This window comes from Lycium barbarum, chromosome 8 (genome assembly GCF_019175385.1).
Source record: "Lycium barbarum isolate Lr01 chromosome 8, ASM1917538v2, whole genome shotgun sequence".
NCBI classification, from domain to species: Eukaryota; Viridiplantae; Streptophyta; class Magnoliopsida; order Solanales; family Solanaceae; genus Lycium; species Lycium barbarum.
Window position 1 is genome coordinate 70,162,751 of NC_083344.1, and position 72,089 is coordinate 70,234,839.

Below are 72,089 nucleotides of genomic sequence, written 5' to 3' on the forward strand. Positions count from 1 at the left end.
GTTTCCTTAGGCTACTCTAGCTTCTTATTTGTCTCTTAAGTCAAAATCTATAGGATTTCTTGCACACTTCCCAGGGGGTCACCCATCCTAAGATTTCTCTCACTCCAGCACACTTTATCCCGAAACTTTGATGAAATTTGGTGCCTTAATGCTGATATAATCGCATCCACTTCGCCGCATGACCTTCATTACATAATCTGGAGCAAGTCGAAGTCTTACATATTCCGAGACATTTTCGTAACACGTCCTTCCCTTTACAGTTACTATTTTACCCTTTTCAATTCCCAGTGTTCACCTTCCACCTGTGTGTATGACTACTTCCTGTCCTGGACTTCCAGATTCCCGATAGTAGCGAACGCGCCCTCGTCGCCATTACTTATAAGTATTCGGGTATCAGCCTATTCGGATTTCCACTCACCATCCTTACATAATAATCTATAGCAAAACTGATTGTCGACTTTCTCTGAATCCTCCAACAGACCTTGCTCTTACTAAACCTCGGATGTTATTCATTTTAATCCTTCGGACTGCTAACCGTCTTTCCCACAATCATTTTTCACGCCATGCCCAAATCCGTAGCTCCTCTAAAATATTACATCTCACTTATTGTCTATTTACGATATTTCCTTTCCACGCTTCTTCCTGTTAGGCATACCTAACTAAATAACCTGATTAACAATTTCGGCAGAATCTCTTTTACCATTCTTACTATTCAAAATCTGTACGCAGAAAATATCGACAATACCTCACAAAACATACGGTTATATGACACATTCCAGCCATCCAGAGCTTCCAGTTTCAGGTAACAGAGCAAATATATCAAGACTTACCTCTATGACTTTCCATATCGCCACTCACCTTCTTCCAGCGTATGTAAGGCTTATATAAGGAATCTCATTTCCTATGACTTGGCTCTATCGCACGATCTAAGACAGAAAGAAGGTCAACAATTTCTAGATGCCCCGCAGCATCCTGTTTATAAATGTGGCCGGCTTCACACCCATAAACATAACTCTACTGGACACGACTTTGCAGACAACCCCTAGGACAACCTGCTCTGATACCACTTTGTCACACCCTAATCTTGCTAGGGTGTGATGGGCACCCGACCCTTATTTAAGGCCGAGCGAAACCTCTGACCCTTAGTACACACATATTCTCTTTGGACTTTTAAATCAAATAAGGATGAAATACATAATAACGCTTTCAGAAACTTTTCATTTCATCGTGCTCAAATCAGGTAGAATCTGTAATCATAATGAATCTGTAACATAATATATAACGACACATCGGCTGGTGGAGCCGCTTACAAGACTGACATCCTATACCCACGACTCTGTCTGCAAAGTCTCTAACATCGATCAGAAATCACAACATATATACTCAGTCTTGGCATCACTCCAGAAGGAAATGGAGCTCGCCAATCCCGCTGGAACACCTTCTAGCAAAGTCTTCTACTCATCTGGGTGTACCTGCGCGGCACGAAACGCAGCCCCCGAAGAAAGAGGGTCAGTACGTAAAATGTACTGAGCATGTAAGGCAAGAATCACAGTAAAAGAATCATAACTGATATAAGGGGTGCAGAAACATATACAATGTCTAGAATACCAAAACTCTTGCCTTTAAAGCATTGATCATGCATATCATTATCACATAGCGTACCCGACCCGTTATGGGACTCGGTGGATAAAATCATGTCATCATACTTTCATATCATCATGCAAGCATATGCATATACATATATATATACCGTACCCGGCCCTCTAGTGAGGGACTCGGTGAATGAAGTCATGCCGTACCCGGCCCATTAAGGGACTCGGTGGATAAAATAATGCATGTGAACATCATATATCATATACATACCGTACCCGGCCCTCTAGTGAGGGACTCGGTGAATCAAATCATCATATGCCCTCCTGGCTGTCATAACACATCATCATGTCATCATATACATATACCGTACCCGGCCCTCTAATGAGGGACTCGGTGAACAATGCAGTGGAGTGCGCACGATAACATACTCGGCCCGGGACTCGGTGAAAGATACATTGAGGCATGCACGAGCAGAGTAGTGAGAAACCATATGCATATAGAACAAATTTCAAGACTCGATGAGTACGTACATAAATCGACACTTGAGGGTCATAAACAAGTTTCAAGTCAATCCGAGTTAGTATGAAAAAGTTATGGACGATTTAATACAGAACCTTCTACGAACGTTTCAGAAGCTATTTTTGGAAAATCAAGGCAATAATCATATCAAGTACCTTTCGAATATCGCCATGGATCAAATCAAAATAGAACTTTTGGAACCATATGTACGTGTCAAAATATATCACAGACTCAATGGAATAATCAAACATGCTATCATTTGAAAATCAAGACATTAGTCATATCAATTGTCTCTCGAATGCCATTTGGGAACATATCAAATAGAACTTCGGACATCATAGATACGCATCAAACCCATATGAAATAGCTCATGGAAATCAAGAACGTTAGCCATCCTAGTGGCTCTACGAATAGGAGTTTCTTTGGAATCATATACATATCGTCTGTTCGTTTCACAAGGATCATGCCAAAAGAAAGAAAGGGTAAGCCTTACATACCTGTCCCACGTCCTATTAGTTAAGCTTAATTGTCCCAGCTCGCTATCGCTAATCTACATTCAAGAAGATTTACACAATCATTAAACACATCATCACACACTTGTCTTAGTCTTTCAAACAAATTCACTTATAATCTGCCGAAATTTCGGCAGCATCTCCCCTATAAATACACCATCCCCGAGAATCTAACTCGGCCAAATCATCAACAACAAAACCGAGAATGCAACTCGGCCAATTTATCAGCAATTATCCGAGAATTCCACTCGGCCACATTATCAACAATAATCCAAAATCTTCCAAACTTAATAAGGACATTAACAACACATTGCTTTCTTCCAAATTCATGAACTACACCAACAATCTACATATTAACAACTTCATCAATCAATTCAAAATATATTCCAACGTTAGTAACTTCTTTTACATAATTCAACAACATTTTACTTATTTTCAATTCAATCACAACAAGCAACTTACAATCTTCCAAACTCAATAAAATCAACACATTTCTCACCTCGAAATTCATGCATTATATCTACAACCACACGTTGACAACATTATCTTCACAACACAAGAAACCATGCTAGTGTCATATTAATTTCTTCAATAATCCCATAATGATCACAACATCGTTTCATGTTATCAAACCTTCATTTTCATCATGAAATCCACAACTATAACAATCAAAATACTAAATAAAATCAATCTGTCTCATCTTACCAATACAACCTTCACTCGGCCATAACCAAGACATACCCTTTTCATGAATTCCATCCATTTCTACATACCACAACATGCATAAATCATCCATAACACATGTAAAAGAAGATTGAATACATACCTTTCTCACTCTACTTCTTAACTTGGCTAGGGTTGTAAACTTGCACAAATGAATGGTTTGATTGCTCCAACAACCACTCCATGTTAATTAGGGCCTTCGAGTTAGTTGGAATACTAGAAGAAAATAATTTTTCTTGATCAATTTCTATGGCCTCAATTTCTTGTCACCATGGCCGAATGGTCTCTTATGTTTCTTCTCCAAGTTTCTTCATCTTTCTAAAGGATGAAGATGAATATGTCTTATTTTTTTTCCCACCATTTATCTATATATATAATTAAGCCCTTCAAATAAAAAAATGGACACATGGCCATGGGTGGGACCCACACTCACCACACCTCACGGCCAAAGGGCCCTTTCATGAACTTTCTTGAAGTTTTGTGAAATTCCCTTTTTGCCCCTAGCCTTCCACAATATTACCATGAACCTTATTGTGAATTTCCCTTTTTACCCTTAGCCTTTCTTAATATTTCCATACTAATAAACAACTTGTAAACTAAAATAACTTTTGAAAATAGTCTTTCCCTTAACTTACCACGACTACCTTGAGATATCCGAATGTACAAAATACGGGATATAACATGGGCTGTTTTGGAGTATCCTCAGATCTTGCTTCGACTAGTTCTTAATGGTGTGATGATGTGATGATGTGATGATGCGATGATATGATGATGTGATTATGGCGCCAAGGATGGTATGTGGCGGCCTTATTCACCGAGTCCCATAATGGGCCGGATATGATATATGATATTGATATGCATGATTTTCATTTCATAAGGCAAGTGTATTGATATTTTAAAAGTAATACTTGTTTCCGGTAATCTCTATTTCAGTTATGATCCTCTTTATTGTATTTCATGCTTTATATACTAAGTACATATCTTGTACTGACCCCCTTTCTTCTGGGGGCTGCGTTTCATGCCCGCAGGTACAGATGGTCGGTTTGGTGACCCTTCAGCATAGGACTTCCACTCAGCTGTCTTGGAGAGCTCTGTTGTTCCGGAGCCTAGACTTTTGGTACAGATCTTATGATGTACGTATATGTTTACCCAGGGGTACGGCGGGGCCCTGTCCCGTCATATTTCGCTATCGATACTCTTAGAGGTCTGTAGACATGTGTGTGGGTTGTGTATACGTTTGTTCAGCTGTGTCTATACGATGTGCTATGGATATGTTCGTATGTAGTGGCAGCCTTGTCGGCTTGCGTATGATTTTATGATTTGATCAATTTTGACTCCTCAGGAGACAGTTATCTGGACATATATATATGATGACGTTATGAAATTTTGGAGTTACTTTTGCAAGTTTCCATATTGTTCATAGTTTCAACTTGGCTATATCTAACAGGTACGTATATGAGTGTCCAGCTCGGGCACTAGTCATGGCCCATGGGGTTGGGTCGTGACAAAAGTGGTATCAGAGCAGTTCATCCTCGGAGTGTCTACAGACCGTGTCTAGTAGAGTCTTATTTATCGGTGTGTTGTGCAACACATCTATAAACAGGAAGCTACGGGACATTTAGGATGTTACCTTTCTTTCGTATCTAAGATCGTGCGATAGAGCCCAGCCATAGGAAATGAAATTCCTTATACTAACCCTTGATTTCAGCTGAAGAACGGCATCGACAGGAGAAAGTGACTGATGATATTGGAAGCTACAAAGTACACAGGTAAGCAACAGTGCGAAAGATGCATGTCGGATAAGGTAAGAATTTTGAGGTATGATTGAAATGTAAAATTAAAGAATGAAAGGGAGGGTAGATAGGAAGGTATAACAGGACAGATCGTTAAAGGATCAGGTACGTCTCGAGGTGTCATATGTGAGGTAATTTTCGACATCTTTATACTTTTACTCGAAATTGGGAGCCCTGTGTGACTATGATATGATATGATATATACGTATATGTTGGCCCTGTGAGGCATTGTTGATATTTCCTGCGTGCAGGTTTTTGGATAGTGAGAAATACAGAGGAAACTCTCCCAAAATTTTCCTAGAAAAAAAAAAAAGAGAAGAAAATGAGGTATAAGTTCGTAATATTCTTGAAAGGTCGTATCAATGGTAATGATAGGATTTGACTAAGTGGTGAGTACAGCAGACTTCGAAGAGTAAGTTGACTGTTGAATTAATGGTAATAGTAATTATGAGGTCGACTTCGATATGGTAAATTTATCATGTTGGATTAAAGCTTTAAGAGATACCCTCCATGTTATCCGTAAGAGGCATCATTCTTATTTGAGAAATTTGATTTCGATGAAGCAAATATGAGCAGCAAAGTTTGGAATTCATTTGAACAGACCAGAATACTTTCCAGCCACATTTTACCTTAGAAAAAGCTCATGCTAAAGAGCAAAAACGTCCAGCAATTAAGTTTCACTTTTATTTGAAGAGTACAAAGCATACAACAAGTAGTTTATGAACTAAATAATTCGTTCACGACCCAAAAACAAATCTGGAGGTAAACTATGTGAATTAAGCATTAGAAGTCCCGTGGTGCTTGTCGGATTCTAGTTCTTCTTCTTGTGGTGGTTTGGAGGATTGTTATGAGAATGAGTAAAGCCCAGTGAGGTAGTGACTAAAGGATATGACGTGGTCTATACGACTGAGGTATGAGGGCAAAAGTGAAATGGAAAGGCAAGGTATGGAACGAATGAGAAGAACTTATAAGGTTCTATAGGGAAAGTTCAGAATAAATATTATATGATAACGAAAATGAAAGCAAGCCTAAGAAAAGGAGTTAATTGAAAGAAGGAAATAAGAAGAAAGCAAGCGAGATAACAGTGTAGTAACAGGTTATGACGTATCCGAGAACACGAGTAATATAAATGGCATAACTTGTGAAAGACCAAGCTACAGAAAAATGAGCAACGAGGTAGAATGAGTGCTAGAAAATGACTAGTATGACAAGAACAAACAGGGATGAACAGAATACGTTTGGAGGATGAGAAAAGGGGTTATGCAGAAGTAGTGTTTTCTGAATGGTACAGAGGTAGCATAAGATTCCTCGTGTACAGAATAAAAGATGGACATAGATAGGAGACGTGGTAAGGGAATTCTAAAGGGAACACCTAAGGTAGACATGATTAATTGAGTACGAGTATAGAACAAAAGGGAAATATATAGCTATGAACCTAAAGGTGTAGTACGACAACAAGGTGATAAGATAAGACTGTCATTAAGATGAACTTGATATGATTTTGAGTAAGTTAGAAGTTAGTGTTGGGTACACAACAAGGGTAAAAAAGCATAAGGCATAAAAGAGCATTGCGCATATATGACTTCACCTCGGAAATAGTGAAATCCTTAAAGGATAAGGGCTGTAAGCCTGAGGAACAAATGAGGTATTGTGAATTTATTAAGGGAAATAGATGATATAGGTTGGATAAAGATAATGTTACAAGAGAGCCTTAGATACTTATCATCAGAATATAAGTGCTACCTGATTGAGAATTTGGGACGACTACAATAGTTGATTGGAGTAAACAGAATGTGGCCTTGGGTGAGTTACTACATTGGTTGCATTACTCGAGTACAGATTATCATATGAGATTTTATACTATATATAGAAAGGTTCTCGTCACTTCGTGATTTTGTTAAGGTCTCGTACGTGGATAATCAAGGTTATAAATTATAAAGAAAGGACATGGATATGGTACCGTATACCAAGTGAATTGGAAAAAGGATCGGATAAATTTGAGGTTGGAAATAGGGACATAAAGCAGAATATAAACAGATAATGGTATAAGTACAACCCCAAAGGGGGGAAGCGGGTGAGAGCAAAGTAAGTATAAATGGAAACAATTGACACTATAATATATCTGATATGGATACTCAAACTTCAAGTGAGATCCCATGCTGAAACAAGTCGGTAAGATCTGAAAGCCAGCGGTAAACGGATAGTGGTCAAGATGGTATTTGAGACAGTGCTGAGAATTATTTATAAAGATCTTGAATAATATGACATTAAAAGGTAGGTAAAGAGTACGATAAGAGAATGGCAACGAGTAATTTAAGAGATATTATGAAGGATAGCAACACTATACTGGATTAGAGGTTAAGACGTTGGCAATGGGGTTGTTTGCTAATGATACTGTAACTTATAAGTAGCAAAGGAAAAGGGATAGGAAATCTCCTATAGTATGATATTAGAAAATAAAATGGTGAATAAAGGAAAGGAAAGGAGTATGACAAGATAGACAGCAAGTGAGTTTTAGTACAAATAAGATATGTAAAGCAGAATGAACCAGGAGAAGGAAAGACTATGACTAAGATTGGATGTACTTTGTACGAGTTATACACGAATAGTTATGCGATCTACGCATATTTGTATGTTAAGAATGAGACCAAGTGAGTACTTGATAAGAAGAGTATGGATTCAGTAATAACAATGTGGTTATGATATTTTTGATACATTAGGGAAAGGTGTAAGATGGTTTGAACCAAGTACTGAGATAGGATTAGTACTGAGGGCAAAAGCCATAGTTGAGCCCCGATACCATTGAAAGGTACGAGAGAAGAATGCAAGGTAAAGCATAAAGACTAGTGAAACGACGCTAAGGTATGCCTAAAGATTGCAACATAATGTGTGACAGGAAAACTAGAAACAAAATTTGGGTAAAGGGGCAATAGAATATGCCTAAAGTGTTACAAGTTGGGTTAAAAGAAATTGTGAAATAGCTTAAGCGAGACGAGCAGGACGAGCTGGTTACTAGAAGACAGTGAATTTATATGTCAAGTTAAGAACTTTTTCCGAGTTATACCAGTTGATAATAGACAGATGACAGAGCGGCTATGTGAAGTTATACAATGAGGGAACTCTAGCGCTACTTGATAGCCAACCCTAAAGATCGAGATCAAGAGCTAAAAGCAAAGTGACAGTTAAAAACTTAAAAAAAAAAATCGAACAGTGACACATGATGCTGAAGATTCCAGAATACGGACTGTAGCAGTAGAAGCAAAGCAAGGTTATTGGAGTAAAATAATGTTACACCGTAGGAAATGTCGTTTTATTCGTAGGGTCTGTGAAGAGTCTACAAATTACCAGAGGTATGAAATACTCCAAGGATTGTAAAGTCTACTGAATCGATGAGGGATATCTGCGCGTTACAAGATCTTATTTAAAGATTAGAAGGTAAAGTGAAGTGAACGATACATCATCTTAAGGGAGTAACTATAGAAGAAGAAAGAGTCAAGTTATCACTAAGTGCACCATGGATACAAGTCTGAATCAATCAGTGACAGTACAACTGAACAGTATGCAGACAAGAGAGAGGGTAACATTTCAGCAGAAGAGATCGCAATACAACTGACAACCGACTGCGAAATAAAGAGGAGAGTAAAGGTAACGACGTGGAATTATTACCTCGAGAAGCAACAGAAAGAGGGAATATTACGGGAATGGTTATGTAGAGATATGAAATGCATTATAACAGATTGAAGGAAATCGACCAACGAAAGAGGCATGTGAAGAGTATAATTCAGTAAATGAATGTTTAAGGAAGTATTGGGAGTGCAGGATTAGTTTAACATTTGAGGACGAATGTTCCAAAGGGGGGAAGGATGTTATACCCCGTATTTTTGTACGTTGGATTATTCGTAAGCTTATTGACATGAATTCAAGGGCAAGGTTATTTTTGGGATATAAAGCAAGGACTTTTAATCCCGATTTTAATAAGTACACGATTTGCTTGTAATTCCAATTAGTGTGGAAATATTAATGGAGATTAGGGATTAATTAACTATGATTAGATTATTAAGGGGAGATTCGTGATTAATTAAGTAGCTAATTAGGTAATTAGAGTGGGCCCCACTGATTTAATTAAATAAAAAAGGATGAGTCATTATAGAGGGACATGTGTCCATTTCATGGGCATCCTATACAGCTTAAGGTGATGACTAATTCATCATGCCATAATCCATTTTTCATTCACCAAAGTTGAGTAAGGAAAGAGAAGTTCCAAAGCTTTAGAGAGAGAGAGAGAGTCACGTCCATGGCAGCCACCTAGTGAGCTCTCTGCCAGCTCCTTTTCTCCCCCCTTCTACACAATTAAGTTGAGGGAATTCAAGTCCAATTGGAGGAAAAAAAGATGGAGATTACAACAGCCATGGCAACTCACGGCCATAGCTGTTCTGGAAAGAGTTTACATGTTGATAATAAGAGCTTTGTTTCTAAGGTAAGATTTCATTCCTTTTTCATGTTTTAGAAATGATTGGTCTTTGTATGAATTGGTTGATGTGGAATTGAAGGCAAAAATGGTGTGTGTTGATGTTGAAACTTTGCTTGGGCCGTATGTGGGGCTGTTTTAGACTAGCAATAATGAGTTAATTTTAATTGTTGTTGTTGTTTTTGTCATGGAATAAATGATGAAAGTAAAGGGATTTGATGATTAAAGATGGAGTTATATTTGTTTAGTGGGCTGTTCTTGTTGAATTGAGGGATTAAGGGTTAAGATTATGTTATTGTGTTGTTGATCTTGTGAAATTGGAGGACTAAGTGTCGTTAAGACTTGTGTTGTGTTGATTGTGATTGACGGGCTGCTTTAGGACTTGTTGTAATGTTAAGATAATTTTCTTGCATATAAGTCCTGAAGCCGTTGATTGTGTCGTTGCTAATGTGAATCACTATTTGATAAGATAAGAATGTATAAGATATCGTATGCGAAACGTATGTGGGCTGTTTTGGAGTATCCTCTGATCTTGCTTCGACTAGTTCTTAATGCGATAACTTAGACGTGCTTTGGTTGTTGTTATGTTGGTTGTTATATAGTTGGCGTAAATGTGAGGAAATTGAGCGATGTAGGGGAAGTGCTGCCCAATTGTCTGGAAATAAGTTACTATCGTTAAAGTACGTTTTATGCCATTTCGTAGCTTAACTATAGTCTTGACGTCTTAATATAGGTTGAGATATTTTGGGCAACGTGTACATATCGAGTCATGGATTAAGCGCCAAAGGTATGTAAAGCTCACCCTTCTTTCTTTTTGGCATGATCTTTATAAAACAAACAGACGACGTATATATATATGACTCCAAAGGAGCTCCTATTCTTAGAGCCACTAGGATGACTAATGTTCTTGACTTCCAGAAGCTATTTCATTATGTCTTGATACGTGTATATGATTCAAGAAGTTCTATTTTAATATAATCTGTAGTGACATTCGAAAGGTACTTGATATGACTATCATCTAAATTTTCAAATGATGGGTCATTTTGATTATCTTATTGAGTCTCAGATATGATTTAATTTGCATATGGTTGCTCACTACTCTGCTCGTGCATGCCTCAATATATCTTTCACTGAGTCCCGGGCCAGGATACATTCTCGTGCACAGTTTCACTACATTGTTCACCGAGTCCCTCACTAGAGGGCCGACATACGGTATATATATATATATATATATATATATATATATATATATATATATATATATATATATATATATATATGATGTGATGGTGTGATGATGCGATGATATGGTGATGTGATTATGGCACCAAGGATGGTATGTGGTGGCCTTATTCATCGAGTCCCATAATGGGCCGGATATGATATATGATATTGATATGCATGATTTTTATTTCATAAGGCAAGTGTATTGATATTTTAAAAGTCATACTTGTTTCCGGTAATCTCTATTTCAGTTATGATCCTCTTTATTGTATTTCATGCTTTATATACTCAGTACCTATCTCGTACTGACCCCCTTTCTTCGGGGGGCTGCGTTACATGCCCGCAGGTACAGATGGTCGGTTTGGTGACCCTTCAGCATAGGACTTCCACTCAACTGTCTTGGAGAGCTCTGTTGTTCCGGAGCCTAGACTTTTGGTACAGATCTTATGATGTACGTATATGTTTACCCAGGGGTACGGCGGGGCCCTGTCCCGTCATATTTCACTATCGATACTCTTAGAGGTCTGTAGATATGTGTATGGGTTGTGTATACGTTTGTTCAGCTGTGTCTATACGATGTACTATGGATATGTTTGTATGTAGTGGCAGCCTTGCCGACTTGTGTATCATTTTATGATTTGATCAGTTGTGACTCCTCAAGAGACAGTTATCTGGACATATATGATGACGTTATGAACTTTCGGAGTTCTTTTGCAAGTTTCCATATTGTTCATAGTTTCAACTTGGCTATATCTAACAGGTACGTATATGAGTGTCCAGCTCGGGCACTAGTCATGGCCCATGGGGTTGGGTCGTGACAATAACGATTCTATTTTCAGTGCTACCAAAGTTTATGATTCTAGAGACTCCCGTGACATTATCGATTTCATCTTACGATGGTTGATCCTTCAAGGAATGATAAAGTGTCAATGGTAATGTTAATTATGATGTTGATTTCATTTATGTATTTTTATGTGTATGTATATATGTATGCATTGCATCCCACTGATCAGCTGGGGATAACACCGCGCCTATATGGCCGGGCAAGATAACACCGCGCCTATATGGCCGGGGAAGATAACACCGCGCCTATACGGCCGGGCAAGATAACACCGTGCCTTAATGGCCGGGCAAGATAACACCGTGCCTTAATGGCCGGGCAAGACGCTATATATAACACCGTGCCTTAATGGCCGGGCAAGACGCTATATATATTACCGTGCCTTAGTGGCCGGGCAAGATGCTATATATCTTACCGTGCCTTAACGGCCAGGAAAGATGCTATATATATTACCGCGCCTTATATATATGGATAAGTTTTTTTTTTCAAAAGCTAAGCATGCACGACATTCGCCTTAAAAGGGCATTCAGAGGCATAGATTGATCTCTTTTATATTACTTTATCTTCATACGTTCATTATATTATTTTTCATGTTCGGTATCTCTTATTATGTTACTACTCTTGCCTTACATACTCAGTACATTGCTCGTACTGACGTCCCTTCTTGGGGACGCTGCGTTCATGCCGGCAGGTGTAGATAGACGAGATAAGGATCTTTCATCGTAGGCTGTCTTCAGGTACTGGTCTCGAGTGGTGGCTCCACTTCTTCCTGGAGCATTGCCGAGTTCGATTTGTATATGTTTTTTTGGTGACAAGAAGGTATGTCGAGGGCCCTGTCCCGACTTATATACTTCAGTCATGTTCATAGAGGCTTTGTAGACAGTTCCTGTGTAGAGCTTAGTCATAGTGTGATAGTAGTAATGTCGGCATCATGGGTCTATTGTACATTTACTTATGCATGATATCATGTTCATATTTAGCCTCTGAATCTTATTGTTTCCATTTAAGACATGAAAGATGTAAGTTATAAGTTGGTTCGCTCGGTTCTTGTAAGGTGCCGGTGTCACGACCCAACCCCGTGGGCCGCGACTGGTGCCCTACTTAGGCACCCCAAACAGACTCACAGCCACATCATCGTATTCAGACTCATTCAAACTCAACATACGTTATTTGAACTGAAAATGAACAACAGACGCTAGACACAAACATTTATCGAACACTTATCTTAAGCGGTCGCCCGTTCAAATTAGTCAAATCAAAATCAGAAAGGTGGCGGAATATACGTCGCCCAAATGCACACACACGTACAAACTCAGGGGCCGTCTTGGCCATAGTAGCGTACGGCCCGCTTAAGAAAGCACAACAGATTCACATACAAACACACCGGACCCACGACCCACAAATGTGACTACAGGCCTCTAAACAAAACAGAACATACGAACATATGACGGGACAGGGCCCCGCCGTACCCACACATCCACAAATGTACAGAATACCCACACAACAAAAGGTATGTACCAAAAGTTAGGCTCCGGATCAAAGGGAGCTCTCCAACACAACAGAATGAGTAGCCTAAACCGGAGGACCACCCAAACGAGCTTCTGTACCTGCGGGCATGAAACACAGCCCCCGAAGAACCGGGGGTCAGTACGGGAGACGTACTGAGTATGTAAAGCAGATGGTACAGAAATCACAAACACAACTGGAGTCAGAAGAAACAAACACAAACGTCAAAGTAGCAAAGCAAACCTGTGCGGAAGGCAAATGTACAAATGCAAATGAAATCGTGTATAGGGTTTAGGAACGTGGTCACCCCCGACGCTGGTGCCACAACACATCATAACTCCAGAAGTTTTCAAATCTCCGTACAGTCTCCAGACACATCATATCACACACATATCACATCATCAGAACATATCAAATGCCATATCACATCATAACTGCATAGACGGTGACCGGCCCTATGGCGAGGCCTCGGAAACCGTATCACATCATAACTTCCGAATATGGTATAGCGCGCACGATCACAAAGCCGGCCCGGGTACCGACGGACGAATTCATAGTGGATGGCACGAACGGAGTAGTGCAGAAACCATATGCATATTAAAAGTAAGTTACCGGACTCGACATATAGTTACATATAGGAATATACCGACGCCAGAGGGCTCGGAGTAGAAGTCAGGTCGATCAAAATTAATGTATGGAAGTCGCGAAGTTTCAGACTGCAGAACCTTTGGAAAAACCATTCACGGATCATTTTCCGAACATCTAACATCATTCATAGTGCAAAACGTTCCATGACGATATAGAAATTTTCAAACGAACCTTTGAGTCACAGACAAATGATTACTTTTCATATCGAACGAAAACAAACCAAACAAGTCGAATAAGGGAAGCCTCGGGGCTTGCGGGCCCACCTCGAGTCAAATTGAGGCGGCGGACACAAATCACTAACTCTAGGCTCCATAGAGCCATCTACGAAAGTTTCGGAGAGTTTCGGACACAACGGCAAAAGTTATGAAGGTTCGAACATTCTTTCAACCAAATACAACGAATAGGGTTCAATTGCGCTGAATGAATAGTATCCAAACTTGAATCTAAATTTCCAAGATCAGAGTTATCCCCGAGGGTCCGATCTTAACCTAGTATGACTAGGACATGCCAAAAGAAGGATAGGTAGGCTTTACATACCTGGATGGCGCCTTACGCTCGTCAAATCTCAATTCCCGTTTCGTCCGAAAACTGCAAATGGTCACTTTTTACCAGTTACTATTCATGAAAGTTAACATTTTCATCTTTGGGCTATACTTGGCTACCGAAATTTCGGCAGCACTTCCCCTATAAATCTAACATCCCCGAGACTTAGCTCGGCTCAAAATACAACAACAACAACAACCCAAACATCATCAAACAACAAAACCCATAATCAAACCACTCTAGCTTCACAATCCTACCTTACTACACAAGTTGACAATTCTTGATTCAAACTCCAAAATTCCAAATCTACATCCATATCATTCAAGATTATTCATTCACATTACAAACAAGTTCCAAACCATATACAAACTTTCCCAAAGTTCATTACTTTCCATATTTCATTCAAAACATCAAAAGTCACGACGAACATTCTAACTTGCGTCGTTTCTTTCCGAATTCATTAACATCAACTATATGTCACATTTAAAGTCTTTAGCACCCTAAATATACAAAGATATACACCATGATACCAAGGTATACACTTTCCGATAATATCCGAAATCATTTTCTAACGCCAACTCAATTCTTTAATCAATCTTTTACGACATAAAGATCACAACAACGCATTATTCAAACTAAACAAGATAAAATTCCTATGCCTTGCACTTCATGAAACTCACGGCCAAACACACCCTTTTTACACCCACACGCCATACACAAACACAACACCATCCCATAATCCTCGTGCAACATCAATTACTGTAACATATAAATCCATTTCATAACATAAAAACATAGATTTCTTACCTTTTTCTTGAAATTCCGATTTGTCGCAAACGTGGTTCTTGTACCAAACTAATTATACCCCGTTTAAGAGGGCCTTGAGTACTTCATAACTATGTAGAACTTAAGATTTTTAGATCAATAACCAAGCTTGGAAATTTTTCTTTCCCTTTTTCTTTAGCTACGGCCGAATGCCTCTTTTGTGGTGATCTTTGATTTTTTTGTTCTTTGTTCTTGATAATCACTAAGTATGAATCATATATATCCACTTATAGATCATGTGCATGGCACATGATCATTAAGAAAGGGCTTGGGCCATTGATATGGCCGGCCACCCCTTCAAATTATTGGGCCTCATTTTGTTTTGTATTTCCTTGGCCCAATTCATAAAACGTCCCGTTTTGTAATTCCCGAAACTAATTTCCGAAATTCCAAATTTACCCTCGGCCTTCCCCGATGTCTTAACATTAATGATTCCACAACCAACATAGTCATATTCACCAAAATCAAATTATGTCCTTATAACACACAAGTCGTAATTATTTCTCGATTTCCAATTATACGAAAACACGGGACATAACATTCTCCCCCCCTTTAGAACATTCGTCCTCGAATGTTAAATTGACCTCATGGGGTGTCATACTACTCTGGGAGGGTCCTCTTCATAATTGTCCTTCGTGGATTTTCCGACATAGCTTTTTCACCCTCATGACGGGGTAATTCTTCACATCACTAATGCAAATGCCTTCATAATATATTTTCTCATACTCCACGTAATCACCGAACCATACGCTATATTCTTGTAATGGACGAACACTTTCCAGACATCATAGTCAATATCATTTTTTTTTTGTTACACTTCTGAGTTTCTTACCACATCGTCGTAATCTCACTTTACTTCATACCAGACACTTCATGCCAAACAGATTCAGAACTAGGGCCAGATGCGTTTAAGCATATCGGACGGATTCATAGTCAACATCAGAGGTACGGAAGTATATCAGACAAATCTGAGATCGGAGTCAGACGTACAAAGGCGTATCAGACGGATTCGTAATCAGAATCAAACTCACGAAGATATACCAGACAGATTCATAATCGGAGTCAGACATACAAGATCATATCGGACAGATTCGAAATCAGAATCAAATGTACAGAATTGTATCATACAGAGTTGTGATTAGACAAACCGAAATGTATCGAACATACGCGTGGTCAAAATCAAACGCACAGAAGCATATCAGACAGATTTATATCCAGAGTCAGACATACAGAGGTGTGCCAGACAGAAACATATCCAGAATCAGACGCACAAAGATTCATCAGACGGGAACATAATCGAGCTCAAAAATACAGAGGCGTACTAGACAGAGCCTTATCGAAATCGGGAGTGCAAAAGCACAACAGATAGAATGTCGAATTAGAATCAAGTCGCTCCTGTTAAGGCTCCAATAATTCATGAGAATTTTCCCCTTTATTTGCAAACTTATTCACCAAGTTGTCACACAAATCGTTTTGCGTGTCGCGTATAGACTATTTCAAAGGTTCCACTTATTCACACTACTTACCTTTCATCTTTCCTACCCTCCATACACATTCTATTTACCTTATGATTACCCCAAATTTCCATTTATATTTATCGCACTCTCACTTATGAAAAACATTACATTACTTCCCAGGGGGTCACCCATCCCAGAATTGCTCTGGCTTGAGCACGCTTAACCCCAGAACTTTCATGCATTTTGACGCGTTAGGGCTGATATAATTTCATCAATTGCCCCACACGACCTTTATCACGTAATTTTTAGGGCCAAACGGTGTCTTAGCAAATTTTTCGGGAAGTTTTTATAGCGGGTCCCACTCCAACCCAAAGAGGTCGTTTGCTCTTCTGGCTTTGTGGTTTATCGTTTTAGCCTTCCAAATTCCATATATTCGCCTCCCACATGTATAGATAACTGCCTCAGATATTTTCATTAATTCGGATTCTTACCCTACTTTTACTGACACACAAAAAGAGAATATCGCATAATATACTGGAATACAGACCTATCATTGCACATATTCATTCAGAAAAAGGTTAGTAATATACCTGGGTCTGCGTCTGGGGATGCCTCTGGGTCCCGCCGACCAGTCAAAGAGTATATGCGGTTCGAGGGACCACTAGAATCTGAACCCCCACCACGGCCTCTACCGCGGCCCGCTGGTGCTGGCATACCTCGCCCCGTGGAGCGCGTGGCCGAGGGGGTAGATGACGAACCAGCAACGGATCTCATCGGCGGTGCTGCACTACCGGAACCGCCCGCCCACGGGCAATCCCGCATGATGTGGCCCTGGCGGCCGCAAGCAAAACAGGCCCCTGTGGCCCTGAAGCACTCACCTGGGTGCGATCTTCCACAATACGAACACGGGGGCATAGGTGGCCTAGTCTGACTGGGACCCCTGCTCGCCTGAGGACCTGGGGCTCTGGAACTCCGGTCTGCCCTGGACGGTCCTGCGCCATCAAATCTCTTACTAGCAGACTGTGTGTCCCGGCCTAACGGAGGAAAGTACCCACTGGACTGATACTGAGGCTGCCCGCCCCGAGAATCTCCAGAATACCCCGCTGATCTGGCCCTCTTGGGCCGTCTCCCATCATACTCTCTGCTGGGCCTATCTGCTCGGTGCCGGTTCTCCATCCCCTGGGCGTAGGCCTGAAGACGGGCAATGTCCATATCTGTCTGCAATGACACCGCCATACAACCGTCAATCAGGTAACGATCCAACCCCATAACATATCTATGCATCCGATCTGTCATATCTGCCACCACGGCAGGGGCATACCGGGCCAGGGAATCAAACTCCAAATTATATTCACGAACGCTTCGACCCCTCTGCTGCAGATGTAAAAACCGATCAGCTCGCTCCCGTCGTAACTCTGGGGGCAGAAAGTGGCGGGAGAAAGCAGTCACAAACTGATCCCACGTAGCCGGAGGAGCACCCTCACCCCTGGATAACTCCCAAGTCTCATACCAATGCACGGCAACATCCCGAAATCTATGCGAAGCCAGCTCAACCGACTCGGTCTCTGAAGCCCTGACCAAGTCTAATGCACGCCGCATCCCCCGAATAAAGTCATGGGGGTCCTCGTCGGGCTTAGACCAGAAAAACTCTGGAGGGCCACATAATAAGAACTCCCGAACTCTCAGGCTGTCCCGCCTGTCCTCATCATCATCGTCCCTCCGCCCGCGTCTGCGAGCCTGTCCCGCTACTATCGTGGTCAACAACTGTACAGCCTCCCTCAGGGTCCTCTCCTCCGCCCCTGGCTAAGGAGCTGGAGTCTCAGGAGCGGGTACACGGACCTCTGGAGTTGCTGAAGGTCCTGCTCCAGGCTGTACTAGTGGGGGTGTAGCAAACCCCTCAGAATGAGGCACAACCTCAGGCAGATCATAGACACGAGCCCGAGTAGCTCGCTGTGCCTGGCTAGTCTCTCCCATCTTCGCCTTGCCCTTCTGGGCCGCCGTTGCCTTCTTCGGAGGCATCACTGCAAACACAACAACGGGTCAGATCAGAATGACCCTAATAGCACAGCTCTATCGCACGATCTAAGATTCCAAAGACAGCAACATCCTAAATGCCCTGTAGCCTCCTGTTTATAGATGTGGTGCACAACACATCGATAAACAAGACTCTACTAGACACGGCCTGTAGACATTCCGAGGACAAACCGCTCTGATACCACTTTTGTCACGACCCAACCCCGTGGGCCGCGACTGGTGCCCTACTTAGGCACCCCAAACAGACTCACAGCCAGATCATCGTATTCAGACTCATTCAAACTCAACATACGTTATTTGAACTGAAAATGAACAACAGACGCCAGACACAAACATTTATCAAACACTTATCTTAAGCGGTCGCCCGTTCAAATTAGTCAAATCAAAATCAGAAAGGTGGCGGAATATATGTCGCCCAAATGCACATACACGTACAAACTCAGGGGCCGTCTTGGCCATAGTAGCGTACGACCCGCTTAAGAAAGCACAACAGATTCACATACAAACACACCGGACCCACGACCCACAAATGTGACTACAGGCCTCTAAACAAAACAGAACATACGAACATATGACGGGACAGGGCCCCGCTCTACCCACACATCCACAAATGTACAGAATACCCACACAACAAAAGGTATGTACCAAAAGTTAGGCTCCGGATCAAAGGGAGCTCTCCAACACAACAGAATGAGTAGCCTAAACCGGAGGACCACCCAAACGAGCTTCTGTACCTGCGGGCATGAAACACAGCCCCCGAAGAACCGGGGGTCAGTACGGGAGACGTACTGAGTATGTAAAGCAGATGGTACAGAAATCACAAACACAACTGGAGTCAGAAGAAACAAACACAAACGTCAAAGTAGCAAAGCAAACCTGTGCGGAAGGCAAATGTACAAATGCAAATGAAATCGTGTATAGGGTTTAGGAACGTGGTCACCCCCGACGCTGGTGCCACAACACATCATAACTCCAGAAGTTTTCAAATCTCCGTACAGTCTCCAGACACATCATATCACACACATATCACATCATCAGAACATATCAAATGCCATATCACATCATAACTCCATAGACGGTGACCGGCCCTATGGCGAGGCCTCGGAAACCGTATCACATCATAACTTCCGAATATGGTATAGCGCGCACGATCACAAAGCCGGCCTGGGTACCGACGAACGAATTCATAGTGGATGGCACGAATGGAGTAGTGCAGAAACCATATGCATATTAAAAGTAAGTTACCGGACTCGACATATAGTTACATATAGGGATATACCGACGCCAGAGGGCTCGGAGTAGAAGTCAGGTCGATCAAAATTAATGTATGGAAGTCGCGAAGTTTCAGACTGCAGAACCTTTGGAAAAACCATTCACGGATCATTTTCCGAACATCTAACATCATTCATAGTGCAAAACGTTCCATGACGATATAGAAATTTTCAAACGAACCTTTGAGTCACAGACAAATGATTACTTTTCATATCGAACGAAAACAAACCAAACAAGTCGAATAAGGGAAGCCTCGGGGCTTGCGGGCCCACCTCGAGTCAAATTGAGGCGGCGGACACAAATCACTGACTCTAGGCTCCATAGAGCCATCTACGAAAGTTTCGGAGAGTTTCGGACACAACGGCAAAAGTTATGAAGGTTCGAACATTCTTTCAACCAAATACAACGAATAGGGTTCAATTGCGCTGAATGAATAGTATCCAAACTTGAATCTAAATTTCCAAGAGCAGAGTTATCCCCGAGGGTCCGATCTTAACCTAGTATGACTAGGACATGCCAAAAGAAGGATAGGTAGGCTTTACATACCTGGATGGCGCCTTACGCTCGTCAAATCTCAATTCCCGTTTCGTCCGAAAACTGCAAATGGTCACTTTTACCAGTTACTATTCATGAAAGTTAACATTTTCATCTTTGGGCTATACTTGGCTACCGAAATTTCGGCAGCACTTCCCCTATAAATCTAACATCCCCGAGACTTAGCTCGGCTCAAAATACAACAACAACAACAACCCAAACATCATCAAACAACAAAACCCATAATCAAACCACTCTAGCTTCACAATCCTACCTTACTACACAAGTTGACAATTCTTGATTCAAACTCCAAAATTCCAAATCTACATCCATATCATTCAAGATTATTCATTCACATTACAAACAAGTTCCAAACCATATACAAACTTTCCCAAAGTTCATTACTTTCCATATTTCATTCAAAACATCAAAAGTCACGACGAACATTCTAACTTGCGTCTTTTCTTTCCGCTTTCATTAACATCAACTATATGTCACATTTAAAGTCTTTAGCATCCTAAATATACAATGATATACACCATGATACCAAGGTATACACTTTCCGATAATATCCGAAATCATTTTCTAACGCCAACTCAATTCTTTAATCAATCTTTTACGACATAAAGATCACAACAACGCATTATTCAAACTAAACAAGATAAAATTCCTATGCCTTGCACTTAATGAAACTCACGGCCAAACACACCCTTTTTACACCCACACGCCATACACAAACACAACACCATCCCATAATCCTCGTGCAACATCAATTACTGTAACATATAAATGCATTTCATAACATAAAAACATAGATTTCTTACCTTTTTCTTGAAATTCCGATTTGTCGCAAACGTGGTTCTTGTACCAAAATAATTATACCCCGTTGAAGAGGGCCTTGAGTACTTCATAACTATGTAGAACTTATGATTTTTAGATCAATAACCAAGCTTGGAAATTTTTCTTTCCCTTTTTCTTTAGCTACGGCCGAATGCCTCTTTTGTGGTGATCTTTGATTTTTTTGTTCTTTGTTCTTGATAATCACTAAGTATGAATCATATATATCCACTTATAGATCATGTGCATGGCACATGATCATTAAGAAAGGGCTTGGGCCATTGATATGGCCGGCCACCCCTTCAAATTATTGGGCCTCATTTTGTTTTGTATTTCCTTGGCCCAATTCATAAAACGTCCTGTTTTGTAATTCCCGAAACTAATTTCCGAAATTCCAAATTTACCCTCGGCCTTCCCCGATGTCTTAACATTAATGATTCCACAACCAACATAGTCATATTCACCAAAATCAAATTATGTCCTTATAACACACAAGTCGTAATTATTTCTCGATTTCCAATTATACGAAAACACGGGACATAACAGCCGGGTGCCAATCATGCCTTACCATGGGTGGGGTGTGACAAAGTGGTATCAGAGCGGTTCTGTCCTAGGGTTGTCTTCAAGCCATGTCTAGCAGAGTCTTGTTTATGGTGTGCAGTGCACCACACTTAAAAACAGGAGGCTGCAAGACATTTAGGAAAGATTTAACCTTCTTTCTCATCTTAGATCGTGCCATAGAGCTAAATCATAGGATATGATGTCCTTGATTCTAACCCCAAATGTTTTGATCATGGATAAGCAGTTGATTATGCCGCTACGAGATAATTGTTGAGAATTGAAGTTGTTCATTCGAAAGGTATGTTTCCCGTTTTATTAATATGGATAGACATTGATATTAAAACTTGAGCAAGATATTATGGGTATTTGTGGTTGCTCTGTGGGGCATTGGATGTGTTTTCTGGACTGTGTACAGGAATGAGGTAGTAAGAATTATAGAGGAAACTCTATCGCAATTTTCACAAATTGAATTGTTTGCATGTTTATAGAGAAAGAGTAAAGGAAAAATATGACCTTCAGCCGTTTGGTAAGTCATGATTGAAGGAACAACTATGAGACGCTTTCAAGGAGATGTTTTAGAATGATTTTAATTTAATTTAAAGGAGGAACCCTGGAGGGAAAATGATTAACAGTTAAAGAAATTGAAATAAGTTGCATCCGAGATTTCGCGGGATTGCGACCTATTGGAAAGATAAGGAAAGTTGGCATTAGGAACTCAAATAAGGTACTACGATTTATAGATTGGATTGGTTAGTAAGATGTAACAGAGAAATATTGATATGGAGAAGGAAGTTAATGAGTACGAGAAGTTTCACCCTAGAAATATATATATATCTATATGAAATCAAGATGGGTTTGTACTCATAGTGGAATGTTTTGCAGACTTCTAGGTAGATATTATTAAGTGGAAGACGGGAAAGAGCACCTTAAGAGCAAAGGAAATCAAGGAGGACAGAAGTGCGAGAAACTGCGGTTATGAATTGATTAAAAGAAGTTATGTGATCATCGACGATAAGAGGAAGTTTAATAAATTAGTAAGGTTGGCCAAAGGTAGACAATGATGGCATAAGACAGTGGACTTGGAATAGAGATATGATTACAAAGGAAGAGGATGATGATATTGGGATTACAAGGTAAGTCACTTTGTTGAAATTATGTCATCAAGATGTGCATCTTCTATGAGAATAAATTGGTCATAATCAAGATAAGCTGATTGTATAGTAAAGCAGGGGGAATTAGTTACATGTATAATTTAATGATAAGTTCAGTTGTAAGATTGCAGACGACAGAAGATGAAGGAATCAGTACAGAGGTAAGAAATGGTAAAAAGGATTATAGGTCAGATATGATAAGAATGTTGCAAGTATTATTGAAATATATAGCCAATGAATGGAAGAGAAAGTGACCAGGAAAATATACAGGGACGATTGATAAAAGTTCAAGCATATTCCGAGTTGTGACGCATGAGGTAAGTTTCGTCATCTTTGCATTTCTGTTCGATATTGAGGGCCCTGTGAGGCATTGCATGTATTTTCTGGGCTGCGTGCAGGTTTGGATAGTAACAAATATAGGGGAAATTCTGTCAAAATTTTCCTAAAAATTAAGGATGAGGACCAAGGATTTAAGAGATAACAAAGATTATACGTCTATGATTGCTACAGATTGATTAAAGGGAAAGTATAGGACACGTTGATATGGGATGATAAAATAAAGACGACGCTACAAGTGGACATCGGGCATCAGTTATTGGAATCAAAAGTATTATTCCGACTGGACAAATAGTTGGGCATATCACTATTTCGAGTATCCCCATAAATTCCGATCGAGAATGGCAATGAAGTACAACACCATAAGGTAAAACCTTTAAGGGGGGAAGAAAATAAGCATGAGTATGAGCACAAATACGAACCAAGGTATTGGAGGAATTATGACACCCGACAGTGGGGCAATCGAGAAGTAATAGGGAGCTATGAAGCTAGATGAGATAAGGAAATGCAAGGAGAAGCCGTGAAAGTAGACGGGGATAAGATCGCAAGAAACGGATTCAAGGATATTGCGTTGGTCGAAACAAGCCGGTGAAAATGAACCCTCGTGAAATTTCAAGCTGCTAGTCCTATCAATTGTGAGAGTATATGATATAGAACCATACAAACAATTGCCATGATGAGATGGCTAGCACGATGAGGAGGATACTTCACTCTACAGCCCTCCAGACCGAGACGAGGACAGGCCGGCTACAGGTATATGAGTCTTCTATTGGAACTTCTTATGTGCCTACAACTATTGCAGGATACCATTGATAGTTGACAAATGGAAGTTTTTGTTATATCCCGTATTTTTGAACGTCGGATTATTTGTAAGCTGAGGTGGGTCCCACACGTCAAGATTTTTTTTTTGGAACATGTGACAAGCTATATGAATCACATATGTAATGTTAAACACAACTCATGAAGGACCCTTGGGCCAAATCAAAGTGGAAGCCCTCCAAACGAATATTTTTAAGAAAACGTTTCCGGGTGACCTGACTTGGAGGGGCAAAAACGGTATTATAAGTTTGGAATTTGGAAACATACCAAGAGATAGCAGTTATAGATAATTGAATTAGCTTTCCAACCATAGGTCGTGGGTTCCTAGGTGAAGTCGGTACAAGGAGATATGGACGTTTTAAGGTCGAAAGGTCAGTGGGCTATGCCCAACTCGGGACCAACCGGTTTGGCCCAAGAAAAATGAAAAGAAAAAAAAATGAGGCCCAAGTTTAAGAGGGTGGCCGGCCAAATCCATGGCCCAAACCCACAAAAAAATTAATGAATTTTCCATGTGTTAAAATAGATGAAAGGGACCATATATTATCACTTATCCATTAGAATTTTCAAGAAACACAAAAGATGAAGAACAAAAACAAAGGGCCATTTCGGCCAAGACCCATGGAAATTGAGTACCTTAAATATTGTTCCAAAAATTGTTTTCTTGTAGTATTCCTACCAATTCAAGTACCCTCTACAACGTGGTATGATTATTTCGGAAGATGGTTCATCCGTTTCATCGTTTCCGCACTTTGGTTAAGTGAAGAAGATTGGAGAAAAAGGTAAGAATTCATTCCATGTTATTATGTTATGAAGGTTTGTTTGTGTTGTAGTATGTAGAAATGAGTAGAAAGTATGGAAATATGAAAGTTTGCAAAGTGGGTATGTAAGTTGGCATGTAGCCGTGTGTGTAGGTATGTTATATACGTATGGTGAGTTAAATTTATGTTGTATTCTAGTTGTGAGTATGATGGAATTCATATTGAGAATTAAAGTTGAATGAATTTGGTTGAAGTTGGAAATATAGGTATTGGCCGTGTGGTATATGGAGATTAGAATGGGAATGAATTAATTTTGTTTAATATGTTGGTTGTGTTGTTGTGATCTTTATAATGTAAAGGAAGGTAATATGATTTAAGTTGGCATTGAAATGGAATGTAAAATGTTATGTCATTCTAATATGATTTTATGATATTGTGGAAATGAAGTCGTAAGGTGTAAAGTATGATGATTGTTGATGAAGTTGGAAGATAGAAACAGGTTATGAAAATGTTTGTTAAAGATTAGAAGTTTTGGTGGAATTATGACTTTGGTGGAAAGCTTGTATATTGTGTATATCTTGTGAATATTTTGTGGAATTGATATGAAATGCTTCCAAATTATATTGTGATGATCTTGATTAATGATGAATGTGAAACCCTTGAGATTTGTTTGGAAATTTGAAGTTGAAATGGAAGTATCGCACTATGTTAGAAAGGGAACTAGTTGTGCCATATTGTGTCTTGTAGTTATTGTTGTTGTTGTTAGTGTTGTTATTGGGTTGTTGTTGATTGTTTTGGCCGAGTTGAATTCTCGGGGCTGCTATATGTATAGGGGAAATGCTGCCCAAATTTCTGTAGAAAAGTGTTGATTTGATATTTAAGTCCTAAAGTCTTAGGGTTAACATTTGGTAAATGTGACCATTTGTAGATTTTGGACGAAACGGGAAGTGAACTTGGAAAGGCGTAAAAAGCATAAAAGGTATGTAAAGCTATCCCAATTCTTCTTTTGGCATGTCCTAGATGTACTAGGATCGGATTCGAGCCTCGGGAAATATTCTGTCTTTCGGAATCCGCGTTTCAAATTGTCCCTTTTTCATTCACTGGAATTGAACCTTATAAGTATGCTTTGTTAAAGAATTGTGTAAACTTTCGCAAATTGTCTAGAAAGTTATGAAATGTCCCTAGGACCTTCGTAGGTGACTCCATAAGCTTAATATACGTAATTTGAGCCCACCGCTTCGGTTGTCCCGAGGTGGGCCCACTATTTCCGACTTTACCCTTTTTGTGTTATAACTTAATTTCAAGCGGTTCTAAAGGAAACGCCTTAACTACACTTCTAACTACCAATGATATTTATTGTAAATACTTTATTGAATCTCTGTAAAGGTATGATATTTTGTGTCTCATTTAGTCTCCCATTATTCCCGCTTTGCCTTTTAGTGTACTATTGCCATATTTTCAAACAATATAAAATGAAACGTTTTAACTATCCTTTTAACTAGTAAGGAAAATTGTTTTAATGATTCCCTCGAGTCTGGTAAACTATTTTGGAATATGAAAATGATCCCTGATGGATTATTCTTCCGTAACTCATTATGACATACGACATACACTTACTATGATTCTATCCGATTTCATTGGTTTGATTTGTCATCCGATATGCCTCATTGAGTCTCTGGAAATATATGGTATTTTTATTGAATTTAGTTTCTCACTACTCCAGTCGTGGATGCCTCAATGTTTCCCCCACTGAGCCCGGGCCAGGATATGTTGTCAAGCTTATTCCACTGCATTGTTCGCCGTGCCTCGATGTGAGGGGGCAGGTATATATGTACATGGTTTGTGGAGTATGCTGTGCCATGTACACACATTCTGATATGATATGATCTGATATGGCCATCTGATATGATATGTTATGTTACGGGGTTATCCCCTATTCTGCTCCTTATGTGTGGTGGCACCAGCGTCGGGGGGTGGCCACGTTCTGTTTGCCGAGTCCCTTGGCAGGGGTCGGATATGATATGGTATATGTTTATGTACACACTCCTCATGTTTTGAAAATATGCATTTGATACTTCGAATGTTACACTCACTTCTCTGTAAGTTCTGTTTCGGTTATGATCTTGTTCCGTAATGGGACCAGGTACGACATATGTTTTCAGCGAATACTATTTATGCTATATGATCAGCATTTTGCTAATCTGGATATTCAGTTCATTTTCTGTATCTTCTGCTTCGATTATGACTTTGTTTACTACGTTCCGTGCTTTACATACTCAGTACATATTTCGTGCTGACCCCCTTCCTTCGGGGGCTGCGTTTTCATGCCGCGCAGGTACAGACGACAAATTTGCTGACCCGCCTGCCTAGGACATCTATTCTGCTATTTTGGGAGTGCTCTTTTGTCCAGAGCCTATATGTTGGTACAGTCTGCTGCTATTGTATATATGTATGCTATTCAGGGGTATGACGGGGCCCTGTCCCGTCTTATGATTCTGTTATAATCTGTAGAGGTCTGTAGACATACTTGTGTGGGTTTTGTATATGTTTTGGGATGATATGATCTGTGACAGCCTTATCGGCTCCCATGTACTATGTCGGTTCATTTATGATGATTACTAACGCCAATTGACTTTTACATTTAAAAATATTCTGCTGATATGCTAGTCTGGGTTATTGGGTACGTTTGGGTGTCCAGCACGGACACTAGTCGCGGCCTACGGAGTTGGGTCGTTACAAAAGTGGTATCAGAGCGGTTCGTCCTCGGAGTGTCTACAGACCGTGTCTAGTAGAGTCTTGTTTAACGGTGTGTTATGCACCACATATATAAACAGGAGGCTACAGGACATTTAGGGTGTTACCTTTCTTTGAATCTTAGATCGTGCGATAGAGCCAGCTGTAGGAAATGAATTCCTTTTTTTTACTAACCTCTGATTTCAGCTGGAGAACGGTATCGACGTAAGACAGTGACTGATGATATTGGAAGCTACACAGTACACAGGTAAGTAATGGTATGAAAGATGTATGTTGGGTAAGGTGTTTGAAATACGATTGAAACATGAAGCTGAAGATTGGAAAGAAAAAAATAAACAGGAAAGTGTAGTAGGTGCAGTTTGAGTTGGGCATCTGAGATAAGCCTCGGCATCTTTATACTTTTATTTGAAATTGTTAGCCCCGTGTGGCTATGATGCGATATGATATGATATGTATATACGTATATGTGTTGGCCCTGTGAGGCATGGTTGGTATTTCCTGTGTACAGGTTTTGGGATAGTAAGAAATACAGAGGAACCTCTGCCCAAATTTTTCTAGGAATATGAAGAGGAAAATGAGATATAAATTCTTAACATGTCTTGAGGGTCGATACCGATAGGGCAAACCTACTGTGTTGGATTAAAGTTTAAGAGATACCCTCCATGTCATTTGTAAGAAGCATTACCCTTATTTGGAAAATTTTATCTCGAGAAAGTATATATGAGTATCAAATTCGCAATTTATTTAAATGGACTAGAAATATGTTCCAACCCCCTTTTGCTTTAGCACAGCCCATGTGAAGGGAGAAATATGTGGAAGGGCAAAAATGTCCAACGATCAAGTTTCCTCTAATTGAAAGGATACAAAGTGTATGACAAGCAGTCGGGAATTGAGTGGTTCGCTCACGACTCAAATATATATAATATATATACATGGAGGTAAATATTGAAGACGATATAGTCAGAAAAATAAAAGAATTCTCGCTAGGTCGGGGTGGGACCCGCTACGAGAACGTTCTGAAAAGCTGTCAAGACCCCGACTTGTCTTAAATTGCGTGACAGAGGACGTGCGGGGCAATTGGTGTACTTATACCGGCCTTAACGTGCTTAAATGCATTAAAGTTGTAAGGTTAAGCGTGCCAGGGCCAGAGCAATTCTGGGATGGATGACCCCCTGGGAAATTTACAAATATTTTCGCAAACATAGATATAAGAGACGAATAGGAAATTCGGGGTAACCTAAAGGGAATTAGGATATGTGGAAAGGTAAGAAACTTTATAGGGGTCACACGAGCTGAGACGGATTAGATTGCTAAAAAGGAAAAAAAAGCAGCGCAGCTCTGAAATTAGAGTAAATTTGAACGAGTGATTGAAGATGTATTGTAAAAAAAAATGGCAGTGATATATATATACGTATGTGTAGCCCCCCCCCCCCCCCCCCCCCCATTTATGATATGTCGATCGATTGGTGAACCCTAATAGCCAGTGTTGTAATATATGGAAAACATTAACTGGACAGAATTTACGAGAAAAGGGGAAAGGTATGGTATAGATGTTACGAAGTAGACTGATATTTATTTTGCTACCGGTTGAGATTGGAAGATTCTAATACAACGATGTTTGGAAAGAAAAGAGAATAATTGAGTGGAAGGTAATGAGATCAAAATGTCAAAAAAAAAAAAAGTGAACCGTAAGAAATGTAATTAAGCAGAGCCTATAAAAGAGTCGACGGGCAAAGCACGTAGTTAATTGCGAAAGAGAACTAAAATGAAATAGCGCAGGGCAAAGGAAAACTTATGGCATGAAATGATGAATCATGTGAATATCGAATTATTCGATTATCGAGAAAATAGAACGACAGATAAAGAATGGGTATGAAGGAAGAAGGTGATTACTAAGATATAAACAGCAACATTAAGTATATTACTTGAGTGCCAGCTATCGGATAAGGTTGTGTACTATATAATTGTGATTCTGTTAAGGTCTCGTACGGAGAAAATCAAGTTGTAGGTTAGAAAGAAAATATATGGCGGCATTACTTACATGGGGTCCGCGTTGATATCTATATGGACCCTAAGAGCCCCCAGTATATATATCTCAAGAAAAAGGAGCTGAATTCGCGGCAGAGAAGATGGTTCGAATTATTGAAAGATTATGATGTTAATATTTTATACCACCCTAGAAAAGCTAACGTTGTGGCATACACACTTAGTCGTCAATCTATGGACGGCTTGACCGGCGTACATTCAGAAAAAAAGAATTGGTTTGTAAAACTCATCAGTCAGCTAGCCTTGTAGTCCGTTTGGTCGATTTAGAAGATATTGAGATTTTTGTCCGAGAAGTTGCTGAATCATCGATTATGGAAGAGGTAAAACAGCGCCAGTTTGAGGATTCTATTCCGGTATGGTACAGAGATACAACCTTTGATAAGGAAAGGACCCATTTTGAGGTCTCACCCGGTAGGGTATTAGTATACAGAGGCAGATTATGTGTGCCTAACGTTGCAGGGCTGCGACGGCCAATTATGGGCGAAACGCATAATATTCGGTATTCTGTTTATCCTGAATCCACTAAAATGTACCATGACCTCAGATGTCTATATTGGTCGGATGGCATGAAATGGGATATCGCAGAGTTCGTCGTCCAGTGCCCAAATTGTCAGCAGGCCAAATTAGAACATCAGAAGCCGGGTGGACTGTTGCAGGAAATGGAAATTCTGACCTGGAAATCGGAGATAATTCATAGGGACTTCATTACAGGTTTTCCTTGCACGCCACGGAAGTATGATTTCCATATGGGTTACTGTGGATAGGCTGACAAAAAAATCAGTCCATTTTCTTCCCGTCAGAACCACTTATTTAGCTGAGGATTATGCCAGGCTAGGTATTAAAGACATAGTGAGGCTCCGCAGAGTTCCTATATCTATCATCACTGACAGAGGTGCTCAATTTACGACTAATTTCTGGAGATTTGTTTTCAGGAAGGATTAGGGGCTTAGGTAAGTCTGAGCACAGTATTCCATCTTCAGAGCGACGGACAGGCCGAGCACACTATACAGACGCTAGAAGATATGTTGCGGGCCTGTATTATTGAACTCAGAGGTAGCCGGGACGATCATCTGCCGTTGATCGAGTTTGCTTATAATGACAGCTACGATTCTAGCTTAATACGAGGCTTTGTATGGCAAAAAATGCAGGTCACCGATCGGATGGTTCGATTTCGGCGAAACAGAGTTAATCGGTCCCGATATGATCCAGCAGGCCGTTGATAAGGTGAAACTCTTCTGAGAAAGACAATTAGCAGCCCAGAGTCGACAGAGATCGTATGCTGACAAACGGCGTCGACCCTTAAAGTTCCAGGTCGGCGATTGGGTATTTTTTAAAGTATCGCCTATGAGAGGCGTAATGCGATTCGGCAAAAAGAGTAAGCTCAGTCCGCGATATATCGGACCCTATCAGATTATTTGAAAGATTGGGAATGTCGCCTACGAGTTAGATTTACCATCTGATTTGGAAGCGGTACATCTGGCATTTCATGTATCTATGCTCCGCGATTGTGTCGGCGGTCCTCCTAGAATATTTCCAGCAAATAATATTCGGGTGACGGAGGAACTATCGTACGAAGAGCAGCCTGTAGCCATTCTGGATTGCCAGGTAAGGAGATTGTCGAATAAAGATGTAGCTTCCGTTAAGGTGCTGTGGCAGAACGATAACAGGGAAGAGATGACCTGGGAAACTGAAGAGGAAATCAAGAAGAAATATCCTTACTTGGTTGTATTCAATAATGAATATGTATCACATGAGCCGACCATAAAAATAAACTCCCCCGAAGTACTTACAGACCCTATAAGACTAATTTAACATTCGAGGACGAATGTTCTAAAGGGGGGGATGATGTTATATCCCGTATTTTTGAACGTCGGATTATTTGTAAGCCGAGGTGGGGCCCACACGTCAAGATTTTTTTTTTTGGAACATGTGACAAGCTATATGAATCACATATGTAATGTTAAACACAACTCATGAAGGACCCTTGGGCCAAATCAAAGTGGAAGCCCTCCAAACGAATATTTTTAAGAAAACGTTTCCGGGTGACCTGACTTGGAGGGGCAAAAACGGTATTATAAGTTTGGAATTTGGAAACATACCAAGAGATAGAAGTTATAGATAATTGAATTAGCTTTCCAACCATAGGTCGTGGGTTCCTAGGTGAAGTCGGTACAAGGAGATATGGACGTTTTAAGGTCGAAAGGTCAGTGGGCTATGCCCAACTCGGGACCAACCGGTTTGGCCCAAGAAAAATGAAAAGAAAAAAAAATGAGGCCCAAGTTTAAGAGGGTGGCCGGCCAAATCCATGGCCCAAACCCACAAAAAAATTAATGAATTTTCCATGTGTTAAAATAGATGAAAGGGACCATATATTATCACTTATCCATTAGAATTTTCAAGAAACACAAAAGATGAAGAACAAAAACAAAGGGCCATTTCGGCCAAGACCCATGGAAATTGAGTACCTTAAATATTGTTCCAAAAATTGTTTTCTTGTAGTATTCCTACCAATTCAAGTACCCTCTACAACGTGGTATGATTATTTCGGAAGATGGTTCATCCGTTTCATCGTTTCCGCACTTTGGTTAAGTGAAGAAGATTGGAGAAAAAGGTAAGAATTCATTCCATGTTATTATGTTATGAAGGTTTGTTTGTGTTGTAGTATGTAGAAATGAGTAGAAAGTATGGAAATATGAAAGTTTGCAAAGTGGGTATGTAAGTTGGCATGTAGCCGTGTGTGTAGGTATGTTATATACGTATGGTGAGTTAAATTTATGTTGTATTCTAGTTGTGAGTATGATGGAATTCATATTGAGAATGAAAGTTGAATGAATTTGGTTGAAGTTGGAAATATAGGTATTGGCCGTGTGGTATATGGAGATTAGAATGGGAATGAATTAATTTTGTTTAATATGTTGGTTGTGTTGTTGTGATCCTTATAATGTAAAGGAAGGTAATATGATTTAAGTTGGCATTGAAATGGAATGTAAAATGTTATGTCATTCTAATATGATTTTATGATATTGTGGAAATGAAGTCGTAAGGTGTAAAGTATGATGATTGTTGATGAAGTTGGAAGATAGAAACAGGTTATGAAAATGTTTGTTAAAGATTAGAAGTTTTGGTGGAATTATGACTTTGGTGGAAAGCTTGTATATTGTGTATATCTTGTGAATATTTTGTGGAATTGATATGAAATGCTTCCAAATTATATTGTGATGATCTTGATTAATGATGAATGTGAAACCCTTGAGATTTGTTTGGAAATTTGAAGTTGAAATGGAAGTATCGCACTATGTTAGAAAGGGAACTAGTTGTGCCATATTGTGTCTTGTAGTTATTGTTGTTGTTGTTAGTGTTGTTATTGGGTTGTTGTTGATTGTTTTGGCCGAGTTGAATTCTCGGGGCTGCTATATGTATAGGGGAAATGCTGCCCAAATTTCTGTAGAAAAGTGTTGATTTGATATTTAAGTCCTAAAGTCTTAGGGTTAACATTTGGTAAATGTGACCATTTGTAGATTTTGGACGAAACGGAAAGTGAACTTGGAAAGGCGTAAAAAGCATAAAAGGTATGTAAAGCTATCCCAATTCTTCTTTTGGCATGTCCTAGATGTACTAGGATCGGATTCGAGCCTCGGGAAATATTCTGTCTTTCGGAATCCGCGTTTCAAATTGTCCCTTTTTCATTCACTGGAATTGAACCTTATAAGTATGCTTTGTTAAAGAATTGTGTAAACTTTCGCAAATTGTCTAGAAAGTTATGAAATGTCCCTAGGACCTCCGTAGGTGACTCCATAAGCTTAATATACGTAATTTGAGCCCACCGCTTCGGTTGTCCCGAGGTGGGCCCACTATTTCCGACTTTACCCTTTTTGTGTTATAACTTAATTTCAAGCGGTTCTAAAGGAAACGCCTTAACTACTCTTCTAACTACCAATGATATTTATTCTAAATACTTTATTGAATCTCTGTAAAGGTATGATATTTTGTGTCTCATTTAGTCTCCCATTATTCCCGCTTTGCCTTTTAGTGTACTATTGCCATATTTTCAAACAATATAAAATGAAACGTTTTAACTATCCTTTTAACTAGTAAGGAAAATTGTTTTAATGATTCCCTCGAGTCTGGTAAACTATTTTGGAATATGAAAATGATCCCTGAAGGATTATTCTTCCGTAACTCATTATGACATACGACATACACTTACTATGATTCTATCCGATTTCATTGGTTTGATTTGTCATCCGATATGCCTCATTGAGTCTCTGGAAATATATGGTATTTTTATTGAATTTAGTTTCTCACTACTCCAGTCGTGGATGCCTCAATGTTTCCCCCACTGAGCCCGGGCCAGGATATGTTGTCAAGCTTATTCCACTGCATTGTTCGCCGTGCCTCGATGTGAGGGGGCAGGTATATATGTACATGGTTTGTGGAGTATGCTGTGCCATGTACACACATTCTGATATGATATGATCTGATATGGCCATCTGATATGATATGTTATGTTACGGGGTTATCCCCTATTTTGCTCCTTATGTGTGGTGGCACCAGCGTCGGGGGGTGGCCACGTTCTGTTTGCCGAGTCCCTTGGCAGGGGTCGGATATGATATGGTATATGTTTATGTACAGACTCCTCATGTTTTGAAAATATGCATTTGATACTCCGAATGTTACACTCACTTCTCTGTAAGTTCTGTTTCGGTTATGATCTTGTTCCGTAATGGGACCAGGTACGACATATGTTTTCAGCGAATACTATTTATGCTATATGATCAGCATTTTGCTAATCTGGATATTCAGTTCATTTTCTGTATCTTCTGCTTCGATTATGACTTTGTTTACTACGTTCCGTGCTTTACATACTCAGTACATATTTCGTACTGACCCCCTTCCTTCGGGGGCTGCGTTTTCATGCCGCGCAGGTACAGACGACAAATTTGCTGACCCGCCTGCCTAGGACATCTATTCTGCTATTTTGGGAGTGCTCTTTTGTCCAGAGCCTATATGTTGGTACAGTCTGCTGCTATTGTATATATGTATGCTATTCAGGGGTATGACGGGGCCCTGTCCCGTCTTATGATTCTGTTATAATCTGTAGAGGTCTGTAGACATACTTGTGTGGGTTTTGTATATGTTTTGGGATGATATGATCTGTGACAGCCTTATCGGCTCCCATGTACTATGTCGGTTCATTTATGATGATTACTAACGCCAATTGACTTTTACATTTAAAAATATTCTGCTGATATGCTAGTCTGGGTTATTGGGTACGTTTGGGTGTCCAGCACGGACACTAGTCGCGGCCTACGGAGTTGGGTCGTTACAGTTTTGAAGGGACCGATAGCCAACGTATTTATAGATAACTGCGACTAAGAAGTTTTACCGCTACAAGGAATCTTAACATTTAGGAATGGAAAGCAGTTGTATATGTTGATTGATGGCTTGTCATCGGGAGTTCCAAAGGCTAAAATAGCATTTGCTTCGTCGGAAGAGTAAGGAATCCTTTTAATCTGGGGGGAGATGCATCACGAGGATTTATCGAAATCCGTTAGAATTTTAGCTTATTCTAGGTTATGTGATAAAAGTCATGCAGTAGGGTGGATGCGATCATACTAGCACTAACGCACCAGATCCCATCAGCACTCCAAGGTTAAGCGTGCTGGGGTGAGAGTAATACTAGGATGGGTGACCCCCCTGAGAAGTATACTAAAAGTCTTACAAATTCAGAGATAGGGGACAGATAAGAAGCTAGAATAGCTTAAGGGAAATTGGAGTATGCGGAGTGGTTGTAAACCTTTAAGGGGACAGATAAGAAGCTAGAGTAGCTTAAGGGAAATTGGAGCATACGGAGTGGTTGGAAACCTTAAGAGGCCGCGAAACCGTGACCTACCTCAAAGCTAAACATGAGCCACAAACTCGCAAGCCATAGCCTTTCCGTTTTGAAGTGCTTCTGATTGATTAAAGTCTATCAAATATGAACTCTATGTTAAAAGATGAATCTATGAATATCCATATTGTCGTACTTTTACCTGACACCCAAAAACGAGCCCAAAATAATCAAACCCGAGCACTAAGGGAAAAACTAGAATTTTAGTGTGAAAATAATTTACCCATAGTCTAAATAGTCATAATTCTCAAAATCATTGAAATCTAACCACAAATGGACCTTTAATTTCATAATTTAAACTAAACCCACTTTTTTTTTTTTTGGAAAATCCCTTAATCCTAAGTTGAGATCACGGGAAAAACCTCTAGTTAATGGGTGGAAACATGGGGAAATTATCAGATTAAGGTAAGCTCCTTACCCCTAAGTCGAATCTTGAAGAACGCCTTTGGAATCTCCCAAATCCGAAGTCTAGAGCTCAAAATAATGAAGAATGAAGTGTTTTCACGAAATTTGATATTTTGTACTGCTAGGGGTCTTCGAAAATGCGACCCCTGGCTCGTAAAAACGAGCTCCGCATTTGCGAGCAACTCATCGAAAATACGGACAGCCCCAACCCTGACCCATTTCGCAAATGCAAACTGGACTCCGCAAACGCGAAGCACCAGATATCAGATGAACAAGATTTTCTGATTTTTCACAAATTCCGATCCAACACTCGAAAGTCATTCGGAACCCCCAGATAGAAACCAAATATGCATTTCAGTAAAAAAAAAAAAGGTTCGAACTCGTTCGCGCACTCGTAATTCCCAAAAGAGATTATCTTAACCTGGTGTTGACCAAGGTCAGGTCCAAAACATCAAATTCCTATATTTCCAACCAATGACCCAAATCACACCCAAAAGTCTCGGAACCCAAACCAATGGCTCGACTAAGTCAAAAATCATATTCTAGACCTAATGGAATCGATGAAACTTCAAAATTGACGCAATTACCACCGATGTTGAATTTGGTCAAACCTTTCCATTTCTTTAACTTAGAAACTTCCAAATTTACTAAACCACTCCGAACCTGCCTGATTGCCTTGGGAATCGCACCACCCATCCCCGCTAGTCATAAACGACAAAATAAAACTGCATGAAGGTTAATTTGGGAAAAAAGAAGTAAAAACCTTAAAACAACCGTATGTATCGTTACATCATATATGAATCAAACAAACGTTCGTCCACGAACGGAAAGAAAACAAGGGGAAGGTACCTCAATTGATGACCAACTGGGGGTATTTACTACGCATATCTGCCTTGGTCTCTCATGTAGCCTCCTCAACCAGTCAGTGCCTCCATTGCACCTTTACTGAAGCTATCTCCTTAGATCTCAACTTCCTAACCTGACCATCCAAGATTGCCACGGGCTCTTCCATAGAAGAGAGATTTTGATAAAAAATCATCGAGTCTCATTGGATTATATACAACCAATTTGAATGGTACTTCTTCACCATGAAAACATGAAATACAGGGTGAACACCCGCTAAACTTGGTGGCAACACCAACTCATAGGCTACTTCACCAACGCGCCGAATAATCTCGAAAGGACCAATAAACATCTAGCTTAGCTTGCCCTTATTCCCAACCCTCATCACACCCTTCATGGGCAACACCTTCAACTGAACCTGATCATCAACCATGAACTCCATATCGCGAGCCTTTTGATCTGCATAATCCTTTTGCCTACTCTGAGCCGCAATAAGCTTCTACTGAATCAACTTCACCCAGGGAATCTCTCAAAAATAAGGTACCCCACGATCTCACCTCGAACGCATCGAACTAAACAACTGGAGAGCAACACCTCCTACCATACAAGGCCTCAAATGGTGCCATCTTAATGCTCTAATGATAACTATTATTGTAAGAAAACTCCGACAAGGGAAAAAAATAGTCCCAATGACCACCAAAGTCAATCACACATGCCCGCAACATATCTTTCAAAACCTGAATAGTCCACTCGAACTGACCACCCATCTGTGGGTGAAAAGTCGTGCTAAGATCTAATTGAGTCCCCAATTCCTTTTGTAAGGTCCTCCAAAAATGACAGGTAAACTGAGTGCCTCGGTTTGAAATGATAGACATGGGCACTCCATGCAATCAGACAATCTCCTTAATGTAGATTATTTTGCCAACTTCTCTGAATTGTAGGTAGTTTGAACCGGAACGAAGTGCGCGGACTTAGTCAACCTGTCCACGATAACCCAAATCTCATCAAACTTTCCCAGTCTTTGGTAACCCTACCACAAAGTGCATACCTATCCTCTCCTATTTCTACTCCGGTATAGGCATTCTCTGACTCACACCACCTGATTTTTGATGTTCATACTTAACATGCTGGCAATTTAAACACTGAGATACAAACTCCACTATATCCCTCTTAATCTACTGGAATGACCCGTTTAGTCGTTAATAGACTTTTCGCAGCACGTGGATAAAGACCAAGTGGATGTGTTATACGATTAGTCAACGGGGAAACTTTACGTTCAATTTTAACCATAGTCGAGTCGGTTAGAACTAAAAGTGTGGGGTCTGGTAGGGCCGTTTCACCGCAGCGGTTAAGGAACCGCGGCAGTGAGTCTGCCCCAGTGGACAATCAGACCGCTGCAGTAGTCGACGCGAACCAAACCCAACTGAAAAACCTTATTTCGGGATTTGATCCCACTTTTGAACAAAATCTTATTCTAGGCCGTCACCTGGGATGATTTCTGAACAGAACACTTAGAGGCTTGAGAAAGGTAACCTTCAAACACTCTTCATGCTATCTTCTTCAAAGGAAATTCTTCTTTTGCTAAGCTTTGTCTCATGTGATTAATAAAGACAGGTTCCTTATAATTGTTTCCACCCTAGAAAAGTGTAACGGGTAGTCTTGACCAGAAATCTTATACTTTCAAAAACCTCACATAGATTCTTGTTACAGGATGATAAAATAAACACGAATAATGATTCCCCAATATTTAGAGAATGGATTAAGACTTGGCTTATTGAATTGGGAACATGTAGGGAAAGGTTATTTCCTATAAACTATAAAGACTAGTAATTATGGAGTTTAGACTACTACGTATGCTTAAATTTGACTCTCGTTATCGGGTTCGTGATATTTCTAGACTTCTCCGTCATAGCTTCCGGTTGGAAACGGGAAGGTGGAGATTCCATGGACATTCGTGCCAGCTACTCCGGACTGAGGTAGATTATGATTTACTTGAGTTAGTCTTTGATTAGTAACTCTATATATGTATAGTATTGATGGGAGAAAGCATGATTAAATCTTCGGACAAGGAGTTCAGTTGGACACTAGTTAGGTTGGTATTAATTGTGGAATTATGTGGATTTGTCGCCATTAAGAGAAGTAGTCGAACCAAGTGTGTACTTCATATATTCAAAGGGAGGTGGTAGAGTGTGTATATCCGCTTGGGGTTGATTTAGTTGAAGAAAGAGAGTTGTTTTACTAATAAGTTGGCTAATATAGAGTCTTGCTATATCATATGCTAGAGTGCATCGTACTTAGAACGTAATTGATTTCTTGTTATATTATTTGTTCTGGTCTAATTGATTCTTGAGTTTATTGAATTGAGGCAAGAGGTTTGTATTCATTGACATTGATACTATTGACTGATCATGTTCCATATTGACTGTTGGACTGGGAATATGTTGAGATTCATATGGTGATTAGGTATATATATATATATATAAAGGAATATTTGACACGGGGTGAGGATGTGGCCTAGTTATAGGCTCGTGATCCGAGGTCAGTTAAGGAGCGAGTGGTATATGGACATCATGGGTCCCCTGCATGTTATGGCTAATTGGGCAAACATTAGTATTTAGCATGTGTCTACACGGATGTGATACTATTATTATTGCATTGCATGGTACTGGACTTATATTGTTACTGTGTTTGGTTGATGACAGGACTTATCATATCCTTGTGATTGATTGATAGTTGTTCCTGTTTGATGATGTTATTTTGGCCATGGGCCATGGGAAGTTATGTTTACATGTAACTTAATGGCCCCGTTGACTAATGGGAAGGGTAGTGTTGGAGTGATTCCATTTAGCATGGTTCAGGTTTAGAAGCACGGTTGAGATATTGTCGTTGGTTATATTGCTTTTATTTAGTTTTACTTATATTTGATAAGTGATTATTGACTAATGGTTGATGTGGGCTGTGGTGCTGTTGTGTCTATTTTTCAATTTAGAAGTCTGTCAGATTATAGAGGAAAAAGGTAAGGATTAGTGGTTCCATTTAGTATTGATTGGTATGGAGGTTTGATGTCTTTTCTTTATTAATTGCGGTGGGTTAGCTAGTCTAGGAGTCTGTCTTGAATGTAACTATTTGTTGTCTGTTGGTCCTTACTTCCTGTTATTGTGTTGACATGGTAATAGTAAAGGAATATGAGTATGGTTATGTCGGGATTGTTTAAGTATTGGTAGGATTTGAAAAGGTGTTCGACTGTACTTATTTGTTTATTCTGATTGATTCTATATCTTATTATGTGAAATAATCTTAGTCGGCCTATGATGCTTACCAGTACGTGTGGTGTACTGATACTACTCTTGCTATATCTTTTGCGGGGTGTCGATGTGTTTCATGTTATGGCTTGAAGGTCTCGATGGCGGAAGTGGCATGCATCTCCCTACAACTTCTGTGTATCTATTTTCAAGGTAGAAGTTGTGTCATTTTGTTTTGAGTTTGCTCCTCAATATTGTAGAAGCTCTTGTACATGTCTAGACTAGGTCCCTGGAAGTTGTAATTTTTAAAACTTGTGAAGAGTGTCATTTACGTTTTCTTACTTAATGTTCTTTCCTATCAGTTGTTAAGTTGTAAAACAAGTTTTAACAAAGGGTTGGTAAGGGTTCACCTACTAGATTATAATAAGGTAGGTGCCCGCATGAGCCGTAAATTAGGTCATGACAGTTGGTCAAAGCCTAGGTTACCGATCTCGCAAGTACAAGAGCAATGTCTAGTAGAGTCTCGTAGAATGGTACGTTGACATCCATACCTATCCACGAGAGCCATGGGGCATCTAGGAAATCTTCCCTTTCTTCTTTCCTATCGATCACTCGATCTCCTAGTTGAATTCAATTGGTATCCAGGTGATTCTAATAGGTATCTCGATGAGTCCAATTGGTATCTGGACGATTCCAATTTGTATTTAACGGTAGCGTCCTGCTGATGATGTGTGGTTTGTGTTTTATGTGACGAGTAAATCGATAAGTTTCCTATCTGTACAATTCTGGTAGGCATCAGAAAACGCCCACTGGTTCATGTCATTCGCCGCAGCGGTGCATCATCCTCCATAGCGGGTTCGCCGTAGCAGAATCTCGCCCGCTAAAGCGGAATCTCGCCCGCTAAAGCGGACCCTCGATACTTCTTTATTCCGTCATTAGGGAGCCTTCCTTCGCCATGGTGATTTTGCTACAGCGGAAAAGCACCCGCCGCAGCGATCACCGCATTCTAGTAATCCTATTGAAATTTTTTCCAACCTGTACAATTTTGGAAAAAACCCAAGGAAACCAGCAATTCGAAAACAACATTTCCATAAAACACTATGCCCAACGAGGGCAAAAGTCATCCAAACATCAACAAAACATTGTCACGACCCAACTCGAGAGCCATGACGGGCACCCGAAGCTAACCTACTGAGCACCACCTGACATACATGCATCTCATAATCATACCTGAGTGGGCCATAATGCTAACTAATAGATGTCATAAACTGTAAGGAACACATGCCAAGATATATATATATATATATACACGTCATCAATTGTGCCCATGTATACAAGCCGACAAGGCTATCCAAAAGATATAACAAAATATGGACCGAGAAGGTCATAGGAAAACTAACTGTACACATCTGTCTACAAGCCTCTACATAGGGTGAATAACATAATAAGGATGAGACAGGACCCCGCCATACCCATATGTACACAAAACAATCATACCAAAATGAGCTGCAACTCCGGAACAAGTGGAGTGCTCCTGTACCAATGCTGAGATGACTGCCTAAGGATCTGTAACCGTCTCTCTATCTACCTGCGGGCATGAACACAACATCCACAAAAAAAAGGATATTAGTACAAATAATGTACCGAGTATGTAAGGCATGGAAAGCAACTTATAAAGATATGAAGGTAACATAAGATAAGAGAATTAACCTGTACATCTAATTGCCTCTTAAGGCGGATATCATGCATGCCTTCCTTTTAAAAAAACCATTTTCATACATATACATATATCATAATACCGTACCTGGCCATATAGGTTCGGTGTCATCTGTACCCGGCCATGATAGGCTCAGTGTCATCCGTACCCGGCCATAATGGGCTTGGTGTTGTCCATACCCAACTGCAGTGGTGTGCACAATAGGTGCCGTACCCGGCTGATTATAGCGCGGCTGGATGTGAGAAAATAGCTACATATATATATAAGCATGCATGAGAGCCCAAATAAAAGCTATAACTCTATTGGAGTGATGTAAGGTCGGTAAACCTCCGATTATCATTATGAATCTATCATCATCATCATATCTCACCTTGAAGGAACAATAATCACAAGATGAGATCAACATCAATAAATGGGATCAATAACCACAGGACAAGATCAATAATCAATAATAATAAGACATGGATCAATAATATCATAAGATAGTCAAGAACATAAGCTTCTAGCATTTCTAGAAAAGGAATCATTATAGACATCATTTGTATAAGTTCGTATCAATAAGATCATGCCATAAGAAAAAAAGGGGCAGCCTTAACATACCTTTTCATCTCCTTAACTACTTAACGCCTATTGTCCCGAGCTCGCAATTCTACATTCAAAATGATTCAAACTAAGGTTAAGACATTAAAACGCTTATAAGGTCGAATTAGACTAATAAATGAGCTAACAAAATTCGGGCAGCATTTCCCCTATACCACTTACTTGTTTCAAATCTCAAAACAACGCCCAAACACAACAACAACATCAACAATACCATAGCTAGGAGATTATATTCAAATTAAAATTAAATCAATCCAAAACTTTCTTTAAAAATCAACCCATAACCATCAACTTCAACTAAATACCTCATGACTTCTCTACCACCATTCTATTGACTTTAAGACTTACTAAACCTCCAAATTGACTCAACATAAGCAATAAGATGAGGAACATACCTTATATTTGAAGAATATTTATCCACACACAACTTTCCTCAAGATCACAACTTCATCTAGGAGCAAGAACCAACACTCTCTATGAACTAGTTGAGGATTTTGGAGTTTGATCCTTTCTTGATTTGATTTGGGGTGTTTATAGATGTTAGATGGAGCTTAGAGAGACATTAGGGATTTATTTTTGGTGAAAAATGAAGCCTAGGTCGTGGAAAAATCTATTCATATGCTGGGGAAAAAATATCCACCGACTTTCAATTTTTTGGAAATTTCGGGCAAAGTACGGCCAAAAGGTATGGGTCGTACTTCAAAGTATTTCATACTGTTCATCCTGTACCTGGAGGTAAAAATTTTCAACTTTCTGGAAATTTCAGGTAAGGTATGTCCAAAATGTACGGGACATACATTTTTGTACCGGCCGTACTTTATCCTGTACTTCTCAGAATTACGATCTGTCAGTTGCATTGGAAAGAAGACTCGTTGAACTTCAATGTACATAGGTTATGCATTCGATAAATTCTTATATTCTAGGAGATATACCTCTCTCAAGTTGGACAAAAAATTCCTGTCGAAATTTTGCCTAGTTTTCCCAAATTTTCGACAGTCTTAATTTCTTCAATTCGCTTGATCCCGAAACCTTTAGACACTTACTTAACACTTGTTAAAAGTATTCCTTAAGCTTATAATGGTCTCATAACCTCTCCGGGCTTACGTTAGTTTACTTACAATGCAAATAACGCGAAATTTTTTGAGGTGTAACAAACATCCAAACCAAAATACGGAAAAACACAAAAAGCGAAATTGTTCAAACATGCCAAACAAATAAAAACAAACCATTATCTGAAATAAAAGACCTACAAGGGCAAGGAAAATTGCTGGAAGCATCACTATCAAGCCCAGACCCGCTCAAGAAGGAGAATTGTTGGGCGTCACCCTTGGTCACCTTAGGAAGCTTCGCCTTGGGGTTCATAGTTCGTATAAGGCCTTTAATGCCTTTCCACATCCTGGCGAATGGCTTGTCCCTAGACCGGCTCTTTTTATTCTCCCTATCAAAGTCCTCCCGGAGCTTCGAATGGGCCTCAGTCATAGAAATGTAGACGCCCTACAGAGTTTCCACTGATTCTTGCATCATCGTCTGAGCCTTCATATACTTTTTCACCTTATCCGGGGTGAAACCACCTGAACCACCAGCAGCACTAGATGAACAAGCTTCCATTGAAGGCCGGGCCCAGTCCATCATCACGCTCTTCACCGACGCCATCTCGGTCTTTATCCGCTCAAAAGGACCCTGAGGCTGTGAAGTGCCTGCCCCGTTCCCTCCTTCGTCCTGACCATCACTACCCTCATCATCACAGTCAACATTCCTCTTCTTGCCTCGGCTATTCGAACCCTTCACCCTCAATGGGTCAAAGTCAACGTCAGAATTGAACGTAGTATCAGTGAGGCTCCCTAGGCACCCCGACTCGTGTGCACAATGAGGTAATAAGAGAGGGGTACATCAAACTCTGACCACTTCTGGCCAGAAAACTCCTCCTCTCCAGGATCACTTGCCGACCCACGTTCACCGACACACCATCCAACACACAGGACACCACAAGTGCTCGAGGGTAGGTAACATCAGTAGTGTTACTCGAGGGGAAATTCTGAGGGACACAATGTTAAACCACCTGGGGTGTCAGCGGAAAAGTAACAGGCTCATAATCCCAATCCGGCTGTGGACCCAAGTAATTTTACCCCTCTTTCCCTCGGGCACCAATATAGACACCAACCAAGGGCCTCTAGTCATCGCAATGCTTAGCGTTCATCTCATCATCCAGATGGTTGTCCAACTCATAAATCTCATTTATCTCCTCCGCCCCAATCTTCACCTTGACGCCCCGAATCTAAATCTCCGAGTCTGGAGAGGAAAAATCCACAGTGGGGAGTATAGCATAAAACTCCCTGACCCAACCCGCATTGGATGGACCAGGATCCTCAACCAACTTGTTCCACCCAATAGCTTGTAGGCTGTTGTAAAATTTTGGGCCGAGTTCATCCACCCGATCCATAATTAAGCCTCTCTCACACAACAACACCTTGTTTTCCTACTCCAAGAAGCGTCTTTTGCATTGTGGGGTGATGAACTGTTACACCTCGGAAAATTTCATGTCATTATGCGGTAAATAGACTAACGCAGGGTAAGATGCATATGACATCACTACAAGTAAGAAGGGGTACTTAACGATTCTAATTAAGATTCCAAAGACTTTCGTGGCAAGAGAAGAAAGTTCGTTGAGGAAAGAGAAGTATAAGTCGTGTTTTGTAAAGGTTTTGCAAAGTACTGAGCTAATGTTAATTTAGTAATGTCTCGAGGAGAAGCTATAATGCTCCTTACATGGTTAGTGAAGTATTAAGCAAGTGTTAAGAAGGTTCCATAAGGATTGGAAGTTAAATGAAACAACGGGAGCAATTTCGGAAATTGTGAGTTATACGGCCACTTATACGGCCCGTATAACTTATACGGTCCATATAAGGGACCGTATAACCTGTCTAGAGAGGGGTCTTTCACTGGAGGTATTATACGGTCACTTATATGGACCATATAAGTTATACGGACCGTATAAGGGTCCGTATAATCCTAGTTGAGCAGCTTTTAATTTTTATAAAAAGAGACCCCCAAGTCCTCATTTTTCATTTCATCCATTCTCCACACCTCTCAAGAGCTCTAGAACATTCCATACACCATACCAACATAAATTCAAGGGGAATCAAAGATAACACTAATAATCAAGGAAATCAAGTGTTTGGATGTTCATTAGCGTTGCTAGGGGCCAAGCATCTCTCTGGAATTGAAGTTGGGTTTCTCTCCAAGTAAAGTATTGCCATCTAAAGCTCATTCCTACACCATTAAAGGTGAGTTCTATATTCATTTCATGTTATTAAGAGTATTGAATGGTTGAATAACTTGGATTGAGGAAGAAAGTAGAATATGGAGTTCAAATATAGAAATAGTGGTATTCTTGAATAGTGACTTGACTTGAATGATAGTTCTTGACATGTTATGGGTATAATCTTGCTATGAATTATATTAAGGATGTTAGAGAAGCATTATATGTGAATGAATACGACGTTGGGTGATAACTATGGTTATGGATGACTTTGAGAGGGAATTTTGAGAATTGAATAATGTCTAGCTTAACAAAGTTTATTGATTATGATATTATGGATGTTTTTATTGATGTTTGAGAGTTGTTGTATTACATGGAGAAAGTTGTAGAAACAAAGGAAGTGCTGCCCAATTTTCGTTAGCCCTTAGTTGCCTTAGCTTAGCTCCAAGTATGTTTCCGATTATCTAATCTTAGTACGAATTCTCTTGAATGTAGAATCGTGAACTTGGAATGAAGCATTTAGTCGGAAAAATTAGAGAGACGTAAAGGTATGATGGCTAGTCCCCTTATTTCAAAGGCATGACTCTTGTATTGTGATTTCTCCCTTACATTCCCACGATCTTCTTACATCCCCGAAGATGAAGTTAAAGGTTCTTAAAAGCTCCTTATGAGATATGTTCTATGACAATGATGATGATAATGAGGCTTTCATGAGTTAGATAATTCTATTTTCCTTATGATTTCTTTGACGATATTTCTTGTTGTTGTCCCACCTCATGTTATTAGTCCTCCCAAAGTGAGGCATAGCGGTGATGATTATTGCATAATGTAATCGGATGTGCTTGACCTTACGTCACTCCGATACAGTACAGTTCTTACTTGAGCTCTAATGCATGCTTCATATTAGGAATATAATGATGATTACACTGTGCCGAGATGGTCGGGCAGCACCACTAAGGCGGGCGGCTTACTACACCGTGTCTATATGGCATGGGCAGACACCACTAGTGGGCGGTGTGACATGATTACCCAGGACGCGGGCTAATGATGTATTTAATTCAAAAAATTTATGCATGTATATGTGATGTGTTCTAAAGGTAACAGTGAGCATGTATGATTCCACCGTAAGAGGCAAGCAGTTACAGTTATCTGTTCTCCCTATGCCTTCTATATTTCCTTATTATGTTATCATATATGCCTTACATACTCAGTACAATATTTGTACTAACGTCCTTTTTCTTTATGGACGCTGTGTTCATGCCCACAGGTAGACAGGGGACGGCGCAGACGCTTAGGAGCTTAGTCAGCAGATTTATAGGAGCACTCCACTACTCCGGAGCTGCCACTTCTGGGTATATTTTTTTGTGCACATATTTGGGGCATGGCGGGGTCCTGTCCCACCCTTTTGATGTCGCACTTCAGTTAGAGGCTCGAAGATACTTATGTGTGGGTCGTAGATGTTGTGAGACTTCGTTAGTGTATACTTTGCACATCATTTTTTAGCCTCGTGGGCTTATATGCATATATACATGTTTTGGGAAATATATGGAGGTTGTTTCACGATAAGTCTTATGTTGAGAATGATGTAAGCCCAGGTTCAGGATGATAGATAGCATAATGAGTGGTGCTCGGTAGTCAGCTCCGGGTATCCGTCATGACCCCCTAGCTGGGTCGTGACAAAAGTGGTATCAGAGCAGTTCCATCCTATGGTGTGTCTACGAGCCGTGTCCAGTTAAGTCTTGTTTATGAGTGTGAAGCGTGCCACACTTATAAATAAGAGGCTGCGGGGCATTTAGGAATAATGACCGTTTTTCTTCTTCATAGATCGTGCGATCGAGCTATGTTATAAGATTTCCTTTTTCCCTAATTGTGCGTTATGGTTTCAGCGATGCCGGTAAATAGAAAAGCAACAGCCGCCCAGAAGGGCAAGACTGCGACAAGAAGGCGGGTTGAGCTGGAGCCACCAGCAAATATAGAAGAGGGTGAGTCCCACAATATGGCTCCATCTCATACCTCTCGCACTCCGCCTATATCGGAGGAGCATGAAGGGGCCTCAGCTCCAGCTCCAGTGCCTCCAGTTTCTCCACCGGGTGCTTCGGGTCAGCAGATGACCGAGGCTATTCAGTTTTTGACATAGCTAGTTGCCGCCCAGGCTCAGCAGCAGAGTGTGGGTCCGGGTGATAGAGCCACTAGTGCCATAGCCAGTGATTTTATGAGTTTGAACCCGCTAGAATTTTTCGGGTCTAAGTCGGATGAAGACCCGCAGGGTTTTATCGATGGGATGTTGAGGACGCTGAGGATTATACATACTTCTGGTACTGAGTCAGTAAAGTTAGCATCCTATAGATTGCGGGGTGTCACCGTTCTATGGTATAATAATTGGATAGCTTCAAGCAAGGAAAATGCACCTCCCCTGGTTTGGCTGGAATTCGTGAATGCTTTCCTTCGTCACTATTTGTCGCCCGAGGTTCGAAGGGCCCGAGATGATAGGTTTCTGAATCTAAAGCAGGGAAATATGAGTGCTCGGGAGTATAGTCTCTGTTTTAATTCATTGGCCCCGTATGCTCCGACTATGGTAGGCGATATGGGAGACAGAGTGCATCGATTTGTGAGTGGCTTAAGGCCACATTTGTTTAAAGATTGCTTGACAGCTTCATTGCAGTAGGGGATGGACATCTCCCGTATCCAGGCCCATGCCCAGAATTTAGAAGAGCAGCAGCAACCGCACCGAGGTGAGCGTGATGTAGACAGAGGGTAGAGTAAGAGGGCCAGATCTGTTGGTGCTAGTAGCGAGTGCAGAGAGGGTCAGAGGCAGTCATATTTCAGATATTCAGGCCAGTCTACGACTAGCGTACCTCCTCGATTTACGGGTAGGAGATTACATGTTATAGCCCGTATATTGCACGTTTGGAAATTCTAAAGTCGCCGTGGAAAGTTGAGGACGAGACTATCTTCAAAAAGGGTTGTAATGTGCAAGTTGGTTATAAATATTATTCATGAATATTATTGCATGGAAATGTTGAGAAGGGTTGAGGGTGAAAAACAAAATTCGTAAAAATGGTTTATGGAAATATTGCGGAAAGAATAAGGGCAAAAGGAGAAGATCCGCAAAACGATCAATGGAAATAATGTGGGAACTTAGCGGCAACATGGTAATTTCACAAGGCATGCATAAAAGGCCACATTGGCCGAAAATGGAAGGGAAATTGTTCATGTGGTCAAAGCTTGCAAGGCAAGAATAATTAAGTCATCCTTTTTTAAAAAAAAATTCAAGAAAGCTCTAGAAAAAGAAATATGGAAAAAGAAGAGAAAACTCTAGAGAGGGGCATGTGCCCCTCACATGCCTCTATAATTATATATATATATATATATATATATATATATATATATATATATACATGTAAGTCTTGAAAGAACAAGACAATCCATCATTTTAAGTTCTAGAAAATTCAAGAGAAAAGGGAGAGAAAAAGAGAGGGAGAGAAACGGCCAAGAGGGGCTGGCCGAACCAGCCCCTAGTTGTGATCATGGAGAAATTATTTTCTTCATGCTTTTATACTAATTGGATGATGCTTTTTAACATGGTGGAGTTGTTGGAGCAAGTAGAGCACTCATTCTTGCAAAAATATGGCTTAGCCGAGAAGTGGAAGAAGATGAATGGAAAGGTATGGTTCAATCCTTTCTTGCATGTTTTATAGATGTTTGGACGTGCTATAGTGTATGAAAATGGATGGTATTCATGAAAATGTGGAGATTGAAGTGTGGTTGTGTGTGTATATGTGTTGGCCGTGTGTGTGTTGTTGTGTAGGAGGGGAGAGTTAAGTGAATTTAGCATATTTATGCGTTGTTGTAATGTGTAGAAAATAAATGAAATCCATGAGATTATGTGTGTAGATGTTGGGCCGTGACTAAGGGCGGATTGGTATGTAATGAATGAGCTAATGTTGTCTAGCATGTTGGTTGTTGCCGTTGTAAATTTTATGATGGAATATGAAGTTTTAATAATCCAAGTTAAGATTATAATCGTATGGGCCGAATTGGAAGGAAATGTAGTCTTGATATGGTTTCTTGAATTTATGAAATGAAGTTATAAATGTATGTATGTGTGAACTTGGAAGGAAAGAATGTGTGGTGTTGTTCTCGGGTTTGGAGATGAATTCGGGTATATTGGAGTGTTGGTTGGGTTGTTTGAAATATTGTGTGAATTGTTTAAAGGGTTTTGAATATTGTTTTGAATGGTTTCGGATTGGTGATTGAATGTATGAACGTTGATGTTGGTTTGAATGTAAGTAGTTGAATTGAATAGGAGTTATGTTGTTGAATTGTGTAGGAGCGCTTAATGTTAGAATGTTTGTTGTCGTTGCTCTTGATATTGTGGCCGGGTTAAATTCCCGGATTGTTGTTGTTATTGAATTGGAGCCGAGCCATATTCTCCGGGTTGGTATGTTTACAGGAGAGGTGCTGCCGAAATTCTGGCAGGATATAAGTGAATGTGTTTGAAGGGTTAAAGCAAGTATTTGATAATGAAACTAATGAATGGACGAACTCTCTTGCATGTAGACAAACAAGTTGGAGGCACAAGCGTAACTAGTTGGCCGCGACGCAGGTATGTAAGGCTTACCCTTTCTTTCTTTGGCATGTCCTAGAGCCACATAAGGTATGATATAATATGCGCTTTGGGGAAATTCTACTCTAGAATTCTGAGTTTTGTCCCTAAAGAGTTCCGTATGCGTAAATGTTCAAAGTTTTGTTTGATATGTTTTTGAATGGCATTTGAAAGACAATTGGTATGATTAACATTTTGATTTCCAAATAATAATACGTTTAACTATTCCATTGAGTCTTTAATGCATTTTAATATGTACATATGATTCTAAAAGTTATATTTGATTTGATCCTTACGATATCCGGAAGAGATTTGTTCTGAAGTACTATTTAATATGTTTCTGAGTCTGCCTATAATTCTGATTCACCTCTGATATAAGTCTGTCTGATATGAATGAGTTGTTATACGATTGAGTAACGAGATAAGTATAAAGAGTTTTGTTTCTGAAAGAGTTATGTGAGTCTTAATGTCCCTAACCTTCGAAAAAGATCTCAGATTTGCTTTAAAACGCTTATAGAACGTTCTATACTTCAAACGTTGGTAACTTTCTCATACGACGTCGGATTGACCTGAAACTTGTTTCTGAGCCTTCAGATGTCAGTAAGTGTACGTACCTATCGAGTCTTGAATTGTGTGCATATGGTTTCGCACTACTCTGTTCGTGCAAGTCTCTGTATGTCTGTTCACTGAGTCCCGGGCCAGGACATGTTCTCGTGCGTACTCCACTGCATTATTCACCGAGACCCACCAGTAGAGGGCCGGGACACATTATATGATGATGGCGCCAGATCCGGACCGGATCCACTCTACCGAGTCCCTTACTGAATGGCCGGGACACGTTATCCACCGAGTCCCTCACTGGCGGGCCGGGACACGTTACATGCATACATGACATTTGATGTGATATACATGGTTCTATTCACCGAGTCCCTCACCGAGGGCCGGGACACGTTATGCATATGTGATATACGGTGATGATGTACATGATTCTATTCACCGCGCCCCTCACCGAGGGCCGGGGCACGTTATATGTTTATATGATATATGATTTACCGCGTCCCTCACGGGAGGGCCGGGGCACGTTATATGCATATGTGATACATGATTTTGACATGCATGATCTGTGTTTGGAAAGTCAGCGTTTGGACAGTCTGTACGTTCTGTATCCCTTCTGACATTTGACATTATCTGTGTTTGGAAAGTAATCAGTTTGGTATCCTGTACTTTCTGTACTCCTTCTGACAGAAGACATTGGTATACATGATTTGTGTCTGGAAAACAAGAATTTTGGTACTCTGGGCAACGTACTTACATTCGTACTGTTTGTTCCGTTATGGTTCTGTTTCTGTATTCCATGCTTTACATACTCAGTATATATTCCGTACTGACCCCCTTTCTTCGGGGGCTGCGTCTCATGCCGCGCAGGTACCCACAGGTTGATAGATGAAGTAGCCGAAGAAGATCCAGTGGATTGGCGGGCTCCATTCCCTCCAGGAGTGCTGCCGAGTCAGAGTATGTATGCTGTGATGTCTGATCAGTATTAGAGACTTTGCAGACAGCGTCGTGGGTAATGGTTGTCAGTCTGTAAGCAGCTCCATCAGTCGATACGCCATTTTGTGTTATGTAGTCAGTTTGACATAATTACAGATTTGTTAAATTTTGGAAATAGTAAGAAGAAAATTTTGAAAGCTCAACATGTATTTTATTTGGAATTGGTTTTCAGAATTCTAAGAAAATAGGTGTGCATTCAGAGTCTGCGGGTTCGCTCGGCTCTGTATGTGGGGTCGAGTGCCCATCACACCTTAGCGGAATTAGGGTGTGACAAAGTGGTATCAGAGCAGGTCTGTCCTAGGGGTTGTCTGCAAAGTCGTGTCCGGTAGAGTCCTGTTTATGGTGTGAAGCGCGCCACATTTATAAACATGAGGCTACAGGGCATTTAGGGATTGTTGACCTTCTTTCTGTCATAGATCGTGCGATAGAGCCAAGTCATAGGAAAATGAAATTCCTTACATAAGCCTTACATACAACGGAAGGGGATGAGAAATGATACGGGAAGTCACAAAGGTAATGTTTCGATATACTCATTTTGTTATCCGGAATTGGAAGCCCTGAATGACGGGAATGTGATACATAGCCGTATGTTCTGTAAGGCATCGTTGATATTTGCTGTGTATAGATTTTGAAAGGAAAGAATGGTACAAGAAGAATCAGGTTTGTTGAAGGATTCAGAGAAAGTTGACAAGCAGTTTGCTGTAAACTATTACGTACGAATGTTGAGTGAGAATCCAAACAGGCTGGTAACCGTGTATGTGTAGGTAATGGCAACAAAGGTACGTTTGTTACCATTGGGACCCTGGGAACCCAGGACGGAAGATAACTATACATAAAAGTGAAAGGTGAATATTGAGGGTCAAAAAGGGCAAAACGGTAATTGTAAAAGAAATGACGTGTTACGAGAGTGTCCCGGGATCTGTAAGACCTCGGTTAGTCCCGAATCATGTAGTAAAGGTCATGCGAGAAAGTGGACCCGAAAATATCATCATTAAGGCATCGGATTCCACTAAAGATTCGAGGTTAAGCGTGCTCAGGTGGGAGAAATTTCCGGATGGGTGACCCCTCCCCGGGATGTAATTGGGAAAATTTTGCAAAATTAAAATTTAAGGGAACAAATGGAAAACTAGAGTAACCTGAGTGAGACTATGGCATATGAGATGACCGGAGACCATAAGAAGACGCTTAGGACAAGACAGATTAGTCGGTGAAGGGACAAATGGTGTGTCACAGCTCGAGAATTAGGATAGGCTTGAATAACGTTGGGAACCATTTTGCGGGATAGTTGATGATAATTATGTATATGTATATGAATATGTATGATTGGCTTATTTGTGATGGTATCAGCAAGCACGTGTACCCCAATAACCTATGCTACGGTAAAGGGGGCCTCAATTGAGTAAAGGATATCGAGATCTGGGCGGTAGTGAGAAAATAAATGGTGTAAATGTTATAAGGTAAGACGCTATTTTCACTATAGGTTAAGGACAGAAGGTCTTAACAGTTCGGTATTTGAAAAAGAAGTGAGTAAGTAAATGAGGAGTAAGGAAATCAAGATATCGGAAAAAGGTAAGAGACAAGAAAACCTCGGCAGATGGAACCCCTGAGAGGAAATTTCCGGCGAGGTACGAGATTATCAGATAAAGGTTTAAATACAGGCGTGGGGCGAGAATAAAGTACGATAATATGGAACGAAGGAGGAGTGTGTGAGGTTCGAGGACTAATGTCCATAAGCAGAGATGAAAGGAAATGAAAAGATGGACAAAACGATGATATGAGCAAGGAGAAAAAGGGAAAAATTTGAGCTGAGAAGTTTCGATACGTTATGCATAGAGTTGGAAAGAGTGACGAGGGATGAAGAATAATTAAAGATAAGAGTACTTTAAGGTCGTGACGTATAAGGAACCCCCTTAAAGGGGGGGAGGCCATATTAGGCCTAAAGGGAATAACGAGGAAAGAAATGAGCACCAACACATGAGGTCAAAGACGAGTACGCCTACATCAAGAGATACGAGAGGAAAGATTAAGGAGGAGTTGTGGTAAAGATCAAAAGGTGAGGTTTTTGTTAAGATATGGTCATAGAACAATAACAAAAAAGAGATGATCGGAGGAAGACAAGGATAAAAATGTCGGCCCAGTAGATTAGAAAACCCATGACACAGAATAAGGACCCATATGAGGACGGAAAGGCTCGACTATATGGAATAGGCATGGAGAAAACGGGGAACTATAAAAGAAACCCCCTCCCGAGGTGCTACAAGACCCCATAAGGACAGTTGAACATTCGAGGACGAATGTTCTAAAGGGGGGGGGGGATGTTATAGCCCGCATATTGCACGTTTGGAAATTCTAAATTCGCCGTGGAAAGTTGAGGACGAGACTATCTTCAAAAAGGGTTGTAATGTGCAAGTTGGTTATAAATATTATTCATGAATATTATTGCATGGAAATGTTGAGAAGGGTTGAGGGTGAAAAAAGAAATTCGTAAAAATGGTTTATGGAAATATTGCGGAAAGAATAAGGGCAAAAAGAGAAAATCTGCAAAACGATCAATGGAAATAATGTGGGAACTTAGGGGCAACATGGTAATTTCACAAGGCATGCATAAAAGGCCACATTGGCCGAAAATGGAAGGGAAATTGTGAATGTGGTCAAAGCTTGCAAGGCAAGAATAATTAAGTCATCCTTTTTTTAAAAAAATTCAAGAAAGCTCTAGAAAACAAATATGGAAAAAGAAGAGAAAACTCTAGAGAGGGGCATGTGCCCCTCACATGCCTCTATAATTATATATATATATATATATATATATATATATATATATATATATATATATATACATGTAAGTCTTGAAAGAACAAGACAATCCATCATTTTAAGTTCTAGAAAATTCAAGAGAAAAGGGAGAGAAAAAGAGAGGGAGAGAAACGGCCAAGAGGGGCTGCCCCTAGTTGTGATCAAGGAGAAATTATTTTCTTCATGCTTTTATACTAATTGGATGATGATTTTAACATGGTGGAGTTGTTGGAGAAAGTAGAGCACTCATTCTTGCAAAAATATGGCTTAGCCGAGAAGTGGAAGAAGATGAATGGAAAGGTATGGTTCAATCCTCTCTTGCATGATTTATAGATGTTTGGACGTGCTATAGTGTATGAAAATGGATGGTATTCATGAAAATGTGGAGATTAAAGTGTGGCTGTCTGTGTATATGTGTTGGCCGTGTGTGTGTTGTTGTGTAGGAGGGGAGAGTTAAGTGAATTTAGCATGTTTATGTGTTGTTGTAATGTGAAGAAAATAAATGAAATCCATGAGATTATGTGTGTAGAGGTTGGGCCATGACTAAGGGCGGATTGGTGTGTAATGAATGAGCTAATGTTGTCTAGCATGTTGGTTGTCGCCGTTGTAAATTTTATGATGGAAAATGAAGTTTTAATAATTCAAGTTAAGATTATAATCGTATGGGCCGAATTGGAAGGAAATGTAGTCTTGATATGGTTTCTTGAATTTATGAAATGAAGTTATAAATGTATGTATGTGTGAACTTGGAAGGAAAGAATGTGTGGTGTTGTTCTCGGGTTTGGAGATGAATTCGGGTATATTGGAGTGTTGGTTGGGTTGTTTGAAATATTGTGTGAATTGTTTAAAGGGTTTTGAATATTGTTTTGAATGGTTTCGGATTGGTGATTGAATGTATGAACGTTGATGTTGGTTTGAATGTAAGTAGTTGAATTGAATAGGAGTTATGTTGTTGAATTGTGTAGGAGCGCTTAATGTTAGAATGTTTGTTGTCGTTGCTCTTGATATTGTGGCCGGGTTAAATTCCCGGATTGTTGTTGTTGTTGATTTGGAGCCGAGCCATATTCTCGGGGTTGGTATGTTTACAGGAGAGGTGCTGCCGAAATTCTGGCAGGATATAAGTGAATGTGTTTGAAGGGTTAAAGCAAGTATTTGATAATGAAACTAATGAATGGACGAACTCTCTTGCATGTAGACAAACAAGTTGGAGGCACAAGCGTAACTAGTTGGTCGCGGCGCAGGTATGTAAGGCTTACCCTTTCTTTCTTTGGCATGTCCTAGAGCCACATAAGGTATGATATAATATGCGCTTTGGGGAAATTCTACTCTAGAATTCTGAGTTTTGTCCCTAAAGAGTTCCGTATGCGTAAATGTTCAAAGTTTTGTTTGATATGTTTTTGAATGGCATTTGAAAGACAATTGGTATGATTAACATTTTGATTTCCAAATGATAATACGTTTAACTATTCCATTCAGTCTTTAATGCATTTTGATATGTACATATGATTCTACAAGTTATATTTGATTTGATCCTTACGATATCCGGAAGCGATTTGTTCTGAAGTTCTATTTAATATGTTTCTGAGTCTGCCTATAATTCTGATTCACCTCTGATATAAGTCTGTCTGATATGAATGAGTTGTTATATGATTGAGTAACGAGATAAGTATAAAGAGTTTTGTTTCTGAAAGAGTTATGTGAGTCTTAATGTCCCTAACCTTCGAAAAAGATCTCAGATTTGCTTTAAAACGCTTATAGAACGTTCTATACTTCAAACGTTGGTAACTTTCTCATACGACGTCGGATTGACCTGAAACTTGTTTCTGAGCCTTCAGATGTCAGTAAGTGTACGTACCTATCGAGTCTTGAATTGTGTGCATATGGTTTCGCACTACTCTGTTCGTGCAAGTCTCTGTATGTCTGTTCACTGAGTCCCGGGCCAGGACATGTTCTCGTGCGTACTCCACTGCATTATTCACCGAGACCCACCAGTAGAGGGCCGGGACACATTATATGATGATGGCGCCAGATCCGGACCGGATCCCCTCTACCGAGTCCCTTACTGAAGGGCCGGGACACGTTATCCACCGAGTCCCTCACTAGCGGGCCGGGACACGTTACATGCATACATGACATTTGATGTGATATACATGGTTCTATTCACCGAGTCCCTCACCGAGGGCCGGGACACGTTATGCATATGTGATATACGGTGATGATGTACATGATTCTATTCACCGCGCCCCTCACCGAGGGCCGGGGCACGTTATATGTTTATATGATATATGATTTACCGCGTCCCTCACGGGAGGGTCGGGGCACGTTATATGCATATGTGGTACATGATTTTGACATGCATGATCTGTGTTTGGAAAGTCAGCGTTTGGACAGTCTGTACGTTCTGTATCCCTTCTGACATTTGACATTATCTGTGTTTGGAAAGTAATCAGTTTGGTATCCTGTACTTTCTGTACTCCTTCTGACAGATGACATTGGTATACATGATTTGTGTCTGGAAAATAAGAATTTTGGTACTCTGGGCAACGTACTTACTTTCGTACTGTTTGTTCCGTTATGGTTCTGTTTTCTGCATTCCATGCTTTACATACTCAGTATATATTCCGTAGTGACCCCCTTTCTTCGGGGGCTGCGTCTCATGCCGCGCAGGTACCCACAGGTTGATAGATGAAGTAGCCGAAGATGATCCAGTGGATTGGGGGGCTCCATTCCCTCCAGGAGTGCTGCCGAGTCAGAGTATGTATGCTGTGCTGTCTGATCAGTATTAGAGACTTTGCAGACAGCGTCGTGGGTAATGGTTGTCACTCTGTAAGCGGCTCCATCAGCCGATACGTCATTTTGTGTTATGTAGTCAGTTTGACATAATTACAGATTTGTTAAATTTTGGAAATAGTAAGAAGAAAATTTTGAAAGCTCAACATGTATTTTATTTGTAATTGGTTTTCAGAATTCTAAGAAAATAGGTGTGCATTCAGAGTCTGCGGGTTCGCTCGGCTCTGTATGTGGGGTCGAGTGCCCATCACACCTTAGCGAAATTAGGGTGTGACATTACATTCGGGTCCGTGTCGCCAAGGCTCAAATGCTTGCTATGACTGTGGTCAGGTTGGGCATATGATGCGTGATTGTCCATCGATGGGTGGTAAAGTTGGGACCCAGCCTACAGGATCAACAACCAGCTCTTCTTCGTCTGTGCACCCCATAGGGCAGACTTCCCAGGCTTCAGCAGGTCGTGGTAGGGGCAGAGGGGTAGCATCCAGTTCAGGTGGCCCCTAGCCCCGTATCTATGCTTTAGCCGGACAACAGGATCTTGAGTTCTCTCATGATGTTTATGCATTGATTGATCCGGGTTCTACGTTGTCTTATATCACTCCTTATATTGCTGGCCGTATTGGGGTGAAACCCTAGCCAATTAAACATTTCGAGGTATCTACTCCAGTTGGTGATCCAGTAATAGATAGACATGTATACAATAATTGTGTGGTTATGGTATGTGATTTCCAGACTACAACAAATTTGATTGAACTAGAAATGTTGGATTTTAATGTGATTCTAGGCATGGATTGGTTGTCTTCTTGTTATGATAATGTGGATTGTAGAACGAAAATAGTTCGGTTCCAATTTCCGGAAGAACCAATGCTTGAATGGAAAGGTAACACAGCATCCCCAAGAGGTAGGTTTATTTCCTACCTTAAGGCAAGGAAGATGATCGCTAAAGGCTATATTTATCATCTAGTCCGTATTCATGACATCGAAGCACAATCAGCGATTTTTCAATCCGTCCAGGTAGTAAATGAGTTTTCGGATGTATTTCCAGATAAACTTTTAGGTCTTCCATCGGAACAGGAAATTGATTTTTCCATTGATGTGCTACCGGACATCGAGCCTATATCTATACCTCCTTACAGAATGGTTCCTGCAGAATTGAAAGAGCTAAAGGCACAATTGAAAGATTTGCTCAAGAAGGGATTTATTAGGCCTAGTTCATCACCATGGGGAGCACCCGTCTTGTTTGTAAGAAAGTAAGACGGCTCCCTATGAATGTGTATTGATTATAGACAGTTGAACAAGGTGACAATCAAGAATAAATATCCACTCCCGAGAATCGACTATTTGTTTGATCAATTGCAAGGTGCCAAGTGGTTCTCAAAGATTGACCTAAGATCGGGGTATCACCAAGTGAGAGTCAAGGAGGAAGACATTCCGAAAATGGCTTTCAGAACTAGATATGGTCATTATGAATTTCGGGTGATATCAATTGGGTTGACTAACGCTCCAGCGGTGTCTATGAATTTGATGAATAATGTATTTAGGCCTTTTCGAGATCTATTTGTGATCGTGTTCATCGATGATATTCTAGTATATTCTAGGTCGGAAGCAGAGCATGCGGATCATCTACGCATTGTCCTTGGAATTCTTCGGACTCGAGTATTATATGCAAAATTTTCAAAATGTGAGTTTTGGCTGACTTCTGTGACTTTTCTGGGCCATATTATCTCAGGTGATGGTATTCGCGTAGATACTCAAAAGATTGAGGCTGTGAAGACTTGGCCAAGGCCTACAACACCTACAGAGGTCCGTAGTTCTTTGGGATTAGCAGGCTATTATAGAAGATTTGTGGAAGGGTTCTCTTCTATTTCGGCACCATTAACGAAGCTAACTAAAAAATTTAGTGGACTGATGCTTGTGAGCACAGTTTTTTGGAATTAAAAGGTAGATTGACTTCAGCTCCAGTCCTGACACTTCCAGAACGACCAGATGGGTATGTTGTTTATTGTGATGCCTCCAATGTCGGATTGGGCTGTGTGTTGATGCAACATGGTAGAGTCATTGTCTATGCTTCCACGCAGTTGAGGAAGCATGAGAAGAATTATCCAACCCATGATCTTGAACTAGCTGCGGTTATTCATGTGCTAAAAATATGGAGACATTACTTGTACGGTGTACATGTTAGTATTTATACACATCACAAGAGTCTCCATAATATTTTCAAGCAGAAGGAATTAAATCTATGACAGAGGCAGTGGTTAGAACTATTGAAAGATTATGATGTGAGTATTTTATATCATCCTGGAAAAGCGAATGTGGTGGCTGATGCACTCAGCCGCAAATCAATGGGTAGTCTATGTGATATCCAGTCGGAGAAGAAAGAATTAGTCCATAAGCTCTATCAGCTAGCTAACCTAGGAGTTCGTTTAATTGATTCAGGCAATGCAGGAGTTGGTATTCACAACCCAGTTGTTTCATCCTTAGATATGGAGGTGAGAGAACGCCAATACGAAGATCCCCAGTTGAGTCACTATAGAGATACACTTCCTTAGAAAGAGAAGTCACCATTTGTGGTTTCTGTAAATGGAGTTCTCAGGTACCGAGACAGGCTATGTGTTCCAGATGTTACAGGACTACGTCGTCAGACTATAGAAGAAGCTCATTACTCTCGGTATTCCATTCACCCAAGAGTGAAAAATATGTATCACGATCTTAAGCTAATATATTGGTGGGATAAAATGAAAAAGGACATAGCAGAATTTGTAGCTTAGTGTCCAAATTGCCAACAAGTGAAAATTGAGCATCAAGAGCCAGAAGGATTGTTACAAGACATGGAAATTCCAGGCTGGAAATGGGAAGTGATCAACATGGATTTTGTTGTAGGTTTGCCTCGTTCCTGGCTCAAGTATGACTTCATATAGGTGATTGTTGACAGAATCATGAAATCAGCTCATTTTCTTCATGTCAAAACCACATATTCAGCAGAGGATTATGTAAGGTTATATCTTAAAGAGATAGTGCGACTTCATGGTGTCCTGGTATCTATTATCACAGATAGAGGAGTACAATTTACTGCTAAAATCTGGAAGTCTTTCCAAGAAGGTTTGGGAACTCAAGTGAGACTCTGCACAACATTTTATCTACAAACTGATAGGCAAGCCGAACGCACTATTCAGACCTTAGAAGACATGTTGCGGGCATGTATATTAGACTTCGGAGGAAATTGGGATAATCATTTGCCACTGATTGAATTTGCCTATAATAATGGTTATCACTCCAGTATCCAGATGACTCCGTATGAAGCTCTATATGGAAGGAGATGCAGGTCACCAATTGGATGGTTTAAGGTCAGGGAGACACAACTGATAGGTCCAGAATTGATTCAGCAAGCGGTGGAAAAGATCAAGCTTATCAGAGACCGATTGTTACACCCCATCATTTTTTTCATTGATGAACAGTGAATAGACTAACAACGAGCATGAAGTATATGGTATTTCAATAAGTAAGGCATGACATTTGATGACCCTAATTAAGATTTCAAAGATATTCGAGGTAAGAGGAGAAAGTTTGCCAAGAGAAGGCAAGGCATACGATATGTATTGGAAACGATTTATGAGTAACAAGTTAATGATAATTTAATGATGCTTTGGAGAAGAGTTATAACGTCCCTTAGATTGTTAATGAGGTGATAAACAAGTGTCAAGAAGGTTCCATAAGGATTGGAGATCAAACGAGTCGACGAGAATGAGTTCGGAAGAACTGGAATTATACGGCCCAACATACTGGCCGTATAATCAGCCCAGATGGCCAGCCTCACTGGACCAAATCTACGGCCAGACATACGGTCAGTGAAATTTATACGGACCGTATGTTGGTCCGTAAAAAATGGTCGAGACAGATTTGAGTATTAGTAATAAGGGGTCCAAGTTATTTCATTTCATTTCCCCTTCACACCCCTTCTCTCTAGAACTCTCTAGAACATTTCTCTACACTTCTCCCATAAAAGTTTAAGGGATATTAGTGATCAACTTCATCAAACCAAGAGAATCAAGTGTAAGAAACCCATTAAAGTTCATCCAAGACAAGGAATCCAAGTGAAGGTGAAACTAGAGTTTTGCTCAAGTGAAGTGTTTCCACCCAAGGTTCATTCCTACACCATCTAAGGTATGTTTTATGGTATTTCCATGTTTTTTAAGGTATTGAGAAGTTGAAACACTTGGATTGTAGAAGGATATAGAAAATGGGTCATGAATGTGGGAATAGTGTCATTTTTGAGTAATAGCTTGGATTGAGTCATGATTCTTGATATGTTGCGATTATGATTATGTTATAACTGATGTTAAGAACATGGGATAGACATTGTATATGAATGAATGTAATCGTGTGCTATGACCATGGATATGGATGATTGGAAGTGAATTGACAAGTAAGGATAATGTAGGTGAATAAAGACTATTGTTATGATGTTGTGAATGTTATTATTGATGTTTGGGAGTTGATATATGATATGGAGGAAGTCGTATAAATAAAGGAGATGTTGTCCAATTTTCTCTAGCTTTAGTCATGTATGCTAAGCTATCGATTTTCTAATGATAGTATAACTCTAATGAAGGTAGAAACGTGAGCAATGAAGGAGAGCGTGCAAGTGATAGAATAGTTAAACAGAAAGGTATGTAAGGCTAACCCTTCTTTCATAAGGCATGATTCCTTGGCCAAATATCTATTCTTCCATGAGCCTATGATTTCCTCCAAATGATTCTATCTTTAAAACCTACTAAGCTCATGATTCTCGATATGTTACGATTGTACTAAAATTCCTCCTATAATGAGTAATCCTCTTGGGATAGATGTAATGAACGAAGATAGTAATGATGCTAAAGATGCTTAGGAGCTTTTATGTATATGCGTCTATGTATGGCTATTATGAAACCCCGAGCTTATATGGCCGGGTAGAATATATATATTGGAAGCTAGCTACAAAATGCTCTCTTCTCTCTCCTCCCATGCAAACCTTAGCTTGAAACCCGAACAATACTATGGCCACTCCGGCCATTGGCCAGCCGCCGCATCTGGTGGTTGGTCAGGCTTTCTCTCCTCAAGATTTCCCTCCCCTCTCCCTTCTTCCTCCTTCGTCCAGCACTGCTCAGCAGTTACAAACAGTCCCTACGTCCACAACACAGAATTATCATGAAACTTTAATGCATGAAACTGGTAAAGATCCCATGCATACGTGTGAATCAATTCCTATGAAGATGGTTGATATTATAGATGGTAAACACGTTGTAAGATGGTCATTGTCTGAAGTACTACGAACGGAAAGGATTGAAAATCTAGAATATGCCATTGTTGGTAAGTTTTCGTATGGATGGCCTGAACTAAAAGAGTTGCGATCTATTATACCTCTTCAGTGTGGCGTAAAGGGTAACGTTCATGTAGGCTTTTTGAGAGATAGGCATGTATTGATAAGATGTGATCTGAAGGAAGATTTTATTAATATATCTTCAAAGAGCTTCTTTTGGTTGAAGGCAATAGATGGACATTCTTATCAAATGAGGCTATTAATATATGATTCTAAATTTAGTGTGGAAAAGGAGACTTCAATTGCTATGGCTTGGATTTCGTTTCCAAATCTTCTCCCTACTTTTTTTGTCAAGGAATCCTTGTTTACATTGACTTCTGCTGTGGGCAAGCCAATCCAGCTAGATGCTGCTACAATCAACAAGACCAGACCAAACTGTGCAAGAGTGAAAGTGCAGGTTGATTTGCTTGCAGATTTGCCTAAGTTTGTGTGGATGGAGATTGAAGATGATATTACAAAGGATATCAGGTCGATTAAAGTTAATATTCAATATGACTACTTACCAAATTATTGCACAAAGTGCTATTTACAAAGTCACTCTAATGAGGAATGTTGGGTGCTACATCTAGAACTGTTGGAAAAAGAGGTGATAGAAATTGGGGAAGGGACTCAGAATAAAGGAAAGGTTGCAGTTGTAGTAAATGAGCCTGGAACAAGTAAACAAGGGCAAATCCAACAAGAAGGATATAGAAGGAATAGGGGGTGGAAAAAACCAGTGCAGCAATACTTACCAAAGGTATTATCCAGTGGTACTGTGGTAACTTATCCTGGAAACAAAGGGCAGGTCAAGAACAAAGTGAATACAAATGAGAGGGATGATGGAAACAAAGAAGTTATGGTATCAAACAAATTTGAGTTACTTAATCAAGGAGTAGAGGATGTTGATATTAGTAGGCTCAGTAACAGTCAAGATGAGCATTATATAGAACAAGGGGTTGCAGCTGACTGTATAGATGACAAGGAGAATCATAGCAAGGAGTGTGCTGGTGTAGATGCTGCAAACTTGGGTATGGATGAACATCAGGCTACAAATGGAACCAAATCTATAGAAGAGGGTGAAGTCTATGAGAATGATACTGCTAAGGTGCACAAAAGTGAAGCTGTTAATTACAGTGTAATAGCTATTGATAGTCCACAGCTGGATGGTAATGCAGATTCTATGGAGGTTGAGGAGGTTTATGGTTCAAAGAAGTCTAATAGCTGTCAGGACGATGAGAATACTGAATTATCTGCAGATGATCAAAAGGCTGAAATTGGGCAGAAAAGAAATGAGGAAGATAATCACCAACAAGGAGTTGAAAATACTGGAAGTAGGGATGCAGATGCAGATGCTCAACAAAGAATTAATAGTAACAGGAGTCAAGATGGATATGTGGCCTATGAAAGTTCTTTGGAAAATCAGATGTCTGAAAGTACTCAAGCAGGTGATCTGTATTTGAATGAAGGTTTTGTTGAAAAGATGCAAGACATGGATCAAAAGGAGTCTACTCAAGCAGTAATTCTGAAGGATATTACTGATGATGAGGTACATAGGTCTAACTGTAACTTGTAGCTGATTGGTTATTATCCTAAGAAAGTTGCTGATGCTGAGCAAAGGAATTTAGCCTTGGCCATTATTCCTGATATTAGAGATATGCAGCCTCTGAATGTTGCTGTAAGGGTATCATCTAAATGGTGTTACATGATGTAATCTCTCACACGGTACAGGATGAACATGATAAGGTGAATTTGATCACCAATAAGAAGGAAGATGTTGAGGGTGATGCTATTGATATGAAACTACAGTAGATATGTGTAGAGGCAGGAGTATCTCCAAAATCACAAGGCAAAGGTCCAAAGGAAGGAAGAAAGCAAAACTCAGAGGTTCCTCAAACTATGAGGTATTCAACAAGGAGTAACCTTAAGAAATATGTTAAATGATTGTTAAAACTTTATTCTGGAACATAAGATCAGTAAAGTCTCAACAAGCATTTCATAGAGTTCAAATGTTAAACAAGAATCACAAGTTCTTTTTGGTAGCTCTGATGGAGCCTTTTCAACATCATAACCAAATTCAAAAATATAGAAGGAAACTTGGAATGCCTTATGCTAATTCCAACTATAATGGAAAAATCTGGTTCTTTGTGCAAGATAATGTTGATGTTGAGGTTCTATTGGATAATGAGCAGGCTATTACTGTAAAGTTGCAGTTTCAAGATTTCAATAAAGAAATGGTGGTTACAATGGTGTATGCTAAATGTTCAGATGTGGAGAGAATGCAGTTGTGGGACAGTTTATACCTCTTGGCTAATAATATGACAGCTCCTTGGCTGGTTGGAGGTGATTTCAATGTTATACTGAATGAAGAAGAGAAAATAAGAGGTCTACCAGTTTTGCCACAAGAATATGAAGACTTTGCCTTTTGTCTGAATTCCTGTGAGTTGCATGAGATGCCTTTCAAAGGGAGTCCTTTCACATGGTGGAATGGTAGGGCTGCTAATGACTGCATATTTAAGAGATTGGACAGGATTGTATATAATGATGCATTTCAGAATTGGTTTGGACAATTAGAAGTGCAACATCTGTCAATGACTGGTTCTGACCATGCACGATTACTTGTATCATGTGGAGATCAAGGGGAAAAGTTTATCAAACCATTCAGATTTCTCAAGTTCTGGGTGGAACATGATACTTTTCTTGATTTTGTTAAACAGCAATGGGAAACAACCTTAACAGATGATGTATTTCTGTCATTTAAGCTCAAAATGAAGAAACTGAAAATAGCTTTAAGCACATGGAGTAAGAATACTTTTGGGGACATTCTTAAACAACTTGTTATCAGAGAGGAAATAGTTAAAGATTAAAGAGCAATTGTTTAAAGAAACTCCATCAGCAGAAAATAGAATGGCCATGCAAAGGGCATAAGCTGAACTTAAATTGTATCTTCACTATGAGGAGGAATTCTGGAGGCAAAAAGCCAGGATGGATTGTTTTTCAGAAGGTGATAGGAATACCCGATATTTCCATAGTCTGGTAAAAGGAAGAAGAAAAAGAATCCAAATTAGAAGGATTAAAGATGATGCTGGAAATTGGATTGAGGATGTTGATAGTGTTGCTGTTCAAGCTGTCAACTTTTTCCATAAGCAATTTACTCATGAGGGGGTTAGTGAAGATTCTCCAATTTTTCATCATATTCAAGAGCTGATCAAAGAGGAGGATAACATACTACTTGTTGCTCAACCTACTATGGAGGAAGTAAAAAGGGTTGTATTTGAATTAAATAGGGACAGTGCTTGTGGCCCTGATGGATTTTTTGGTATATTTTATCAGAAGTGTTGGGAGGTGATAAAGGCTGATGTATATAGTGTTGTTAAAGCTTTCTTTGAAGGACAAACTCTTCCCAAATCCATCACTCACACTAATCTGGTTTTGTTACCAAAGAAAAATATTGTTGAGGCATTTTCTGATATGAGACCTATAAGTCTTAGCAACTTTATCAATAAGGTCATATCAAGAGTAGTACATGACAGGCTAGACAAGCTACTTACAAAGGTGATCTCTCCAAATCAGTCTGGCTTTGTGAAAGGAAGGAATATAATTGAAAATGTGTTGTTGACACAAGAAATTGTAACTGATATAAGGAAGAGAGGAAAACCAGAAAATGTTGTGATCAAGTTAGATATGGCAAAAGCATATGATAGGGTCTCATGGTTGTACCTTTGTAAAGTGATGGGAAAGATGAGATTTTCTCCCTTTTTCATTGATCTTATATGGAGACTGTTGGAAAATAATTGGTATTCTGTTCTCCCAAATGGCCAGGCACATGGTTTCTTCCATTCTACAAGGGGAGTCAAGCACGGGGATCCACTTTCTCCTGCTCTTTTCATTATTGCTGCAGAGGCTCTTCCAAGGGCACTAAATTCTTTGTTTGATCAGCCTGGTTTTGTTGGGTATGGGATGCCAAAGTGGAGTGCTGATTTGAATCACCTGGCATATGCAGATGATACAATCATCTTTTCTTCAACAGATAACCAGTCATTACAGATGATCATGAATACTCTACAGGAATATGAGAAGGTATCTGGACAGCTGATAAACAAGAGCAAAAGTTCCTTTTATATGTTCAGCAAAGTATCACATGAGGTTAGTCAGCAGGTTGCAATTGTTACAGGATTTGTGAGAGGACAAGTTCCTTTTACATATCTTGGAGTACCAATTACTCATGCCAGAAAAAGGAAAGTGGATTATACTGAATTATTGAAGAAAGTCAAAGACAGGTTACAAACTTGGAAAGGCAAGTTATTGTCTTATGGAGGAAAAGCTGTTTTGATTACAAGTGTCCTTCAAAGTATTCCAATTCATGTTTTATCTGCTATAAGGCCTCCTAAATGTGTTATAAAGAAACTACACAGGATCTTTGCCAGGTTCTTTTGGAATAATAAGGAGGAAGGTAGATGCAGACACTGGGCAGCTTGGATTAACATCTGTATTCCCAAACATGAAGGTGGGTTGGGATTCAAATCTATTCATGACACATCCAAAGCTTTATGTACTAAACTATGGGGGAAGTTTAGAACCACTAGTTCACTATGGGCCAATTTCATGTGGAATAAATACTGCAAAAAACAAATTCCTCAGCTGGTTCAATGGAAGGGAGGGTCACAAGTCTGGAAGATGATGTTGGAAGCAAGGGAAAGTATAGAACATGAAATCTGGTGGGAGCCAAAGATTGGAAGTTCAAACATTTGGTTTGACAATTAGACTAAGCTAGGTGCTCCTAGTTGTGTGGTTCCCCAGTCCTGGCACATCAATGAGCATGCTGAAGATGTTTCTGAACTTATGACAAATGGAATATGGAATGTCAACAAACTCATGCAGATGTTTCCTGAAGATATTGTGCAGCATATATTATAGGAAATTGAAATTAAATGTGCATCAAATGAATGGGATAGACCTTGGTGGATGATGACAAGCACAGATAAGTTTACAGTAAGTAGTGCATGGCACTTGCTGAGGCAAAAAGCTAATGTAATAGTGCCATTTCAGAATATGTGGATCAAAGGTGTACCTTTTAAAATATCATTCTTCATGTGGAGATTGTGGAAGTTTAAAGTCCCAATTGATGAAGTGGTGGCAAGTATTGGCATTCCATTAGTTTCAAAGTGTTGCTGCTGTCATAATGCTCCGATAAAGACAATAAACCATCTATTTCTGTGTGGAGATTTGCCTGCAAAGGTATGGAGATACTTCAATATGGGGGCTGGATTGAGCTTGAATTGTGTTCAGGTTAAACATGCTATAAGAAGTTGGTGGGAAGCAAAATGCCATTTCAAAATGAAAACAATATACAAAGCAGTGCCTACTTTTATTGTATGGCAAATATGGAAGTGGAGAAACAATAGGCTTCATGGTGGTATTATGAATCTGAATAGAGTGTTATATGACATAAATATGAACATTCATATGTTATGTAAAGTTCAGTTTCCTGGGCTGAATATTCCAACTATATGGCATCAGATTGTTCAGTTCTTTGAAGGATATAAGCCTACTGTTATATGCAAAATTATTACATGGAGAAGACCTGCATATGGAGTTTATAAGTGTAATACTGATGGGGCTGCTAAAGGAAATCCAGGTCCAAGTTCTGCTGCCTTTTGTATAAGAAATGAAGAGGGAGATTTGGTGTATGCAACTTCTAAAATGTTGACAGATGGAACAAATATTGTGGCTGAGGCTGAAGCTATTAGAATGGGACTGAGCCACTGTATAGAAAAGCAGCTTTTTCCATTGATCATAGAGACTGATTCCATGACCATGAAGATGATCTTAAATGTTGAATGGAAGGTCCCTTGGAGCATCTCAATGTTGGTGGAGGATATAAGGAGGATGATGGAGGATCAAATAGTATCTGTGGAGCATATACATAGTGAAGGAAATGGGCTTGCAGAATTTTTAGTTAACTTGGTTTTTGTTTTTGCAGGTTCAGTTCAGTTTCATAGTTTTCAGGAATTACCTAGTCAAGCTAAGAGGATTCTGAATATGGAGAAGAGAGGAATTCCAAACTTGAGAATAAGAACCCTTCAAGACAAAACACCAGATTGACATCAATGCTGCAACTATTACTGAGTACATTCTGCCAACTGTTTTTGAGTACTTTCAGCAGTTGTATTAGGGTGGTATTAGTGTGCTTGGCATGCTCATTCCTTGGTATAAATGGTGTGATACTCAACACATAAGTAGCAGAATGTATTAATTATGGTTCATGTACCATACAGACCTGATTTCATGCAAACGATTATGCTATGGACAGCTGCAACATTGAAAGGAAAAGTACAGTAGTTGAAAGAAGATTCAAATGTTGTATGAACTAGCATGTTTAGATACAGAAAACATATTAAGATGACCAGATATGTTTGCTACACATATCCAAGATAGGATTCATGCACTTGGACAATGGTACAAAGGTGAGAGTGGTGCTGGCTCCATACAGATTCTGGTTTGAACAAGAAGATCACAGCTACATTTAAGTGGTCTGAAGAATGATTCAACTGATTTGAAACATGCCACCTGTGAGACTTTGAAGGTGTGATAGATGTTATCAAGTCAAGGCCCTTGGATTAATAGCTGTTTAGTCTGGTTTAAAACCAAAATCTGTATTTCCATTTCCACTTGGTCATTTTCTTTCTTTTGCTGTTTTTAGTTATTTGATCAATCATTTTTGGATTGATATGTACATATTTTCTTTATCAATAAATTTCCACCTTTCTGGTGGCTTTGCCAAAAAAAAAAATATTGCGCTCACCACTGCAGTTGGTTACGGATAACCCTGAGCCTTGGTAGGTCCAGGTATGTATACTCACCGAGCCTTGCCATGGCCGAGTATGCGAAACACCGAACTTTCATGGTCGGGTATGCTATGTACATGATATGGATATGTATACTGTTACACCTCAGAAAATTTTCCGTTCATGCACAGTGGATAGAATGACGAAGAGCACAACTTATGCGATGTTTTGATAAGTAAGAAATAGCGTTTGAAGATCCTAATCGAAATTCTAAAGACATTGGAGGTGAGGGAAGAAAGTTGTCAAGGAAGGCAAGGCATACGTTGTGTATCGGGAAGAATTATGAGTAACGAGTCAATGATGATTTAATGATGCTTCGGAGAAGAGTAATAACATCCCTTATATTGGTATTGAAATGTTAAACAAGTGTTAAGAAGGTTGTATAAGGATTGGAGATCAAACGAAACGACGAGAACAACTTCGGGAAAAACTGTGAGTTACCCGACCACATTATACGGCTCGTGGAATGTTATACGGATCGTATAATGGCCCGTATAACTCAACAGCAACAAAGTGTTCCATGGTGATGAGTTAATGATGAATTAATGATGCTTTGTAGAAGAGTAATAACGTCCCTTAGATTGGTATTGAAGTGTTAAACAAGTGTCAAGAAGGTTCCATAAGGATTGGAGGTCAAACTAGTCGACGAGAACGAAATCGGAACAGCTGGGCATTATATGGCCCAACATACTGGCCGTATAAATTATACTGGCCGTATGTTAGGCCGTATAATTAGCCAAGAGGGGCATCACCCACTGGACCAAACATACGGCCCGTATAAATTGTACGGACCGTATGTTGGTCCGTATATCTCGGTTGGGACAGAAATTAAAATGATATAATGACCTCTCTTTCATTTCAATTCACTTCATTTCACTTCTCTACACTTCAATAAACCTCTAGAACACTCTCCATTTTTCATCCACAAGGAAACCAAGAGAAATCCATGATCAACTACATCAAAACCATGAAATCAAGTGTATGAGACCTAACAAAAGTTCATCTACACCAAGAAAACTCAAGGGAAGTGAGTTAGGGTTTGGTGCAAGAAGAGAAGCTTCACTCAAGTGTTGTTCATCCATCATCTAAGGTGAGTTTTATTATCATTCTTGATTGTTTAAGGTGTTGAAAGTCAAAAACACATGGATTGTAGAAAGATATAGAAAATGGGTCATAAATATGGGAATAGTGACATTGTTGGGTAAAGGTTTGGATTGAGTCATGATTATTGATATGTTGTGATTATAAATGTGTTATTAATGAAATTTAGACCATGGAATAAGTATTATATATGATAAAACGCGATAGCGAGCTATAACCATAATTATGGAGAAATTGAAGCGGAATTGTGAAATGCGAATAATGTGGGTGAATGATGATTGTTGCCTATTATATTGTGAATGTTGATATGGATGTTAGGGAGTTGAAATAAGATATGGGGAAAGTAGTAGAAGCAAAGGAAATGCTGCCCAATTTTCCCTAGAAATAGTAACACGTTCTTATAGTCGATTAGCTAACGTTCATGCGACTTCTCTTGAATGTAGAAACGTGGACATCAAAGGAGAATAAGCAAGTGATAGATTAGTTAAACGTAAAAGGTATGTGAGGCTAGTCCTTTCTTTCTATGGCATAAATCCTATAGCATGACTTTTCCTTCCTCTTCATGATTCTCCTACATTCCGGAAAAACTAATAGCCTATGTTCATGTATAGCTATATGAGCTAAGAGATATATTATGAGTGTTACACCATGGAAACCCCCCTCCCCCTGTATATGTACAGTTAATAGGCTAACAAAGGACATAGCGTATGCGATGTTTTGATGAGTAAGAAATAGTAATTGATGACCCTCAACGAGATTTCAAAGGCATATAATGCAAGGAAAGAAAGTTGCCAAGGAAAGCGAATCATATGTTGTGTATCGGATAAGAATTTCGAGCAACAAGTCTATGATGGCATAATGATGTCTCAGAGAAGAGTGATAACGCCCCTAAGATTGATATTGAGATATTAAACAAGTGCCAAGAAGGTTCCATAAGGATCGGAGATCAAACGAGTCGACGAGAACGAAAATAGAACCACTGGGCATTATACGGCCCAACCTACGGACCGTATAAATTGTACCAACCGTATATTGGACCGTATAATTTGCCAAGGAGGGCAGCAGCTACTAGGCCAAACATACGGCCACACATACGGTTCGTATAAATAGTACGGACCGTATGATGGTCCGTATAACATGGTCGGCCAGATTTTTAGTTTAAGTATAAGGGACACCCTTTTTCATTCCAATTCATTTCATTCTCACTCCACACTTCATGAAACATCTAGAATACTCTCTAATAATCCTCCACAAGAGAATAAAAGGAAAACCAAGATCAACAACACTAAATCCATGAAACAAAGTGTATGAAACCCAAGAAAGGGTCATCCAAATCAAGAAAACCCAAGGGAGGTGAAGTA